The 55,953-nt window shown below is 37.7% G+C and overlaps 9 protein-coding genes across 11 annotated transcripts; 4 read left to right on the top strand and 5 right to left on the bottom strand.

Annotated features, from left to right (window-relative positions):
- Positions 1-10,134: 10,134 nt before the first annotated feature.
- Positions 10,135-14,168, bottom strand: LOC136241535 (cilia- and flagella-associated protein 300-like). Its single transcript, XM_066032763.1, has 10 exons — positions 13,929-14,168; positions 13,751-13,864; positions 13,622-13,700; positions 13,313-13,351; positions 13,223-13,262; positions 13,088-13,171; positions 12,135-12,328; positions 11,695-11,756; positions 10,873-10,939; positions 10,135-10,385 (listed from the first exon to the last, which is right to left on the bottom strand). Exons 2-10 carry the CDS (start codon positions 13,849-13,851, stop codon positions 10,269-10,271), a joined length of 783 nt encoding a protein of 260 aa, XP_065888835.1. The 5' UTR covers positions 13,852-13,864; positions 13,929-14,168; the 3' UTR covers positions 10,135-10,268.
- LOC136241539 (uncharacterized) lies at positions 13,799-15,735 on the top strand. 3 transcript variants are annotated; one of them, XM_066032766.1, is made up of 3 exons: positions 13,799-13,959; positions 14,063-14,281; positions 15,263-15,735. In XM_066032766.1, the coding sequence occupies exons 1-3, from the start codon at positions 13,911-13,913 to the stop codon at positions 15,673-15,675; spliced, it is 681 nt and encodes a 226-aa protein (XP_065888838.1). In that variant the 5' UTR covers positions 13,799-13,910; the 3' UTR covers positions 15,676-15,735. The 3 variants fall into 3 exon arrangements, with proteins under 3 accessions (XP_065888838.1, XP_065888839.1, XP_065888840.1); XM_066032767.1 differs by having other exon boundaries at positions 13,879-13,987; XM_066032768.1 differs by having other exon boundaries at positions 13,905-13,987; positions 14,041-14,281.
- Positions 15,736-15,802: 67 nt separating this feature from the next.
- On the top strand, positions 15,803-18,446 carry LOC136241537 (uncharacterized). The gene is made up of 3 exons (XM_066032765.1): positions 15,803-15,955; positions 16,028-16,249; positions 17,963-18,446. Exons 1-3 carry the CDS (start codon positions 15,904-15,906, stop codon positions 18,373-18,375), a joined length of 687 nt encoding a protein of 228 aa, XP_065888837.1. The 5' UTR covers positions 15,803-15,903; the 3' UTR covers positions 18,376-18,446.
- Positions 18,447-18,993: 547 nt separating this feature from the next.
- On the bottom strand, positions 18,994-20,732 carry LOC136241533 (serine/arginine-rich splicing factor 2-like). Its single transcript, XM_066032761.1, has 6 exons — positions 20,595-20,732; positions 20,375-20,515; positions 20,218-20,324; positions 20,048-20,160; positions 19,826-19,998; positions 18,994-19,654 (listed from the first exon to the last, which is right to left on the bottom strand). Coding segments are annotated over exons 1-6 (1,080 nt in total). The 5' UTR covers positions 20,596-20,732; the 3' UTR covers positions 18,994-19,109.
- Positions 20,733-23,695: 2,963 nt separating this feature from the next.
- LOC136241534 (RNA-binding motif protein, X chromosome-like) lies at positions 23,696-25,276 on the bottom strand. The gene is made up of 6 exons (XM_066032762.1): positions 25,173-25,276; positions 24,990-25,115; positions 24,832-24,938; positions 24,640-24,776; positions 24,417-24,586; positions 23,696-24,241 (listed from the first exon to the last, which is right to left on the bottom strand). Coding segments are annotated over exons 1-6 (990 nt in total). The 5' UTR covers positions 25,174-25,276; the 3' UTR covers positions 23,696-23,792.
- Positions 25,194-31,709, bottom strand: LOC136241531 (sulfoquinovosidase-like). The gene is made up of 23 exons (XM_066032759.1): positions 31,604-31,709; positions 31,215-31,355; positions 30,796-31,046; positions 30,646-30,708; positions 30,501-30,600; positions 30,362-30,450; positions 30,209-30,308; positions 30,103-30,162; positions 29,989-30,050; positions 29,838-29,937; positions 29,758-29,793; positions 29,531-29,658; positions 29,324-29,484; positions 29,094-29,277; positions 28,788-28,972; positions 28,605-28,738; positions 28,479-28,553; positions 28,236-28,349; positions 28,127-28,185; positions 27,782-27,920; positions 26,274-26,370; positions 26,150-26,221; positions 25,194-25,506 (listed from the first exon to the last, which is right to left on the bottom strand). Exons 1-23 carry the CDS (start codon positions 31,685-31,687, stop codon positions 25,301-25,303), a joined length of 2,640 nt encoding a protein of 879 aa, XP_065888831.1. The 5' UTR covers positions 31,688-31,709; the 3' UTR covers positions 25,194-25,300.
- Positions 31,710-31,732: 23 nt separating this feature from the next.
- On the bottom strand, positions 31,733-34,940 carry LOC136241536 (mannose-P-dolichol utilization defect 1 protein-like). The gene is made up of 5 exons (XM_066032764.1): positions 34,799-34,940; positions 34,680-34,745; positions 34,489-34,621; positions 32,609-32,813; positions 31,733-32,095 (listed from the first exon to the last, which is right to left on the bottom strand). The coding sequence occupies exons 1-5, from the start codon at positions 34,872-34,874 to the stop codon at positions 31,871-31,873; spliced, it is 705 nt and encodes a 234-aa protein (XP_065888836.1). The 5' UTR covers positions 34,875-34,940; the 3' UTR covers positions 31,733-31,870.
- LOC136241532 (WD repeat and FYVE domain-containing protein 2-like) lies at positions 34,909-43,931 on the top strand. Its single transcript, XM_066032760.1, has 12 exons — positions 34,909-35,157; positions 35,213-35,280; positions 35,342-35,415; positions 35,474-35,528; positions 35,583-35,735; positions 36,158-36,268; positions 36,315-36,441; positions 36,753-36,858; positions 37,936-38,037; positions 40,235-40,365; positions 43,664-43,772; positions 43,837-43,931. Exons 1-12 carry the CDS (start codon positions 35,030-35,032, stop codon positions 43,870-43,872), a joined length of 1,200 nt encoding a protein of 399 aa, XP_065888832.1. The 5' UTR covers positions 34,909-35,029; the 3' UTR covers positions 43,873-43,931.
- An 8,208-nt stretch (positions 43,932-52,139) lies between these two features.
- Positions 52,140-54,593, top strand: LOC136241106 (NACHT, LRR and PYD domains-containing protein 3-like). The gene is made up of 4 exons (XM_066032274.1): positions 52,140-52,436; positions 52,511-52,813; positions 52,866-54,370; positions 54,433-54,593. Exons 2-3 carry the CDS (start codon positions 52,801-52,803, stop codon positions 53,309-53,311), a joined length of 459 nt encoding a protein of 152 aa, XP_065888346.1. The 5' UTR covers positions 52,140-52,436; positions 52,511-52,800; the 3' UTR covers positions 53,312-54,370; positions 54,433-54,593.
- Positions 54,594-55,953: the final 1,360 nt, after the last annotated feature.

Below are 55,953 nucleotides of genomic sequence, written 5' to 3'. Positions count from 1 at the left end.
GTTCAGCGTCTCGGTAACAAATTTTAATTCAGCTGCCAGTGCAAGCCGAAAGCAACGATCACTTCGTGAGCAGAAATTAGTAGTGAAATTCACTAACTACAATTTTTTTACAGTGTACGTACTGTTTTTAAAGCCTGGTGGCCTATAAGAGATGTCCTGACTTTTTCCAAATGACCCAACCCGGCAACATCAATAGCGCGCCCCCCTAATTTAATTGTGTGATAAAATCATTGTATTTGTGTGCTGTGCAGGAATCATGTATGATTATAATGCACAGGTGTAATTATAAAAGTGTCCAAATCATTACAAAACTCAGTGTATGTGGGAGCGTTAACAATGTCATGGGGTAGATTATTCCATAGTTTAATCATGATTAAAATTTTGATTGATAACTTTTATTCTTAATGTAATTGTTTATTGTAATGAGCAGGACTCACAGGCATAATGCCTTTTTCTCTGTATTTAATAATAATAATAATAATAATACCAGAGTATTATTATTATTATTTAATTATAATAATAATAATAAAGAGTATTTAATAATAATAATACCAGATTTCAGCAATATTGCTCTGCCAGATGATGTTAGCTACCATAAAAGCTTTAGATGTTTTTGAGTCTTATAAGTACCTAGGAGTGTTTGAAAATATTGTGATTAAGGACTCCAAAATCAAGTCAGTAGTCATCACTAACTACAAAAAGAGAGTGAGGAAAACCCTGAAATCTGCCCTAAATGGGAAGAACATCATCATTGCCATCAACACTTGGGCGATCCCATTAGTGCGTTATACTGCAGGAATAGTAAAGTGGACACAGGCTGAAGTGAGAAGTTTGAATGTGTCTACCAGGAAATTGTTAACAATGTACAAGTGCTTCAGTAAAACTGATGATGTCCATAGATTGTATGTCCCAAGAAAATTAGGAGGCTGTGGGCTTTTAGCTGTGGAAGAAGTGATGTACCGGGAGAAGTTAAATCTGAGTAAATATTTGGCATCTAACCCTGAACCCTGGCTTCAAAAAGTTTACATTAGCAGTGAGTTTGAGCTTAATGAATTACAAGCACCGTTGTGTTCAGGAAAACCTTGAAATGTGGAAAGACAAACCATTACATGGACAATTCCTTCGTGAAACATTGGACTCTGTTGATATGAATTTTCAATGGAAATGGCTTTCTGCCAGCAATCTTAAAAAGGAAACTGAAGGATTTATATTTGCTTGTCAAGATCAAGCGGTTCCTACTACTTTAATTAAAGTTAGAATTTTTCAGCAGCCTGGGTCTGTTAATTGTTGTCTTTGTGGTTCACAGCAAGAAACTGTCGATCATTTGCTCACAATTTGCAGTGTCATTGCCCAGTCTTTCTACAAGAAACGGCATGATGCTGTTGCTAAGTTGGTTCATTGGGAGTTGGCAAAAAAAGGTGGCTTTGAAATCAATGACAAGTGGTGGGAACACTGCCCATTGCCCGTTCTTCACAATAATTCAATGAAACTCTTGTGGGACTTTACAGTTCAGACAGATAAACATCTGACACACAACCGGCCTGGCATAATATGCCTTGATTTCACAATGAACTGCTGTTTTTTGATTGATGTTGCTATACCAGGAGATAGTAGAATTTCCCAAAAGATTTCTGAAAAACGGCAACGCTATAGTGACCTGAAGATTGAATTTCAGAAAATGTGGTCTGTAAGAGCATCTGTGGCTCCTATTATCATTGGTTCCCTTGGCTCTGTTCCTGAAGGTTTAAAAGATCAACTACAAACATTACAGATTTATCATGCTAACCTCATCCCGAAGATGCAGAAGAGTGTCTTACTGAGTTCCTGTCATATTTTACGTCGGTTTGTGACAGAACATTAAGATCCTAACCTTTTGGCTAAAGTGTGGGATATAACTTATTTTTTACATCTAGTTGTAATTCCAGCATTGCTGTGTGTATATTTGACCACCTGGTAGACTCCTGTAAGCGTTCGAGCGTAAATCGGATGGCTGCAGGTTCGAGACTACCTAGGTCCAGTCATGGATTTTTTCTCCTTTCTCCAACTTTTCAAACACATCTTAAGTAGCTATAAAGTCTTTGAGCAGGCTGTAGGACCAGGTGTCCTACAGACCTTCAGCACTTGTGCTGTAAATATTAAATAAATAAAAATATTTAATAATAATTACACCAGTTGAAGTTACACGTGTTTGGAAGGCTAAGCGAGTATCAACCATTCCTATAATTGTTGGGGCATTGGGATCTATTCCCACTGACTTGTCAGCCAGTTTACAGAAACTTGATTTACCATCTCATCTAATACAAACATTTCAAAAGACAGTTTTGTATAGCACCACCTCAATAATCAGGCGATTTATGAGTATTTGACTTTTTGTTGCACTTGTTTAATTGTTGTATTGTAGCTAGCTTTTTGTTTGCCTTTGTACCTACGCTCTTGGTTAGAGCCAGGTTTTTATTACCAGTATTTGTGTACACTGTACGTCATTTACTGTGAAATTCATGAAATAATAATAATAATAATGATCACCCGTATACGTAAAAAGTTTCGAGGTGGAAAACTTTCGTAGATGATCATGAGCTACTATGGCAAGATTCTGATGATGAGGAAAATTTTTGTAGGTGAAACTGAGGTTTAAGATTTAAGATTAGGTACTGGGCAGTCAGCTCAGCTGGTTTGCCCAGGGGGTGAAAACTCCAAATGGTACAAATACATACATACATACACACACACACACACACACACACACACACACACACACACACACACACACACACACACACACACACACACACACACACACACACACATGTACACACACACACACACACATACATACATATATACAATTTGATAATTAATTACAGTAGTGAAGGTTAAGTACATAAATAAATTCATCCAAGTTTCTTGATCATGATTCTATTATATTAATTAGCAACTCATTCCAGTCTTTAACAGTTCTAGGATAAAAACTATATTAATTTTATAGGTGTTGACGGCTGCTTGTGGCAGAATGAAATGATTGGGGTGATGTTGCCTGGTACAAAATTGAGTTCTTTGATAATGTGAGGGGATGGAGATCAGTAGTGTATTATTAATTATTTTATAGAATAGTGTTAATCTTGATGACTGACAGCATTGTTGTAAAGTAGGTATACTAAGAGAGGACAATAATGATGTAACACTATTTCTGGAGTAATCTGATAAAATCCCGAGGTGATCTACGAAATCTACAAAAATTTTCCACCTCAAAAATTTTTACGCATACGGTCTCGTATACAGTACATAGTATGGACTTTTTCTACTGGTGAAACTTCATACTTTTCCTTTGAAATCAACATTATCAACAGTAGGTAGTGACTTTTTTTTTTGGTCTTCGACTTACAGCTTAAGATTAGGCACTGGGCAGTCAGCTGGTTTGCCCAGGGGGTGAAAATCCCCAAAAGGTACAATTACATGCATATATATTAAACTAATAATTACAATAATTAAGATTAAGTAAGTAAGTAAGTAGATTCGTCTATGTCTCTTGATTCAATCACATTAATTGGTAAATTGTTCCAATCTTTAATTGTTCTAGGATAGAAACTGTACTTATAAGTGTTAATTCGTTTTGTTATGCAAGACTCAAATATGAGTGTAGTGCATATCAAGTTAACATACACTTAATAAGTTAAGGGTGGCTTGTGGCAGGATAAGGTGGTGTTGCCTTGTGTGAAATTGGGTATGTTGGTAATGTGTGGGAATAGAGATAGCTAGGTAGTGAGTTGTTAATTATTTGTTAGCCTTGATGATTGACGACTGACGATGCTATTGTAACGTAAGAGTGGATAATAATGATGTAACACTGATAGTTCTGGAGTATTCAGATAAAATCCATCGTGCAGCTCTTCTATGTACTTTCTCCAACTTGTACGCATCAATATTATAATATGGATCCCAGACTGGGCGGCATACTCCATGATGGGTCTAACTAATGTCAAGTATGCCGTTCTTTTAGTCATTGTCAGGTGGACAGTTGTAAAGATTTCGTTTTATAAAATTCAATACTTTGGTTGATTTATTACTAATCATTTGTATATGAGAGGACCATGACATATTATTATCAATTCCTACACCAAGGTATGTATGGAGTTTCTTAATATCAAGATTATGACCTGATAGTGAGTAAGCATGTTGTAGAGGAGTCAAGGAACGAGTATACCATAGCACAGCACATTTATCAACATTTATTTTTATTTGCCATAACTTAGTCCATTCATTTAATTTTTGTAAGTCTTCTTGTAGTTGTTCTGCATCTTGTGGTGTTGTAATAGGCTTGTAAATAACACAATCATCAGCAAATAGCCGAACCGAGGATGTAATGTTTTCATTGATGTCATTGATATAAACATGAAACATAAGAGGGCCTAGAACTGTACCCTGTGGTACTCCAGATCAGCCTAGACTTAACCGGTGTTGCATTGGATGCTTTGCTGTCAACTATTACCCTTTGCTGTCTTTTAGTCAGCCAGGATGAGATCCACTGAAGAAGAGGTCCTCGTACACCGTAAAATTTCAACTTGTTAAGCAGTCTTCTGTGTGGGATTGTATCAAAGACTTTTGAAAAGTCTAAATAGGTTTGCTGTCTGACATTCATGGATCGTTGGATCTCATCTATAAAATCTATTAGTTGATCAGTAAATTCGAATTCATCAGTTTGACAGGAGTGGTTGGGCCTAAATCCATGTTGTAGAGGGTTCAAGAGGCTTTGTGATGTGAAGTAGGACATTATATGGCAAAAAATAATATGTTCCATCACCTTACAAAGGACTGACGTCAGTGAGATTGTTTGATAGTTTGCAGGAGTGCTTCGGTTTTCCTTTTTAAATACAGGGGTAATGTTAGTTGACAACCAGTCTTGAGGGAGAGAAGCATGTTCTAAAGATTGGGAATAAATTATTTGCAGTACAGGAGCGATTGCATTAGCACAAGCTTGATTACTTTTATAGGTATGTGGTCAGGGCCAGGAGCCTTAGCCTCTCTAGTAATAGTTGGATTCCATGGGTGGTAAAACTGAGATTTTGTATTGGAGGATGAAAAAAGTAATCTAGCTGTGGTGCATTGGATAGATCCTCAGTTGTAAATACAGACTGAAACTGATTATTCAGAGCACATGCCTTTTGTTTTGTATTAGTAGTACAGATTGTTTCTCCATCCTTAAATGGTGCAATTCCAGTGTTATCTTTTCTTTTTGTCTTGATATATGACCAGAATCTTTTTTTTACTTTTAGATGAATCATTGAATAAGTTAGTGCAGTAGTTACAATGTGCAGTTTCTAGTAGAGAGTTGACTTCATTTCTAGCTTGTTTGTAATTACAAATGAGTGGAACCTGAAAGCCCTCTGACAATTTCTAGATCCGCCACTGAATATATTCTTGCTACGATCTCTATAGGAGGGCAGAGGCGCCAATACAGAATACTCCAGGGTGGAAAAATGGAATCCTGAAGAGCGTTGCAGAATCCACAGGATCAAGAAAATCCATCCCTCCTGGAGGAGACTGAGTGTGGCGCTCGACTAGACATTGGGTGGCCTGCAGTTCGAATCCTGGGGTAGGAGGGATTTTTTTCCTTTCTTTGACCCTTTTCTGTTTCACCTTATTGTTAGCTAGGTCATGTAATATTTAAGTCTCCAGTTCCAGTGTGTTAGGTTAGGTTAATCCAAAGGCTGCAGCACATGTTGCTGTCAGACCTTCAGTGCAGGCCACTGTAAAGCTTTAATAATAAAAAAAACAAAAAAAACAAACAATCATGCATGGGCCATGTTAGCTAGTCATAACAGAGTAAAATACAGTTGTCTACTAATGGAGTGCTGGCTGTGGTGGTGATGATCATGACCATGTTGACTCATTCTCTCCTGATCTAGCAACTGAGTTGATTTGTTGTGTACTTTGATTATACAATTCACTTTTCAAAAATCTGCTGTAGCATGTATGTTCATGTCTGAGAAAACAGTTTAATAAGTTTTTCCTAAGAGAATTTTTTCAGCCAACTATAGTGATGACAATACAGGGACGGATCTAGGATTTCAGAAGGGGGATGCTAACAGGGGAATTTAATAGCTGGCTGGCTAAGAAGCGGTTGATACAATTAACTGGCTATAGTAGTATAGCTATAGTGTGTGAAGCACACTTAGCATGCTCCGGTCTAGGGAAACTTTGTAAATTTAGTCTATCGAGATTAAACTTGGTAATATTTTTGACTGCCAAAAATGATGTCATTTTGTTTAAGTGACTCTCACCTAAGTGTATAATAAGGCCAGGCAAACTTGATTAATTGTTTCTCAACTGCCCGCCTACATTCCTTTTTACCCCACTGCCTCTAATTTCATTATTCAGTTGTTATCAATCATGTACTGCACACTTATGCTAAGAAGACTGGCTATCATTTTACAGCACAGCAAATGTCACTTGCACCTCAGAAACAGTGGTAAAACATAAGTATTAATTCTTAGCAGGCTTTATGGCTAATCTTTATAATAACAGACAGCTTTATTTGGAGTGTTTCTTCAATATAGTGAATAATGAAAAATGACCTCCCACCTGCATGGAAATCTGAATTTTTGTGGATGAGAAACAAGTAATCAAGTTTGCCTGCATGGCCTAATGATGAAATGACACAGTTCAGTATTGATAATACTAGTGTCATATAAAGGGCACAGTCAGTAAAATCTATTCTCTATTCTTTACATCTTAAATACCTAGTTAAGTTGACTTAATTTAGCAGTCACTAAGTTCAGCAATTTTTATTTATTTAATATTGTTACTGTACAAACTCAAGTCAACATTGAGTATACACCATATGTACAGAAAAAAGAGAAGAATGGAGAAGAGAGAAAGGAAGATAGAATTTTAGCGTTCTTTTGTTTTACCTGTAAAATGTTTGATAAATTTACATCAATTCATGAATTAATAAATTGCTAAATTTTGTATGTGCTATAAATTCATCAATATAATATTATGAGATTGCTAAATTTTTTAGTGTATCGCTAAAATAAGGCATAGTGTGCAATAAAGATCATGGCTCAAACTATATAATGCCCAATAGTAACAATGAAGAGAGGCCAAGTAGACTCATGCACCAGTGTGTGTAGAGTACACATTCATAGAATTTTCCAGCTAGGGGGTCTAGGTCTGGGGTCATGCTCCCCCTGGAAATTTTTGGAAAATGGGGCTATCACAAGATTGAATTTGGAAGCCATTTTTAACTGAAAGATTGTGGGTACAAGATGGATGAGTTCAGTTGTAATTGAAAAACAGAACTACACTTTTAAATATTATTGGATTTTAAAGCAATGTATAGTAGTGGATTGCCAAAGAGAATAAAGAGTAGCTAGTTGATTTTAAGATGAAATATGCAAAGAGAATTTTTAAATATGTACAATTGAATCTTGAAGTCATTAAATTTTAGTAGCACATAGAGATTTAAAATGTACACACAAATAACCTCAACTTTCACAGACTGTTCTGTTGCTACTTCTTTTTATAATTATGGTCCCATCACCAACTGGAGTCCAAAGTTACTTACATATACAACTAGATTATGGCCACAACTAACTCCCTTATAGCTCCTGGGAACACTGACAGTATATATGCTGCAGTATATCATTTTGACCTTATGAAGTTGAACTTCAAGGGTTTGGGAGTGCAAACTCCAGAAACTCTATGATATTTATATTAATTTTTTTATTAGCTTCACTTGATGCTAGAACAGGGAGATTCAGAAAAATACAGCAGGGTGCTGCCTAACTGATAAAGCAGATAAAACAGGTCTCAGACACTGCAGCCTAAGAAATTCCCTGCAAGAGGAAGCATGTCAACCCAAGCATCAAGTTTGTATAGCTACAACTGGTTGGTGTTTTATATGATTCGGTACATAAAAAGGTACAAATTTTTTAACTTTAAGTGATTAGTATATGGCAGGATGTTTGGAGCAATGGTGAGATAGCAGTGCACAGGTCAACATTTTCATGATGGATGTTCTATTAGAGTAGTTGACTGTTCTATTAGAGTGTTTTGATTTTAGCAGATTTTAGGTTAAATATCTTGTACCAAAAGTATAATTTTGAACTCTTCTGAGTTCTAGAAACGTCCTATAGCTTGCATGCACACTAGCAAAATTTTGGGGCACCCCAAGCACCTCCTAAATCTGCCCGTGTCAATATAAAGGTGTGAAGAGAAGACATGTCCAGTTTTATTATTATTATTTATTATTAATGCTTTACAGTGACCAGCACTGAAAGTCTGACAACAACTTGTGCTGCAACTTTAGAATTACCTAACCTAGTTACAAGGACTCAGACTTAAACAATTTTATGAGAGTTAGCAGACAATAATATTATTTTATTACTTCCATGTGTCATGAATTGTCAGTCATTCAAATGAAATGGTTTTGAAATATTTTAGCAGGTCGAGTATGTGATACTAGCTACAATTAAGCCAAATTTCAAGACCTTATGTAATTCCATCCATGAGTAATGTTTATTAGGTATCAGCTCAACATGAGCATACCATAATTTGCTTCTAAAATAATTTTCGTTTGCAAAATTTGTACGAAAATTTCTTGCACGAAATTTTTTATCTAATATCTAATAGAGCAGTCATTTACTTAAATATTTTTACACGAAAATAAAGCGAATTACGGTACTATTCATATTAAACATGTTCATGCAAACTGAATGATGCCATATACATCAGAGTACCCACAATCTTTTACTTGGATATAAGCCAGCAAATTGTATATGAAGCCATCTATATCAAAGTACCAATAGTTAGATATAAGCCAGATATATCACAGCATCCATAGAATATGTTAGTTATTAACAGTCATCCTTGGCTTTGCCTTGGACTGGCGTCAATAACTAAGATATATTCTATTCCTGCTGTGATATAACTACAACCAAATCAATGGCAGTGAATCCAGGGGGTATAGGGGCACGTATTCCGCCCAAAAATACAAATAAAGTATACAAGATACTTTAAGAGCAGTCAGTCAAATACTCTAATAGAACAGTCACTGTATATTAATCCTCCACAGTTATTGCTGAGTATGAAACTTGCATCTGCAGGACCAACCACATTTAGCTAGTCTGCTAGGAAGCTTTGAAAATGAAATGTTCAATCATGGTACTTTGAATGTTATGACAATTCAGAGGTTTGTAACCAAACTACTCATGACTCAGACTCAATGATCCCTCTACAAGTCTTGCTCAATGCAGACCACTTAGAAAGCATTAATATGATTGCATAAAACTACTCTACATCAAAAATGTCAGTCCTGAAACATATAAAATACCTTTAGCTGCAGTCCCCCAGACACTCTGTTCCATATACTTACTACCCTAGCAACAGGCCTTCATCTAGGAAATGACTTGGGGGGGGGGGGGGGGGGGGGGTATGCAGTTTTATCAGAGTAAAGGGGGCAGTAGTGTAAGCATATTGCTTCTGGTGCATTCTCAGGTACAGTACCTGAGAATAACATGCCACTCCAGAAAATCTTGGCATTTTAGACTCTCGCATATATAGATTGCTTCTGATGCTACCTCTCATATACCTGAAAATGTGACATGCCGCTCTAGAAATTTTAGACTCTCTTAAATTGCTTCTGGTGCATTCTGAGGTACCTGAGAATGTGATATGCCACTCTTGTATTTTAAACACTTCTGGTGCACTCAGAGGTATTTGAGAAGGAAGATTTTGCATTTTAGACTCTTCTGGTGCATTCTCACATACCCAAGAATGACATGTAACACTATAATGTATCAATAGTAACACATTGAACCCGTGTAATACAGAGACCTTTGGACCAACAATAATAGTGTTCTGATTATCTAAGTCATTTTATGTGATACTTTGGGACCTTAACAAAGTGTCTGGATTATGTAGGTGTCCTCAAGTGTCCAAATTAACAGGTTCCTGCGTAGTAGTGTAGTGTTTTTATTCCCTGTCTTAATGTATGTACACTCATGTACAAGTGTCCTGAATATCAAGGCATTTCAAAGTGCCTTGTTCCACTGTAATTATGCATAGTTGTTAAAGTAGTCATCCAGATGGGTAAGTGTTAACCATGTAACAATGTTTAATATACGTGTTTATGGCTTCAGTGCTATTGGCCAAAGTGTTGCAACTGTTTGTGGTACAAAGATAAAAGTCTGCGTATCCAATAAGTGAAGAGTTGTTTTGAGTAGATTTTTTCACATAAGCACGTACATGTATGAGTGGACATGATTTACTCAATTGTCCCAGACATGGTGCCACAATGTGACATGACGTTTGACAGGGTCTACTGTTAAGTAGCAAAATGTCTGTTCATGTTCTGAAGCTGCAGGGAACACCAGGTGATCTCCAACCTACACAAAAGTACAACACATTGGTCAATTTCCTATTAATGCACAACATGGTACAGAATACTTTTTGAGGGAATTTATTTTGGATTTATAATATAACTTTTGAAAATTTTAATTGCAGAAATATAGTATATTTCTCTAAATCCCTTTTCCTTAGCTACAAATTTTCCTTTACCATTCCTACTGTATGTATTAATTTCTGTCCTCTTATGTTTCAAAAAAAAAAAAGAAGTTGTGCTTTGACACATGCAGTAGGCCCTCAGTTATCTGACCCTCATTTATCTGAAATTGGAAATGACTGTTCTATTAGGTGTATGTTCTATTAGAGTATTTAACAGCCTGAGAAACATTGGGGTTCAGATAACCATGGGTCCACTGTATGTGCAATGAAGACAGAGAGGTTTATTAACAACAATAAAACATTTGTTATTAACGGGACTATTCAATCCTCCAAAAAGTGTATTTACAGCATGTATTTTTCATTCCTTACCCATGCCTGCACTTTAAACACAATAGTGGAAACGGACAGTTCATTGGTCTTGGTGTCTTTGACAACACTGTAGCAAAATAAAATGTACAATTCATGGCGGTACAAAATACATTGAGAAGGTGCAGCTTTTGCTGAGTGTGTGTACTATATAATACAAACTGATAAAGGTGATAGTAGGGTCAAGAGAGTTTGGCAAATTAGTAGTGTTTTAAACTTTGGTGGTCAAACTGAAATCTGCCAAATACAAATATATTTTAGCTAAAATTGAACAAATTCACCAAGCTTTATTTTTCTTGACAAAATTCTATCATAATTCACCAAAACTGCCTCTTGCCAAGTCCATGAATAAATTAGGATTCTTCTGCAGAAATGCCAAATGTTCTGATCACAATTGCTGCTCAAAAAGCTTAGTCTAAACTTCTTAAACTAAAGGTCATAGGATCATATACTATATAGTGGCTTGTCAAACAATCTTTGTTACAGGGTTACACCTACCATTATAGGAAATGCTATAGCACCCACCCCGGCTCTATATACAGTATACAAATACAACAATTCAAATACTCTAATAGAGCAGTCGGGTAATTTTCATGAACCAAATGAAATTTTGACACAAAAACATGAAGAAGAAAATCATTTCCACAATAGCAACATTTCTACATGTACATACAATACTCAAACCCACAAACAAACAAACAAACAACATTTACATAGCATTCATTGCATTGGATCAGGTGGTATATGAGAAAATGTATCACTAATAGTGCTGGATTGAGAGACGTTGGATTAGAATTTCACTGTATATTAGACAGAGTTAATTACCTCACTAAGTCTTTATAGAGCATCTTGGTTGTGTCCAGGTATGGTGGAACATCATCCTCATACTGCATTACCAAATAAGACACAATAACAGTTTGGGAACTCCCCTTAAAAATAATTATTGTGATAATTACTATAACATTGAGCAACAAAGAACAGCATAGGAGACTTATCAGTGAAGCATAATCCAGGTAATTGGCTTCAAAAAGGACACTGTTAAAATGTGGACACATTTATATAATAAGGACACCTTGATAATCAGGACACTATTTCATGGTTCCATTTGTATTAGTGTACACACATTTAGACCCCTGAAATCAGAACACCTCACTAATAAAGGATCCTGCTATGGTCCCATTTACTGTTCATTTGGCTCAGAACATCTCACTACACTTTAGCATGTATCACAGCACTAGCTACTATTATAAATAGCTGGTCTGTACCTGGCACACACTCCCTCCCAAGCAGACGTGCTTGAATATTTTGAAGAGGAATTCTGAGCGATCTTCTTCACTGAAGACATCATAGTTGTCAGAGTCATCCATTAATAACATCTTCCTCAGTTCATCAGATATCATAATATCACCATACATCTCATCATAACACTTCACTATGCTCCCTGACTGCCTTACTATTCCTGAGTACAACAGTTGAATGATACATGTGTAAATATTTGTATGGTGCAAGTGTAAACCACACATTTAACTATACAGAACAACACTAGCATAAGTTGCTAATCATCAGCACTTATTAAAAAAACAGAATACGGAGTATAAAGAGACTTCTCAGTAACATATGCTGTAGTGGACTGGTTTACCCTCTAAGCTATTTCTCTTGTTACTAAAACAGTGCTGTTCTACATGCTATGTTGGATGCCATTAAAAGTTGTTAATAAAACCAGAGTTACACCCAATCTCATTAGTGCTGTGACACAAAATTATCCAAAAGGTGTGCCTTACATAAAAACCCCACAAAGAACACTAGGGAGATGATTCTACACATATTTGCATGGTCTGTCAAGTAATTGGTTATCGAGTGAAAAGTAGATGGTGTTGAACGCAGCTAACTGTGGGTATCAGTTCCAACAATTTATAAATGCACTGTGCATACCTTAGAAATATATGTAGGAAATCTTGAAATGGCCCCAACATAGAGTAGAATCTCCATTGGAATTTCTCTATACTTTTGGACCCACAGTCAAGTCCTTTTTGAGAGATAAAATGTGTAAAGCCAAACCTGTTGGAACCACCAAAGTTTTGTCCATATTATAAAAGTTGAGCTATTACTCTGAGAGATTTAAGTATTTCAGATACCTTGGACCCAAGGTGGTATATCTGTATAACTCCAATGTGTTGGCTGAAGTTATAGATTTAAGCAACACTAGTGTATATATTACCTGCACTAGTCAACCTATCAAAGAAGCTCATACTAAGACTAGTGGCTGGAACTGTTTCAGCTGTTGTCTTGGTAATCTGGTCCCCTGCACATGATGTAAAACAAGACTGATCACTCTATCAATAGTTTACCATACTTAGGCCTAGTGGACACCATTGATGAGCTCGAGACACCACCTACATGTCAGATATACTGGTAGTCTATTCAACAGAAAATATGTGCTTACCTGGACATGTGAATTGACTAGTGGATCCTTGAAGAAATCCTGTAAATATTAAGATGAATTCTAAGTGAGACAGCTAATCTTTGAGGTTGGTCATATGCCATAAACTGATGAGATACTGTACTCCTTTGGTGCATTCAGAGGAAGTATGAATGGTGTACGCACATATTCCTTAGGCCTAGCAAAGGTGAGGGTTATAGGACATGTATGAGATATTACTTGGCATTGATACGGGTTAAATAAATAGCCTGCTGGATTTTATCACGAGATATTTGCTGACGTGTCCCCTTACCTAAAATCTTACATACATACTTTTACAAAATCATCCTTCTGATAAGGCTTCATGTGCTGGTTGTAATAAAATGTCTTCAGTTGCATCCACTGCAAACCCCTAGTAGTTTATCAGGCTTAGTTACCATGGTTACAAAACAAGAAACTCACCATTTAGTAAACAGATCCCTCACACCTGGTTTTTCTAACACAAGAAACGTATTCTGCAGTGGCTGAAATGTAAACTTTTGCTCATCTTCTGCACTGGTCATCAAGCACCGCTTTCTAATAAACGCACACCAATAATTCTATACAAAGCTCACCCACCAGCATGGCTAAAATTTCTCACGTCGTGTTTGATTTAGATGGATTGCTATTAGGTGAGACTGAAGCGTCGCTGATATTGTTGTAAGTAGCTACGCTGTTTTTGTAAAGCTTATATTGTAACTCGCGTATTGTAGCTGATAAATTCAATTCTTGTAGACACGGAGAAGATATACACGCTGGTAACACAGAGTATACTGGATAGATACGGGAAGAAGTTTGAGTGGTCAGTGAAGTCCAAGTTGATGGGTCTTCCACCCATCGAGTCCACCAAAGTGTTAATTGACTCGCTTGACCTTCCGATGACTCCTGAAGAATACCTCGCTGAGGCCAAGTCCAAGTTAGAAGAAAACTTTGTGGATGCTGACTTGATGCCAGGTGTGGTGTAGCTTGCAGGGTATAATGCACCTATCAGTATATTGCCCCACTCCCCCTCCTCTTGGGGGCTTATGAGGGAAATCACGTGATACATTTCCCCACCAAGGGGCACTGTATCCAAGTACTTTGGTAACAAAGTCTCAACTGGGGCTTATGGTGGGGACTTAACATGCTAGGTTTGCCTACTATGGGGTCGTTAATGATAGTACATTTGCTACTGGGATCAAAGTAGAGTCAAGTGATCGAGAGCTTAATTTTTGTTGAACCAAGGACAAAAATGTTTGCAAAATGAATCAGAGGGCTTTTGGTTAATTCACCTGTACATTTTGAACTCGTATGTAGAGGCTGTAGCAGGCTGTTCAGGAGATGTAAATTTGCAAGGAACTGTTATTAATCTGAGTCCCTTCCTTTTTGTGCGAAATGGCTGACAGACCTTATGTATTGATCAGGTAGCATGTTTTTAAGTGAAGTCAAGATAGTCTTGATAAGATTCTACAGGTTTACCGTACAGTGTAAAATTTTGATCGGGGAAATTTTTGACGAATTTGGTGAAATGCTTGCCATTCGTCAAAACTTTTCTTGTCAAAGTGACTAGCTAATTAGGGTGCAGGACATTCATCTATATTTTCCTCTTTGATATTCAAGAAATAGAGAATTCATCAAAATTTCTCCCGTTAAGTTATTACGTTATACGGTATTGAATGTGACTACCTTTTGATACTTGAACAGATAATGTCAGACTGTAGTGTTAGTCCTAAATATGGAAGACTTAGCTACAGTAGATTCATGATTTTAGATTAGTAGAGCTCAGGTTATACCTATTTCAAGTTTTGAATGAATGCTCCAGTGTGTGATTTTAATACGACGAAAATTTATTTAGGAATAGTATTGGTAATCAGAAGATTCAGCACATAAAGCATTAAGCAAAACTACAAAACAATGACATTGTTTCTAACTGCTGCTATGTTTCTCTAACTGTAGGTGCTACAGAACTAATTCAACACCTTCATAAAGTTGGTATTCCTATGGCTGTAGCTACCAGCTCACAGAGAAGAGAATATGACCTGAAGGTCACTAAACATCAAGAATTATTCAAGCTAATGTCACACGTGGTGTGTTCAGATGACCCACTGGTAAAGAATGGTAAACCAGCACCAGACATCTACCTGGCCGCTGCACAACGATTTACAAACCCTCCAAAATCTCCATCAAATGTTTTAGTATTGGAGGATGCTGCCAGTGGAGTACAGGCAGCTAAGACAGCTGGAATGTTGTGTGTGATGGTACCTGATGAACGACTGGATCCGGCCAAGACTAAACTAGCAGATAAGGTGATCAAATCACTGAATGAACTGGACTTGAATGAGTTTGGAATTTCTTCTGTGACAAGTTGATGTGTGTGATTTATAGAAGTTTAGATTTTTTTTGTTTACAACAAATTTATTTCACCAGAATATCTATCTGCTTGCAGCTGTACTAAAGAGTTGGGCTAGTGTAGAAAAAGGTTGTGTAAGGTAATGATCTGTGAAAAGAGTCTTCCATAACTTGAAATACGATAAATAGCGGCTCGCGTTACTGATTCTAATGAATTCCCACTAAATTCTATATAAAGCGTACCACTTATGGCTAGTTTGGTAACGCACGTCATATTTGACCTAGACGGGTTATTATTAGGTGAGGGAGTCTTACGAATTAGCCATCACTTGTCGAGCTACACTGGAAACTAAAACGATCTTCTCATTGTAGACACGGAGAAAATTATCACAGTGGTAACGAAGAGATTATTGGAGAGGTACGGGAAGACGTTGTCATGGTCTATGGAGTCGCAATTAATGGGTGTTCCAGCCCTGGAGTGTGCCAAATTACTTGTGGAGTCTCTTAACCTCCCAATGACTCCAGAAGAGTATCTTGATGAACGAGCCAAGTTCAAACTCGAGGAATATTTCATGGAGGCTGATTTAATGCCAGGTGTGGTGTGTACATCGGAGTCATTTACACGTGGGAAATGAGGGGTCCAACAGTGCGAGGAAAATTTTGATTGATGGCTAGCGTGTCATCAAATACCTCCCCATTACATTTTACACTGTTCAGTAAAGATGTTAAATTATACCGAACTGTTATCTCCCATTTAAGTCTACTGTATTACGGACCCGACACTCACACAACTTTAAACTAGTACCTTACCAACCAAGAATTGATGTATATAAATATTCCTTCCTCCCAAGAACTGTACCAGAATGGAATAGATTAGATGATGAGATTATTGAGACTGACTGTGTTGAAGAATTTAAGCAAAATTTAGCCCCTTCTATGTATATAGTTAAGTAACTTATCGTAATTGTATATATTTTTATAGTTTATTATTGTAATTGTACATATGTATATAATTAAGTAACTTGTCGTAATTGTACATACTTATATAGTTAAGTAACTAATGGAAATTGTACACATGTAATTACACATCAGCATTATACCCCTGGAGGGTCCTGCTGATTAACAATAAATAAATAAGGTATTTTGAAAATCAGAAACCTATTTTCAAAATCTCCAGTTGTCAAAATTTCCTCATCACAGTAAATATCTGCAGTTGAGTGTTTGTCAATATTTTTGTCAGTTCTCAAAAATTTGTAATCTAGCTAACCCCAGAACTTATAATTATGTTGTATGAAACCTTTGTCAAGGACATCTTGAGATACCAAAATTTTCAGGTCAGTTTACTTTTGAGACCAATAGCAAGCAGATTACACAGGTGTTCTTATTTTCAAGGGTCCTGAATAACAGGTTCCATTGTATGACCATTTAGCCTATTCCCAAGAAGCAATAGAGCTTCATCTTGCTAACAACTGAAATTATGTGTATATAAAGACCATGCACTACTGGACAATAATCCATGCTATTACCATGAAATTCCCATGATCCTATGAAATACCCATGAAAGTTGCAGTTGCTTTCATGGATAATGAAATACCCATGAAATGCTGGAGTAAAATATTGTACCCATGAACAACCCATGAATGAGTGAGTTTTCATGGGTTTGTATACCATGAAAATCTGTGAAATCATGGCCGTGAAAAACCTGTTGAAAACCTATGAATAATATTCATTGACTTTCCACAGGTTTGATTTCATAGGCTTTTCATGGGTTGTGCATACATGCAAACTTACTTGTTCATGGGTTGATTATTTTGCTCCGTGCATTTCATGGGTATTTCATTACCCACGAAAAATACCAAGTGCAACTTTCATGGGTATTTCATGAGGATCATGGGAATTCCATGGTAACAGCATGGATTTATTGTCCAGTAGTGTTGTACAATAAATCACAGTACAGGATTTAACACTGTGTAACCAGAATCCTACAATTTACTAGACTGATTTTTTTACACAACCAAATTTAAACTTGACTGTGATGTTCCATACAAGCAATATTTAAATTTAGGATGTTCATTAGCACACAGAGATGTTGAATAGGTGCACCCCACAGATATTTTGCGACCATAAATTTTATCCATGACTGATCACAGCAAGAGTTTGAGAGAATCCCTTTGAGTTGCACAAAATTTTGTAGAGGGTGTTGAATAAACTCTTTGTAATAGTTTTGAGGTAGCCACCGTATTTTTTTGCTATGAAGTTTGTGATGGGTTGCAGTGTAGTAATAATACACTTATAATCCACTCTTAGGTGCTACAGTACTACTTCAACACTTACACAGAGCTGGAATACCTATGGCAGTAGCTACAAGTTCAAGGAGAAGAGAATATGACCTGAAGGTCACTAAACATCAAGAAATATTCAAGCTAATGTCACACGTGGTGTGTTCAGATGACCCACTGGTAAAGAATGGTAAACCAGCACCAGACATCTACCTAGCTGCTGCACAACGATTTACAAATCCTCCAAAATCTCCATCAAATGTTTTAGTATTGGAGGATGCTGCCAGTGGAGTACAGGCAGCTAAGACAGCTGGAATGTTGTGTGTGATGGTACCTGATGAACGACTGGATCCAGCCAAGACTAAACTAGCAGATAAGGTGATCAAATCACTGAATGAACTGGACTTGAATGACTATGGAATACCTCCTGTAACAAGTTGACATTGTTTGTATAACAGCAGTATGTAAATATTTTTTTGTAAATCATCAATTTGAATTGCTGCAATATGTGCAGAACAAAATTGTATACAATTATATTTGACAGTATTGCAAGTTAATAGTCCCATTTCATCTTTTGAGGTTTCAGTCCTATTCCTCAGTAGTTAAGATCTTCCCTCCAGCCTGGACGACTCAATAGTTTACCCTGTGTGTTACAATAAAAACAACATAAATTATGGTAGGTAAAATGAATGATCCATTCATAATAAGAAATACACACACAACACTTAAAAAAATGAAATTACCAGTTTAAGAACATATCGTCACCGCCGCCAAATCGTAGTTTACGCCCGCAAACTCTCAACTGTGAACACAATCGCTAGCGATACAATTTGTGTGTGCAAGAGTTGTTGCATGTTTGTGTATGTATTTGTATCTGTCACTACCATATAGCTCCAAATTTTCAGATTTAAAAAAGAATCCTCAAGTGTCACAAGACTTTGTAATGGAAATACTCTTAAAAGTACCATTTATTGTTGCTGCAAAACTTGGATTATAAAAATCTGAAGCTATGTAGTAGATACCATACGTTGATACACGCACATTTTAAAGTGATCATCATTACCTGAGTAAAATCCGAGTTACTAAAAAAGAAATATAGCAGCACTACTACACACGGGTAAATGTATGTATAAAAATTGTCTACGTTTGTTCCAACAGTTAAATACAATAGTCAGTTAGTAGTGACTATAAGAGCTTTGTTCTCCTGACGTAGAGTAACCTGTAGGATAGCTGACACTTCCATCTTGGGCTTGGCCACCAGATGAATAACCACCAGATGTATAACCACCAGATGTATAATCACCAGATGTATAACCACCAGATGAGTAACCACCGCCACCATAGCTAGAACTGCCCCCTGATGTACCATACCCATCTCTATTTGAGGGGGCGGTACTGTAACCAGAGGTTGAATAACCATTACCAGAACCAGAACCAGAACTGCTGTAGTAGCTTGAGCTGTCATATGATGATGAGGTATCTCTTCTGTCATAATAGCTGTCTCGGGATGGATAACCGTAACGATCGCCTCCGCCGCTGCTGCTGCCGCCGCTGCCGCCTGCGCTTCCTCGGTCATACTGACTGTCTGTAGGGTATCGATACCGATCTGATGCCTCTGGTTGACCATAGCGGCTCCTATCGGATGGTGGGGCATAACGGTCTGGGGGTGGCGCATACCTATCCGATGCGTAACGATCGGATGGTGGTGGTGGGTAACGATCTAGAAAGAGAACGCAGAATTTAAAATAATTTTTCCTTTTGTCATTATTAAAAACACTACACGCAAAATGCGCATTATACCAACCAACAAAATTTAACATATTGATATAGGCCAGTGACTGATATAGCCGAACTCGGAGTCAAAACACAACTGCTCAGCACACACATTTACCTCTGTAATAAGGATCCCGATCGTAATATGGGTCCCTTGCTGGTGGTGGTGGCGATCTTCTACTATAGTAACTGTCATATTCCCCGCGACTGTCACCTCCACCACCACGAGTGTAATAGCCCCTTGGGGGTCCTGACTCCCGGCCACCATAATAGTCATCCCGACCACCTCGTCTGTATATCACATGTATTCAACATGTACGGCAGTAAAATTTTTTCTAACCTGTCAGGCGGGGGACCTCCATCACCGCCTCCTCTGCGGCCTCTGCCAGGAGGTCCACCATCTCCTTTAGGGAACAAGCTATGTTCTACTTTCAGCCTACTACCCTTAAAATCCTATTGAAATGTCCATTTAAACATGTGCTTTAATATAAAACACGTTTGTTTCCTCACAGTGCCCTCCATCGCTTTTAGTGCACTCTCTGCATCTTCGGGGTTATAGAACTTTACAAATGTGAACCCTCTCTCCTTTCCAGTCGTCCTATCACGGGGGCTGAAAACTGTATAAAACGTTACACGTAAAAAACGTTTGGTTTTATTCGCTACGGACCTTCTTTGAGTTTTCCAAATCTTTCGAACAGCTGTCGCAATTCGTCCTCGCTCGTTTTTTCTGGATAGTTCTTCACAAGAAGTATTCCGGGTTGTGGAGAACCAGGTGGCGGTCGCCTATCTCCTCCTGATCTACGATACACTATTTCCGAAAGCAATCGCATGTAATATCGACGAGCTGCACTTACTTTACACATTATGATTATTAATGATCTACTTACTTGTTCACAGAATCTCGCACAACTCTCCGAAAACAGCCAAAAACACGTGGTAATTTTTCCTCCCAATAAATAAAATTTACGGTAAACGTATTACGCATGCACTACACCTGCAAATTACTACTGTACTGTACTCAGTAATAAAACTGTAAGTGGAACTGTAGAAGGCACAAAATTTATTGTGTTAGTCATAACACCATCTACTAGCCAGTTTGTCATCTACTACATCTTGCCATGTATGTTGTATTGGTAGCTAGCTGTGTACCACTTCATGCCAGGATGACCAGATCTAACATCACCAGTGGGTAGCTACGCTATTATATTGATTTTGACTCTCAGGATTACTCAAACTACTCAAGGCTGATTAAGAGTCATTTTTTCTGGATGATGTGGCAAGCCATCATGACTGGCCATGCAAAAAATTGATTGAACACCATTTTCTCCCAGTTTTGGCAGCCCTCCTTAGCAACAGTCATCAGATTCATCCAAAGCAGTGTAACATCATACGCCTACTCCCTCGGTAGCTAATAAAAAAACTATTTTTTACCTAACTGAGACTGGGGGATATAGTGTTTAAATCAAATATTTTTGTGCTATATATATATTGCCATGCCCATTGTCCAAACAGTTCAAGAGAGGGGCTTGTGCGACAAAGCGCCAGTAAAGAGGAAAACTGTAGGGATTTCTGACTAACTTGGCAGGGGAATTTTTGAAAGGTAAGTGTCAAGATTGAATCTGGAAGCAAATGGTTTGAGACCTGGAAGTAAGAAAACAGCAAGCTTAAGGGAGCTACATATACATATTTATGTACATTCAAGCCTGGTTTTATTGACTTTAATCAAACAGCAGACCATAAAATGGAAATATTTGAAAATGGCTATCTCAAGCTGGATTGGGTCTCGAGGTACTTTTAGTCAAATCCCTGTAGCAATTGTAAGAGTAACACAAAAGTGTACAATACATAGGCGTAGCAAAATATAGTATTCAATGGGGGGGGCTCTGTTCCAGGCGGTTGTAAAGGACAGTATAAACATGCAAACACAACCCCTCTACAGGAAAATTTTGAATATTAAATCTTCTGATAGCAACAATGACTGTTCTATTAGAGTACTTCAATCTTTTTGCACACTTTATTATAGAAAATCATTAGGGGGTTCCAGCCCCCCCAGGTTGCTATGCCTCAACACCAACACTGATCTTGTCAAGCGGCTACACTGTAGTCTGAGGTGAGCCACACCATAAAAAGAATGCGACTTTAAGGGCCAGCATTAGACATGCACAACGATTTACAAACCCTCCACAATGTTCTAACATTGGAGGATGCTGTTAGTGGAGTACAGGCAGCTAAGACAGCTGGTATGTTGTGTGTGATGGTACCTGATGAACACCTGGATACAGCCAAGAAGATGAGGTGATCAAAATTTCAACGAATTGGGATCAGCAACTACAATATTTTTGTTGTAATTGACACGTTAAAACTATGACGTTCGCTACTTTTCCAACTCCAGCTGCATATGCTATCATGTGCTTGAACCGAATGCCCATCTGCCAGGAAACTCAAATATTAACAGTGACTTTAAAAAGCAAGCGATTGCAATAACTCTTTCTATTAAGTGTTGTACACAAAGGGTAATAACCAGCTTTGTCAATATCAACTAATACCAGTATTTAACATCTTAACATTTTAATTACAAATTACTTTAAGCAAGAAATCATCAATTTGAATCGAATTCATAACAATATAAAGATTTCAAGTCATCATAATTCTTTTAAGGTTTCAGTATTTTCCCCTGCATGGTTGGTTGACCACCAATCACTCCCAGCAATTAAAGACTAATCTTCCCTTCAGCCTGGATGACTAGTAGTTTATCCTGTGTGGTTACCATAATAAAATGGAAAAAGAAATTAATTTTATCATAGGTAAGATGTAAAACCAACAATACATATCATACAACCATAGATATTATATACTACGTACCCGGGATTGCGTACTGACTTCGTTAACACTTATCAACACTGCCAATCCGTGTTGTACTTCAATATACGGTCTTCTGTTAGTAATCGTAAACGTTTCCCGTAAAACCAGCCACCTCCTGGCGATTTTACTAATACGAAAGATTTAACCTCTTCAACATTTTGTAAACAGTGAAAGGATACACTCGAACACTTCTCAATACACTGAATTACCAGGAAAACGCTTGAAATACAGCATAAGCATCGTGTAAGTGATTTTACAAGCCTCAATCTCGCTACCATATTTCATCGAATAACGACTCAAAAAACCAAGCTACAATCGTCATGTCTACCTTAAACGATTCGCCTGCGTCCACTCAACCAAAAGCATCATAGTAAGTGAGGTATTTAGCCATTTAACAAGAGCTGAGATCCCCAAACACCTTTCAACAGCACGAAGCAGATACCACTATTTTACCACTCAGCTCGTGCCGATTTTCTGGCTTTGACACTTAGCCGATCAGAATCTGTCTTCTAGCCATTGGAACTGTAGAGGGTATCAGATATGATGCTGTTGAGCTCCAGTACTATGCCGCACTTGCGCGGTACACTACAAAGGAAAAGTGTTAACGAGTACAACGATGATCATTCCTTTGAAAACCGGCGGTACACAATCCCGGGTACGTAGTATATACTATCTATGATACAACAAAGAGGTTACACACTACACATTTATAATAAAAATAATTACCAGTTCAAGAACGAATCGGTCACTGCCACCAATCGTAGTTTATATCTGCGAACTCAACTGTGGACATGATCGTTGGCGATACAATTTGTGTGCGTATACAATAGTTGTTGTAAGTTTGTGTATGCATTGTGTCACTACCATATAGCTCCAAATATTTGACTAAAGCACCATGGGACTTTTGGTAATGAAGTTAGGTCAAGTCAGGAGCTTATAAGCACCAAAGGCGCTTTTGGCGCTTATAAGCTCCTGGTCAAGTACATACACTTTTAAACTACATAAACTCGATGTGCTTCTTAACTGCCACCACGAACTTTCACAATTTGAAGCTATATAGTGATACCATACGTTCTTACTCCATCAACACGAAACATTATGACCTCACTATTTACCACTTGAGTAATCTGAGTTACTAAAAAGAAATAGCACCACTACACACGGGTAAAATATATGTAAAAAAATGTCAACGCTTGTTCTAACAGTTTAAGTATAATAGTCAGTTAGTAATGGCCATAAGAGCCTTGGTCTCCTGACGACGAATAACCTGTAGGATAGCTGACGCTTCCATCGTAGCCTTGGCCACCAGACGAGTAACCACCGCCACCATAGCTAGAACTTCCGCCTCCTGATGTGCCGTACCCATCTCTTTCAGGGGGGGCACTACTGTAACCAGATGATGAGTAACCATTACCAGAACTGTAGTTGTAGTAGCTTGAGCTGTCATACGTGGTGTCTCTTCTGTCATAATAACTGTCTCGGGAGGGATAACCGTAACGATCACCTCCACTAGCGGATCCTCGGTCATAACTGTCAGGAGGGTATCGATAACGATCTGATGATTCTGGTGGACCATAGCGGCTTCTATCGGAAGGTGGGCCATAACGGTCAGGAGGTGGCGGCCCGTACCTATCTGATGCGTAACGATCAGATGAAGGTGGCGGGTAACGATCTAGAAAGAAAACGCAGAATTTAAAATTTCTTTCTGCTACTAAAAAAAACACTAAAACGCAAAACAACAAATTTTTACGTATCGTTATAAGCCAGTGATACCACACAACTAACTGATCAAGCCAAGCTTAGATTCAAACGTCACTTTTAAACAATAACCACCACCACATATTTACCTCTGTAATAAGGATCTCGATCATAATATGGGTCCCTAGGTGGTGCCGGAGGGGGTGGTGGCGATCTTCTATAGTAGCTGTCATAGTCTCCCCTAGCATCACCACCTCCTCCACGAGTGTAATAGCCCCTTGGTGGTCCTGGCTCCCTACCACCATAATAGTCATCTCGTCTGTGATTAAAGTGTGTTTAATATGTGTGACATGCAGTCATTCATTTTTTTACCTGTCACCTCCAATAGGAAGGAGACCTCTGTCACCACCCCCACCTCTACGGCCTCCCCTGCCACCACCAGGAGGTCCTCCTCCATCTCGTTTAGGGAACAGGCTGGGCTCTACTTTCAGTCTGCTACCCTTGAAATCCTGTTGAGATACCCATTTAATCAGCACAGGTTAAATAAACAGAGTTGACCCTTACAGTGCCATTCATTGCTTTAAGCGCACTCTCGGCATCTTCCGGGTTATAAAACTTCACAAACGTGAAAGTTTTGGGTTTTCCAGTTTCCTTATCACGGGGGCTGAAAACTGTATAAAATGTTGCACGTAAAAAATCGCTAGATTACAATCGTTACGGACCTTCTTGGAGTTTTCCAAATCTTTCAAACAGCTGTCGCAATTCGTCTTCGCCCGTTCTCTCTGGATAGTTTTTCACAAGAAGTTTTCCGGGTTGTGGGGTGGGTGGCGGTTTTCTACTTCGATACACTATTTCCGAGACAAAAGTTAATGCACAGGTATTGAAATCGAACGAGCTGCACTTACTTGCTTACAGTACCTCGTACAACACTTCCGTTAGCCTTCTCCGAAAAACACGTGGCAATTTTTTATTCCAATAAATAAAACATTACGGTAAACGTATTACGCATGCGCAACACGTGCAATTTATAATTTCAAATTTTCTTAGTGAGTCCAGAGGTTACAATTGTTGCTCTTTTGTAAGTAGAAGACAATTTGAGCCACAGAGTTTGTTGTGTTGCATCATAGCACCATCCATTAGCCAGTTTGTCATCTACCACATCTTTCCATGTTGGTTGTATTGGTAGGCGTGTACCACTCCCTGGGCCACCATTGCCATATACTGCTGTCACACTTGTACCTACAGTGAGCAACATGTTTCATCACCATCTAAACATAGCTGTATGCTTGTGTTATGCCAATTATCAGATAATTTTTGAGGCCAGAAAAACTTGATTCATTGTTTTTCACTTTTTACACCATGTGCACATGTATTGAAGGCTGGGTATCATGCAACAACCATTTAGAAAAGGTAAGTATTAGCCTTTACAAGACTTTAGTTAACCCTTATAATAACAGACAGCTTCAATAATGAATAAGTAGACACGTTTTTAGTGATTGTAATGGCTAAACAGTAACTAGATTTAGCCAGTAAACAGTTGATCCAGAACTGATGGACATTGTTGGATTAGATATACTATTCTAGCAAAGATACAGTCAAGCTGTGAGCTTTGAATTATGCACTGTTCTGATTTTGTCCATTTTGCAAAAGCTTTCTACTTCAAAAATAACATACTATATATGGCATGTTTTTATTATAATCAAACAACTGATGGATGACTGGAGCCATTGCAGTCTAAGTACCCAAAAATATCACCACTTCGGAATCACATACTAACCACTGAAATAAAGGTTAAAGCCAGGGGACACAGTCTGACTCCCATGCAAAAAGTGTTACACCAACATGTGAAACATTCTATTATTACATGTCTGTTATCACTTACTATTCCATGGACCAGCTATTTGTACAATGTGAGAAAATTTTCCATTAGTTCCATTGAGAATCAGAGATAATTCTATATTAATAACAATTATAAATCTGTATAGTACCTAGAAATACAAGTATACCTTTACTATTAGCAGAACTGCTGTACTGTTCACCATCCCATGATTGTCCACTGGCTGACCACTTGTCATCAACCCATATCCATAGATTACGCAAATGCTAATGATGGAAATTCACAAGCATGCATGTTGATAATTACTGTTGATTTAATATGCAAAGTAAAGGCCTACTACTATAGACCAACCTATTGCAAAGACATTGCAATGCAGAATAAACCACCATCATTTTAAGTGCATTATTGTCTGCCAGTGATTGCCAGTTTGAGTGTCCAAACCATAGATTAAAATACTAGGCATGCTCGTGTCCTTTAAGTCATCTATAAGCTATCATCATAGGAACAGAGATGCTTGTATGAGGGGGACCGACATAGGTACCATTGATACAAATGAGGCAGCAACTGTCTTGTTAAAACTTAGGAAACTGCAATTATTTTGCACTAAAAAATATCAACATACTCTAATAGAGGAGTCAGGTTTGCCTTGCCTTCAATGTTATTCCCTTTGAGCGTTACAAGAAGACGTACAGAGAATGTTGCACACAAAAACACCAAGCAAGTAGTGATGTGCGATATGTGATATATATTGAAATATTGTGATAATTTTTTTTATATCGTGATATAATATAGAATCTTTTTGTCGTGATATAAGCCGAAGTATAGATTTTAGTTATAATTAGAGAAAAATGTACTCAAGATGTCATGATTGTACACTGTACTTTTTTAAATAAAAGAGCTTGCAATGTTGTATGCTAGTCATGTACCATGTTGTATCGTACTTCTAGTACATCACTGCTACATCACTGCTACAAGTGTCATCAGTGTAAATACACTAGCTGAGTGATGAGTTGTATATCGTGATATATATCGTATCGTGATATGTTGTGTGCAATAATCGCGATAGGAAAATATCCTATATCGCACACCACTACAAGCAAGGTACCTTGAATAGGTATGAATAGGTACCAACCTAGTTTTTACACATTATACCAAGCTGGAAATCAGTAATGCTCAATACAGTTTTATTCCTCACTTATCATGTTTGTTAACTGTCTTGATTGGCTTGCAAACAAATGTTTAAAAGTTAAGGTATATAATGCCTGTGGAAAATTAATTAGTTTTTTGGCTGGTTTGTGAGTATCATATAATATACTCTAATAAAACAGTAGCTACCCCCTAATGTTGCCATTGTACTGATCTGGTGTATAATCTGTATTTATTTATCTGGCTGCTCTATTAGAGTTACTGACTGTTCTATTAGAGTATGTCAATCTTTCTGTGATATGCATTTTTAGCAAAATGTTTTTTTTTTAGAATGTCACAATTAGACTGCAAACATGTTAGTAAAATATGCTTGATGCTTCAGGTACCTACTACATAACTATGCCAGCATATAATTCAACTAAAAGTACAAGAGTGGGGGGGGGGGGGGGGGGGGAGTATATGGTGGTTTGGACTGTTGAAGTTTGCATGTCAAAACTTGTGGTGTTTGACATTGATAAGCACATTACAAACCTTCAAGTCTTGCCAAGTGATGACGCTGCTGTTGGTGGCGTTATTGAGTGTCATTATACGAGGATCAGCAGCCGGGATGATGGTACCAGCTTGAATGAACAATGGAGTGACATCCAATGGAGCTGAAACTTTAACAGTTCTGTGTATGTTTGAGATAAATAACAAAGTAACAGTTATATATGATGCAAATATTGGAGAAGTAAATGTTTGCAAAGAAAAACATTGGCATGGCAAATTCACACACTGGCCTGTTTATTAATTCATTTTGAGTGGTGAAGCAAACAACGCAATTTGGTGGACAAATTTTATTCCTCCAGGCTATAATTTTGCTACATGGTAACTCACTGAGATCCCAGTAGAAATCTATTGAATCCAATTCTAAATCTTCCATCAGATTCCTCATACTATGGAATGTGATAAATACCAATACTAGCAGTTACCATTAGCTTTTGACCTGAAGCATTGATCCAACATCAATCCATGTCTTTCCTTCTGGTAAATACACACTCCACTCTTTAGCATTTTTAGTTACCACCGGTGCAACAAGGAATGATTCACCAAACATATACTACAAAAAGCACAAAAAAAAACTACTTCTTGTGTGTGTGCACACGCACGCACGCACGCACGCACGCACACTCACATACTTGTGCATGCACATTGCACTTAACACACTACACACATGTACAAAACATACTTGTTGTTGCTGTTTAACAGCTGTAGGATCATTTGGAAAGTGTAAAAGGTGGTGTCTTACTAAGGGTAGGCCTGTCTGAAGGTAACACACACTTTAAGTTTATAGCCACAAAAGTCGTACCACTACCTTGTGAGCAATATGGGCTTGTGTGTAGATATATGGAAATAGCTGCATTCTCAACTTAGTGTATTTTCGCCAAATGCGTGTTCCTTCTGGCCAATCAAAAATGTGCGTCTTAGGGTCAAACCCTGTCCCACCACCTGGCATTGCACATGACATAAAAGTCAATTAATCTTTTAATCTGTATACCTTGCTCATGCATGAGGCCACTAAAACAGCCAGCTTCAGTCCATCTTGACCACAGCTCCAAATCAGGAGGAGTGCTGTCCACGTACCACTCAAATCCACCAATGTCTGATCCAGAAAATGGCATTCCTGATAAGCCAAGGTTTATACCAGCAGTTGTTTGAGCAGGCAAGCCACTAGCAAAATTCCTGTAAGCAAATACACTCTAAATAAACAGTACATAAAATACAAGCTGACAAGCTGATTTATCTACACAGTTGTAGGTGCAGAAATTTATTACAGTAAATGCCTTGATAGCTATTATCTTACCAATCTGATGATGGGTCTCCAGTCCAGTGTGCCCAAGTGTAGTTCTGTGACCCCAGATAACCCGAACGGACGTAATAGATGTAGTCAGGGGCATACGCATCACTTGTATCAGGATCAAGTGTGGTAAAGAAATCAAATGCTGCCTTCTGGTATAGTAGGGGATAGTGATTATGTAGTAATAGGCCTACAAAGAACAAAAAATATAATGTGAGATTAACTGTTGTTAATACCTATGTCTCCATTGGAAGCATTACTATAAGGCGGCGTATATTCTCCATAATCATACATCCAGCCATGATAGCCAATTGTGTTAACAGCCCTGGCCATTTGATCTTGGTACCATTTCACCATATCTGGATTGGTGAAGTCGAGCATTGACACATCATTCTTACTATAGTATTATAAGTGTCCTATGGTATTGACTGTCTATTGCTTGCCTTCCTGTGAAATAAGTGAAGTTGTATGGTAGCCCATCTTTCTTTGTGAGGAAGAAGTTGTTAGCAACACAGTAATCATAAAATTCATTGTAGCTCTGAGCAACGGTAGGATTGAAGTAAGCTGTAGACTATATCATTAAAATTCTCTAATAAAACACACACCTTGTAATCCTAATATACTAAACACTCAAACAGCATTATCTACTCTAATACAACAGTCAGCATACCTTGATCCCTATATTTAACAACTCCATGTTAGCAGCCTATCAAAGAAATATAAAATGCTGGCAATGGTAACACATCAAACCTTTAGCTTCTCTTCTTGTCCTCTCTCTCCGCCACCCGGGAAGAAATGAACAGTATGCACATTATGAGAAAAAGGAATATCATCGTCAAATAGTAATTGCCTACATTTCACCCATCATTTTACCATACAATACACAACACTATTGTCATACTTTGCCCTAGCCACCTGGTCAACTCCAGCCTTTTCAGTATCCAGCTGGTTCCATGGAGCAAACTGTATAGAGGAATAGGTAAAATTGCTAATTCTCTACAAACAAATGATGTACTTCCCACATCGGTGGTACCAATGATTTCCCATTCTTATCAGCTTGCATAACAAAAGTTTCCTAATAAAATAATAAAAATGTCCTTGTTTACACAGTACAACCATACACGAGGGGTGAGGCCAAGAAAGAATGTGATGTTAAGATGGTTTGTTTCTTGTTCTAACTTCATCACACCTTCAGTTGATTTCCCCAAATCAAACACAGTTCTATATTCACAAATTTGCTCTACAACAAAATCCACTAAAGAATCACACATTACCTGTAATAAGTGTCCATCTGAAGTCCATACCCCCTGGAGGATATGCCCAGAGGCATTGGCACATAAGTTGACAGTTCCCCTTTAGGGACCTAATGATAACAATTATAGGTTATCCTAAAGTTGCACGTATAAGACTTACCCTTAGTTTTAGCTTATCAGGGGCAAACATTCCTAGCCCAAATGAGCCATCTTCACACCATGACCCAACTCGATGACCTCTCTGGTTATAATTATCAAACCTAAACTGAAAATAGTAACAATTAATAAATGCAGAATTACTATACCTTTCTCCAAAACCATAAAATCCCTCTTCTTTTTGCATGTAGAACCCAATGTGCACACGATTGCTGTAAAACAATAACTATAATATTCTTCTAGCATAAACAGAGTGTCCGTCACAATTTATTATGGTAGATATTCACTCAGTTTTGTACCTTTTAGATGCATCATCTCCTTCGACTGTAGCTCTCATTGAAAACTGTCTATCCCCAACAAAGTTCCAAATATCAACTAATATCACTCTACCCTTAGGATCACTTGTAGCCACTTTCAACGTCACCGTGTCGACTTCAGACTGGCTCAAGTTTAACACATTAGTAGCGTGGTACCACTCCGTAATAATCCCAACTCGGAACAAATAACCCTCATAGATATTTAAGTATTCTCCTTCCCATTTGCCAAATCCCTAAATCAAATGATCATATTTTGCATTGTCAAAAATAATTGGCTTCACTGTTGTGACCAGATACGCTAAAAGGGGTCTAGCTTGCACAGACGTGCATCATTCATAATTACAGATTGCATGTTACTTTGACACCAAGTTATAATCTTGTCTACACCTTTATATACGTACCAGTCTGTGGTCTTTGCTAGTAGCCTCTGATAACACTGGCTCATTGTTATCACTGGTGTGGTATATTTGCATCCTCCATGGTGACTTGTCTATAACTAGCTGTACATCTCCATGGGTCACGTTCACATGATCCGCATCTTCCTGTTAAAGAAATAAGCCACGCCTCTAATCACGAGTTAGACTGAAGAGTATTTTTACAGCAATTGCAACCCATCAAAGGCGAGATCAAAGGTGACAACACATACACGTATATCTACACCTTTTATATTTAACCCTGAAACCTTCTCATGCCTTAGCTTCATATAGCTAGTTCCATACAGCTGTAAAAACGCCGCGTCGACTGACACCCCTTAAACCAGCTGTTACAATGAAACTCCGTTATAATATACCTGTACATGAAGTTTCCCAAGCACTGCTGCGACGAAGCATAACTTCAGTAGCAGCAACAAGCCATAATCCTTCAACTTCGCCATCACCTTTTGAGTTGTCACGAGATCCAACAAGGGCACATTACGTAATTAACAATGAACAAAAATACAAATAATGTGAATTATTAAACAGGGTATAAATACATAATACAGTTTGGTTCACTACTCTATTATACAACAAGTAGAGTCTTGGAAGAGTACGCAGATGATTACAGAACTAGTCAAAAATCATGCCTCCTTCTTCTTATCAGCAGACCAGTATATAATGAACTGTATCACAATGATAGAGTTGAGAATGACTGTGCTACAATACTGTATCAACATTAGGGGGTCACTTGTCTCTTGTATTGTAGTGAATACTCTAGCAATTGCACCGCCCCACAATAACAGGTATGTGATGAAGGATAGTTGACCAGTGGAGCCGAGACGAAATGTGTTGATGATCTGAGACATCTGCGAAACCAACAATGTAGTAAATGTGTAAACATTTTATTGAGCACAGTAGCTTCATTACTGGGGACCAAGAGATCTTAGTTTGTTTCACTGAGGTTGGAAATAATTGCAAGGAGCCTGTATTATGGTGTTTTCTATTATAATTCTAAAAGAGGTTCACTTGTTTTCTATAATAAACATCATCAGTTATTCAAGCAAATGATCTTGAACAACTATTCAACTACTGGGTGAATGAAAACATGTCGCCAAATTAAAATCCACTGACCATCTACCACTACTCTTTTTTTAATATCCTGATTAAGTTCTCCATCAAACTTCAGTAAGAATACATAGTGTACAAAGCTTTTCCACAAAGACAAAACCACGTGAAAGAAAGCCAATCCTTACAAAGTTGAATTTATGAACCCAGAATATGCTAGCTCACATGCTTTAAGAAATTCTCACTACAGTGAGAACCTTGAAGTTACTGAGCTTAGGCTTCACGGCATATGATGATACACTACACACACTTACTCTGCTGGTTGTTAGTATTGGAATTGTGGTAGACTGGAGGAAGGTCAACACCTCAATAGGAAGCAGTCCAGATAAGAAGACGTACAACACAATGGAGTAGACGGCAGCCACCACACCTCCAATAACAGTTTGACTGTTGTAGTGAAACACTAACATCCAAATGATGAACGTCTGAATTCCTAGGAAAGCTGTTTCTCCATAAGTGCTATAAATGGATGAACAATTGTGAAGTGTTTGGTTTAATAGCCTCACTTTGCACAGCTGAGGAAATGTTGGTACTACTCAATACAAAAGTTTAAATACAATAAGATTACTAGAAAATATCACTACATTGTTATAGTACCTTAATCCACACAGAACTTTATTCTTGGAATGCTAGCAAGTCTTATGTGCCTTACTCAAATTGAGGCTTGATTCACAAAATTTTCCTGAAATCCAAGTGGAAAGTACTTAATCTAAACAATAGATATGTGATCTTAATCTTATAATGGATGCTTATATCATTTGTCAAGTTCCAACAAACACGCCATTCATTGCTTTGTAACCCTTCAAACTTGGAATTAATTTTGAACATGAAATAAAGCGTAAGTACGAACTATAGGCAGAGTGTCAGGTTTCTATTACTGCACAACAGGATATTCTTATACATGAAATGAAACCTAATTAAACACAAGTAAACAGTTTTATACAACACTACAGAGTACTTTTGAAATGAAGTAATGAATGGCAGATGTTGTCTTTGCTGGAACTTGACGAATGGTATGAGTGTCCATTATAAGATTAAGATCCTGTATCTATTGTACACCACTGGATTCTGTAGCACATGAGGATTCTAGGCATGCGTCTGGGTTCAAAACGTTAAAAGAGGCATAAAAATATGTTGTGTTTTGCAATATAGTAGAAACTTCTGCCAAAGGCTTAATTTGGTAACTAGATTTGCAAAATTTTTGACTTCAAGCAAACAGCTATGTTCTCAATATAGCATACTGTGAGTAGTTCAAAACATTAAAATAGCTACTAGAATATGTACCCTCAACCCAAGGGGTCACCAATGCCCCCAAAATTGTGTATAAGAGTCCCAATATTTGTGACCTAATTTGGGAAAACCATTGATCTACCCACATCAATAAATTGTGAAATGTGATTTTAAAGATATTAATCCAGTATAGCTTGGGAAGGTCAAAAGCTACGAGTTTTGAAATTTCCACTGTGAACGCAGCCAACCAGTGTTTATTTCACTTCAATCCATAGCAAGCTAGCTATTGTGATTTTGAGCACCTTTTATCACGATGGTATCTGCAACACAAGCACATCACCATGGGTAGTGTGGTTGATATATGAACAGAAAATGGCCGACTGGGTCATATGGTGTTTCCAGCCTTTATATTGGGCTCTCAAGACCACCTGTGCCACTGAAAATATGTAGAAAATATTTGGACAACTGTCCAAGGCTGTTCATGTCTCTAGTCTTGTGTTTCAGCTGGCCAGTAACATTACAAGGTGCCAGAGTATCTCTAGAAATCCACTTGTGAAAAGCAGCCTGAGCAAATCAGTGGCATGGCTGTAGTGCAAATGTGTAGAGTATTTGTGTGGCTATCTATTCATGGTGAAAAGTGAATTTCACTAATGTGTGCGTAGATTGATGATTATCAAAAATTTGGTCACATTTAATGATTTGCCCTTCATCATGATTCTCATATTTGAGTTCATGAATGGACGAAAACCAAACTAACTGCACGACTTGTACATGATTCTTTCAGGATTTCTAAATATTCAATGGATTTCTCAGATGAGTTCCAGGTCATTGATGACCCCCAGACCAACATATATATTTCAAATATAAGTCACTTGATATGCATACAGCATGCATGTTAACTTACCTAAATGGAAACTGCTTAGCAAAGTTGTATGCACCAGTGAAAGTTAAAGCTGCCAATTCCAGGATGACAGCTAGCATGCTCAATCCTTCAGCACTTCCCGCTCGAATCATCTTGATAATTTGTGGGACCTTTACTAAGTGCACGAAACACACGGTAAAACCTTAAAGCGGGCTCGCTTAATTTACACTTACCCATTACAGCACCAAGGATGATTTGAAAGCTCAAGACCCTGCTTAGCACGATTGAAAAACATCTTGCTGTGGAGTTTAAAGATTTTTCAAATTGCACATCTTCGCGTTAATTCCCTTACCATCGAAGAAGTTGAAGTTAACGAAAACTACTTCATAGCAGTCGCCAGGAGCAAAATACTTCAGAACAGCTTCCATTGTCTAAACGTCTACTTCTTTACTCTAATTGAAGCACACAGCTAGCTTATAGTGTGTTTTAAATAGAGAAAATATTTGCATACCAGGAAGTTTTCAAAAGAAGCCAGTGGAATACAAAATCTTACGTGTAGGGAGCAGTCCCGTATCTTAGTGAAATGGCCGCGTCAGTGAAACGAAAGAACAAACCAGCTTTACTAAGTAGCCTAGTGGGCTGTGGAAGTGCCGTCAATGGCGTGTGCACTGTAGCCCACGAGGAAGCAGTTATCAGCGTGAGCGATGACAGGTATTAAAAACGTTTATGAAAGAAGTCCTTCAGATATGCCGTATCTATATTGTAGAACTTTAAGAGTATGGGCTAGAAGAACGGATGTACAATATTGGCCAACCATTTGTCACACGTACCAGTGTAAGCCATGCATTACTGGGGACTATATTTGGTGTATTAGAGATACTGTGTGTTATTTCAGGTGCTGCATCAGCATTAGCATATGATAGAGAATCTAGAAGACTTTTCGTTGGCCTTGGGTCAGGCAGTATTCATGTACGTGTGTACATGTGTCATGTTAGTATAGGACATATTTACTATACTGCTGTGTTAGGAATATGTGCTATCTGAAGATATCAATAGAATGGAACCAAAAAGAAATTATAATGGTAAATTTAATACCAGTGTATTATTTTTTTGTTTCAAAAATGTTTTAACTGTAGCTCACACTGGCCGAGTGACTGCATTGAAGTTCAATATAGAGAACAATTGGTTACTAAGTGTAAGTAGGGACAAATCATTTGAGTGGCATTGTACAAGTACTGGTCGACCGAGAGGAAACTTTAAGACTCAATCTTGGTGTACTGCAGTAGAATATCCTTTTCTTTAACGAAACAAACACCTTGCACAACATCACATCATTATAGTACCATGTCAAGTAGGTCCCAAACTTAGCTACAGTGTATTTTATGACTTCATTAATAAGACCAGTAGAATACCTCATTATAGTGACCATGTTCAGTATGAAACACAACAGTGGTGTACTTTACTACCTTACTATAGTAACCATGTACATGTCAAGAAGTCCACTATTAAGGTGTATTTATACTTTATTGCCTTCATCAGTGATTCTATCAGTGAGCTTTCACTGTATTTTTTATTTGTTGCAATAATAGCTACTACCCTGTTCCGTGAAAAATTATGTGTGGACTATATGCTACTACTAAATGAGGGTGTGTGTGTCTACTACCATTTTGCTGTGTCCCTTATTAATCAATTCCTTAACTCATTGTTACATTAGACACTTCCACTAAACATGCATTTGTGGCTGACTACAGTGGTGTAATAACTGTACTGAAATTAGATCCAAACAATTTCCAGGAGGTGACTACACTGAGAGGACACCAAAGTAAGTGACTGTGAAGTATTACAGTGGTATTGTGATGGTGTTGTAGGTAGTGTTAGGACACTATGCTGGGATCAGGAGAAGAGACTGCTGTTTTCTGGTGGATTTGATGGTATTGTTGTTATCTGGGACATAGGGTCACGTCAGGGAACTGCTTATGAGTTAACAGGACATCGGTGAGTGTGTATGGTGTGTGTTCCATCTGTATATCTTAGCAAATCTTCTTGTGTGCAAACTATGAAGATATGTATTATTTCATGTTATATAGTGTAAACATAAAGTTCAATATTGAAATAGTTTTCTGTTTTGTATGTGTGTATACACTACAGATGTGCATACACAACACACAGACTATACACACAACAACATATGCTATATACACAATTACACAAGCAGAGAATTGCATCACCAGGAAATGACATTATATTGTTACTGTTTTGTGTGTAATGAGCTAATCATTAGTTAATATTTTATTATCCACTCATAGTGGCTGTGTAAAGTCACTGGCCTACTCCTCAACTACTCACAAGTTACTGTCAACAGCAGAGGATGCTAGAATAGGACTGTGGGACATCAATACCGAAAGACAAGAGGTACCGAGTGTATGACATCGAATTCCTGACAATATTGAGATCTCGATAGCTTTTTAATGAGGTCATAAAAGGGACCTATTTGAGGTGGTCTTATCGTGAAGTATACATTAGCAATGTTTTGGACCTGGTTACTATAGTGAGGTGGTTTTATTATTGAAGTAAATTTGGGACTTACTTGATGTACGTAGCCGCTAAAACAAAGTGGCCTTAATATCTTGTGCGTTTGTGTGTAAGGAGTTGTATATTTACTCCAAAAGGGAGATTGGTGTGTTTTTGAAAATGTAAAGTTGTATACAAAACGTTCATGCTTGCATTATGTTTGAGTTATTCTAAAGGATATATAGATGTGATTTAAAACTCAAAATAGTATTATTGGCTAAAGAAATTCACATACAGTAACTGAAGAGATGTTTGGTATATGTATTAAGCGCCTGACAAGATATTTCACTCAATGTACATGTGTTGTTAATGGAATTTCATGGCAGTCATTGCAATTAATATATGTAGATTTTTAATTTTGTGATCAATGTAGCTATAGCAACTATGGTTTAAGTACAAGCTGTGTTTTTTGTGATTTTTTTTTGTTAATCTGTTAGTATATCAACTGAGAATTATCTTGTTTCTTTGCCGCTGTATCTTTCTTATGTGTAGTGTATTATTTGTGTTGTTCCGTGGTTGCTGACACTTGGCCGGTCAGTGGGTAGGAATATACATCCATGCATTGCCCAAACAATTATTTTACTGATTATTGTATAGTTTTGAAACTATCAACTTAGTAACTACTAGCCTATAACCTGTAAACCAAAGCTCACAATTTGATACTCCTCGTTGCTCAATATAATAAGTCAAAAACGTATCATATCTTGAACTGGTTGACCATCAAAGCCATGAGCAAACTGCATTCCCATATATTGCCTGGGCAATATCCTGAGCGGCACCTTTGAATGCCCACAATAAAGTGGTAATAAATGTAAGAGTCTGTTACTTCAAAAAATTATAGTAAGAATTCATTTAATTTTATGAACTCTTTGGGTTATAGGATTGTTGTTATGGTATGGGTGCTTTTACTACTTTTAGACGGCTGAGTGGGGAGAAGGTGGACAGTGTGAAAAATGTGGTACTCCTTTCTTCTGGAACGTTAAGATGATGTGGGAGAGGAAGACAATAGGAGGTAGACAAGTAAGTTGTATGATGTGTGTGTTGTGTGTAGTAGAAGTAGTAGTAGTGTGTCTGAGTATGAGCATGCAGATGACTTACATGTGTACATTCCACTCTGCAGTACATGTTGTATTGTAATCCAATTGTTCCACTACCAATCACTACAAATTCACTTCTAATTTATGTAAATTAAGGTCCCACACGTTCTATCCTAGGACCAGGAGCTTATAGGCGCCAAAGACACTTATAAGCCCCTGTTTGGACTTATCCCATGTTTCTTGTAATCCCTGTTTCTTAGTCACTATCCCACTAGGGACCTGTAAAGAAGGCTACTGAAAGCCTGTGTAGCAGGGAGTCAGAAACATGTTACTAAAACTGTTGAAAAAAATCCCAGACCAGGTGGTTGCTTGATCCACAGACAGCTTGTAGTCTAGGCGAGTGCCTGAGGACTCACACAGCCTGACTTCCTCTGCATTCAACTTGATAATCCCTGAACACAATGATAAGGGCAAAGATTTTGTAGTTCTGGTCCACATATTTTGCCTCTGAAAGAGAAAAACCACTAGATTACAGCAAAGATAGATTCTGGGTTGCAAAATTTCTGTAAAATGCCCAATTTTGTTCTCCTGACTGGCGTGCAGCAGATAATTATATTTTACATGTTTAGGTGACCTTTGTTATATCATAACCTTTGTTTAAATAGTTTGTATGAGCAGGCACCTGTGTGTTTTGTTAGAGTATTTGACTTTATGCTCCTTGTAAAAAGCTTCATGTAAGGGTGGCATGCCATAGATACATTAAAAAGGCTAGTCGTTGAATTCATAACAAACCCACATGTCAACACCAAGAGTTCATAACACTGTTACGGTGGTAGCATATTCAGTGAACACGCTGTGTTAAGTAGTGCATCATCACCTCAGTCTGTTTAATAAAGGACAATATTGTACTTTGCGTGGGAGGATCAAAGCGATGCCGCGTATCGTATTGTCCATACAGTACTTATCAGCTGCATAACTGTACTGTATGAGTCATACAGTGCAGTTATGCAGCTAATTGGGCAAATGTAGTACAGTTATGCGCTTAATTGGGTAAATACAGTACAGTTATGCGGAGAATTTATTTGTGGAATGTTACGTAAACAACACTGTAAATCGCTAAAACCAGCCAAACTAATCCTACGAGTTCGTTCTACGGCTAGGAATAGATTGTATAAACACTTACTGATCGTCTGATCACGAAGCTTTTTAAACACGGCTCCACTAAGACAGCACGATTGATCACGTGCGTGACATTTAGGCCTAGTGACATTGTAAATCACTAAAACTAGCCAAACTAATCCTATTAGTTCGTTCTACAGTTAGAAATAGATTAGTTAAACACTTACTGATATCCTTATCACCGAAAATCGCAGCGGTTTGAGTACTAGAGAAAATCGCTCCGAGCCAGACGCAACCAGGAAGTACAATATAACACTTAAAGCACCGCCTTGCTTGTGTGTACGAAAAATACAGTACTCAGGGGGTGTCTCGAGGCAAATACAGCACACCCCCTCGTACTGTATTTTCCGTACACACACGCGTGGCGGTGCTTTAAATCTAACATAAAGTCACAATAGGTTTGCCTTATTCAACACTTATCTTTTTTCTAACTACAGAAGAGGTATTGAATCAAAAATGAACTTCAAATTGGTATGTTTGTACAGGCTAGCTATATAGGCTATACTAGCCTTTCCTTTATGACATTGCACTTTTGTATTCAAATATTGTTTCTTACTGAAAAATTATTTTGTGATTAGGTATACCATATATGTACAAATTTTGAGGTATGTAGTTTTTGCGGATTGATGAATTTCAGTGGTTTTATTTTTGTGGATCACTCATTTTCCACTTGGGCTACTGTTATTTAGCATAGGGTTAGGATCGCAAAATCCACAAAAAAAAATTATATCCCTTATAAATATTTGTACGTATACAGTAGTAGCTTTGGAAAATATCAAACCCACATGAACAAATTAAATTTGTTACCTTATAAGTTTGCCATTGATAAACCTCAGTACATTCTTCCTGGATTACACAAATGATTGATTCCTCATCAGACCTTAAAATGCGAGTCTCCAGTCACTGTTTTTAATTTCAGAAAAAGCCTGTTGTTGACAGTTAAACACTATGAAATTTAACAACTCTTGTCCACATTCTCATATTCTTTGTTTTGTTCACAGCATCACTGTAGGAAGTGTGGAAGAGTTGTTTGTGCTAAATGTTCGGAGAGCCAGTCCACATTTCCACCAATGGGATTTGAAGTTCCCGTTCGTATGTGTTCGGACTGTCACTCATCTATTACAACTGAACAGTAAGCTGTTTTGTTCTGTTTTATAATAGTGAGTGTAGTAGTTACCTTGTAGAGCTGCTATGTATATGTATCAGTTATTTTCCATGTAAAACCAGCATCATTGTTTACTGCTGTGATCATGATGGGGCACACAATATACAGTGGAACCTCTCTATTATGGACATTTTGGGACCCAGAATTTTTGGCCAGTTTTTGCTATAATATAGAGGTTTTCCTCTTTCAGAGGTAAAAATGTATTAACCAGACGTTTTTTTCTATTGTGTCCTTAATTCGGGGAGTTTGTTAAGAGAGGTTCCACTGTAATATGGAAACGTAGTTCACCACCATCACTACCAGTGTGATAGAACCGTTGCATGAGTTGTGACAGATTTAACTTTTGCACATTGCAGACAGTACTGCTTGTAAATACATTGCAGCCCTAACATGGCCTGTCAAAATTACAGGCAATGTGGTTGGCCACTGGTACACAATACAAGTAAGTTGGGAAATTTTCGTTCGAGATGATTTAGTTGTAAAATCAATTCGGTGTGTTATATTTTCACGGACAGCCCAAGCCACAAAAATATTTTACCAGTGAATTTTTCTGTACAATGAATAATTAAACGTATAGCTATTCACCTTTATACTGTATCTGCAGTCAGCACACTGTCGGGATTAGAAGCTAGCATGTTTGTTGCTACATGTTTTGTGTGTCAGAAATAAGTGTGCAAGATATGATAAAAGTTGATCAACAACAATGTTATATGGATACTTGTTGTACAATGAACATGTAATTGTAATGGGTGCCTGTGACAGAGATAGGTCATATAGTTGCGTTTAAACTTATTTTGGTGGAGATTGGAACCCTGTAGGCCATTCTTTCCTCTCCAAGTGCGTACTGATTCCTCAAGTGTTTTGACCTGTGTAATATAAAAAAAACACCAAAAAATATTTTGCAAGTAGAAAATAATTATGAGCATAAATATTTTCGTAATTTATTTTCATTGGTTAAGGCAACCACACAACATTCTTACTGTCAAATATTTCACATCTACAATACCAAGCAGTTTATATGCACAATGCTGTTTAAAAGTTTTCTTTGGTAGGTCATAATGTCAAACCATTAATTTGGTCACTCATTGAGACTTTTGGGTCACAACATGACAGATGACAGGCTGTTATTTTGAGCTCTGATTAAATCATACAGTACAGCTGTACTGTACATTAGGGATCATGAAGGTTTGGGCTTTTCTGGCCAAAAATATCACCCTAAAATCTAAAATAGTGTTGAGCGGTACTAACAATTTTAAAATGATACGGTCTTTAAGATAGTATTGCGGTACAATTACAGTATTGCATAAGTTTCAATACATTACATAAGTTGCAATACATTACATAAGTTGCAATACATGTATGTACATGCAATGATTTCAACACTTTGGCCTGGTAGGCTGGTACAGTGTATTGTTAATGCTGATCATAGTAGATTACAAGTTACAGACTTAATATACCACACAGTAGTATCACACAGTTTTCACATTGGGAGCTAGTGAGTCTGTCACCTATAGTATTTCTGTACTGACAATATGTAAGTTTATTTTTCTTTGAGATCAGCTACACACTAGCTCACTTTACTTATCCATTTTCCAGCGCTTTGATATTATGTTGAATGCTTTCAGTTAGGAGACGTAGCTAATCGGGCTGTACTAAAAATATGATGCATACAGGGTGTAGCTTGTATTATGTGAAAATTACAAAGGGAGGGTGCTAGTGCTGTTTGAGGTGTTTCTCAGTATTAACAGTATTGCTAAAATGCAATGGTATTGGTACTTGGTAGTTCAATACGATTACAGTATTGTAGTATTGTTCAATTTTACCCTTACAATACCTTCATGGCACCTTGGCAGTGTATAACCAAGCCGAAAAGTGCCTTCAGTACAACCTGAAACACTTCCAAAAAATGCTACAAAATTTTTAGAAAGTTATTTAGTGGAATTTTCTACTTCCGGACTGACTAACTAACTAATGCACTCAGACAAGTGTAACTCGATAATGGCTAAGGATATGGACTTGATTTTTTCACTGTTCAACATCGCTTCAGCCCGACAGGTGCCTTTTGGCATATCACAGTACGTATGCACACATCATGGACTTACATTTGTCCTCCTTTGTGTCCCATTTCTTTTTACTGAAAGCCCAAGGTGTCATTTCGTAGTAGCATGATGGCTTCCCTACGTTTGTAAAGAGAGAATCATCCGTATTTTCCGTAGTGACTATGCTGTGTAGATTGGAAGCAGAACATCCAGTACACTTGATTCCTCACCAGGCGTGTGTCTAACAAGTACTACTGCTGTAATAGCTGCAGATGATTCTGTCAGGGTTTTCATTTCCTTGACTGAAAAAGTGTTGCACTGATGAGTGGTATATATCCATACAAAAACAGCCAAGCTGTAAAAGGGTGTGGTCTTCAAAAGAAGCCTGGGTGAAAATAGTTGTGAGAACAAAGGTAAATGGCTGCAATGATTAACATCGTTGCAACCATTTCTTGGCTGCCACCTTTGATTTCACAACTTTTCACCCTACCTTTTAAAGGCCACACCCTTTTTAGTTTGACTGTTCTTGTATGGACTTGTTTTAACCCAATTTCTTCTGATTATGGAAGACAAAAGTTACAATACTTTATTTGACTATCTGTGATAGACTGTATGATTTTATGACGACTTCTAATAGAACACACATAGAATGTTCTAGATTTTCCATTGGTAGATATGAAATTATAAACCTTTACTATTGCAAAGATTTAAACTAGAACTTTCATTTGTAAGGTAGAAATAGTAAGTTTGTAGTTTTCACCATACATTGTCTAACAGTTTCCCCTTTTGGGCAGCCACATAGGAAAATCCAGTAGTTCAGTGGTGAGGTTTAGGAATTGGGTATGGAGGTCCTTGGTTTGAACTATGGACAATTTTTTTCAACAATTTTTCTCCCCTTTTTAATTTTTGGTGACTGTTCCATTAGAGTACTTTGACCCCATGATTTTACACCTGGTTGCATGGTTTTCTCCTTGTAGTGCAGCTGTTAATGTGATTTGAAATGGTTTGAGCTATGATGGTTAAAGACCAATTTTAAGTTATTCCCATAAGTGGTTTTCCCTGCTGAATAATGCTGAATAATGTTGAAATAGAATGTTCAGCTGGTTTTCCAAATTTAGTAGAATTAGTGTTGTTAGTCAAATTTGTGTGTCGTCATGTGGTTTAAGGGTTGCTTTCCCTTGCACTTAACTTACGTATTATAAGTTCTTTGTTGGATTTTGTTTTAGACGTAGTCCAATGGCAGAATTTATGGAGATGCGTCCAGTTGTTGTAGCAATGTATTTAGATGAGGAAAAGAAACTCATGATAACAGCAGATACTGATAACAAGATTGGGGTAAGATGGTCGGCCATTTTGTGTGTAGATTATTATGTGTTCTCTCCTCTCATTCACCTTACAGGTCTGGGACATAAAGTCATTACTTGCTAGCACATGAATGACTTTTATATAAATTTGTTTTTGTTTTAATGAATTGAATATGTTATTGCGCTTCAAGTTTAGTAATACAACACGGTGCTTTTAGCTCCGGCTTACAGTTAGAGTAGCTCAAACAGGAGTTGATAATATTGTACTTGAGTTCTCTGGTACATATGTATAATGGTATAATTTTGGCTTCTTGCCAAGAGTTCTAGATAAAAATCTATTTATGCAACCATAGACTGGGACCAAAAACATGGCCTCAGTATGTTGTTGCTATGCCTTATCTATTTAAAAGTGGCCCTTTATTGAGGTGGTTTTAGTCCACTTTTTAAAGCATAACCATGCATTGATGTAAACCAGAAGGTAAAATTTTAACTGTTTCATGCCTGCAGTCATAGACGTCTATTTTTAGTAGTGACATGTCAGTAAGCTGTACACATGTAAGTACCTCAACTGTTGTTTGTGGGAGTAATCATAAACCTTTAATGTTTTGACCTTGATATAATTTAGAGAGGTAGGGCTTTTAATAAGTCCTTTTCATGCTAACTGGTTGATCATGCTTTGCACTAGATCAAAATTAATAGATAGTTGGTAAGGTGATTAGTTTGTCCACAGATGTTTTCTGTAATTTAGTAAACAATTTGATAGGTGTAGGTGGCATGCATACAGAACTATAGTTAGGCATTCCAGTATCTGAGATTTTTTAATAAAAAAATTCACCTGATTTGTGTTTTTTATGAGCTCTCGTCTTCTTTGTGGATAACTCAGTATAATCACGAGTAGATGGGTGTGGCACCACTAGAGACTAGAAATGTCTGATCCATCAAAGATTTCTACTGATTTCAATCTCTAATAGGTACTGCTTTACTCACTATAAATTGCTATCTATAATCATTTGTAGAATATACCAGTTATAACATGATTACTCGGAATATGACTAAATATACACACTCTCTTGAGCGCTATGCGCTCTTTGGGAGTCATGCTTATATTTTAGTCATATCCCTTGTAAGCGTGTTATAACTATGATATCTAAAAAGTTTCTATATTACTGGCATCACTAGCTTCATAGCATGAAGAAGGATGAAGACCAGCCTGATTGAGGATAAAAGGAAAGACAAGGCACACAGGAAAAAAAAGTGACATTTCCGGACCAAAAATCAGCTTGAAAATGTACAGGAAATGTAACTGTTGAATTTGCTGGAGTAAACCTGTATACCATAAATTTCACATGTTATGACATTTCCTAAAACATTGGAAATTTCATGTGTCTGTACATTTCCTCTGCCAAAAATTTTTAGATTTCCTACATGTATTCAGAAATTTGACATTTACATTATATTTCCTTAGTTAAGGACACATGGCATGCAGTGACATTTCCTACACTATCCAGAAATGTGACATTTACATTAGATTTTCTTAGTCAAGGACATATGGCATGCAGTGAGATTTCCTGTACTATTCAGAAATTTCAATGAGATTTTCTAAGTCAAGGACACATGGCATGTAGTGAAATTTTAGTCCAAGATTGTCACTCCAGCTGCTGTCATACCTGACTACTGGTAACACTTTACAGATTAGGATAAGATCTCGGTGTAACCTAAATGCAATATATACAGTACATTATAGAGGCCAAGGACACGTCATGTAAATTTCAAGAAATATCAAGACACACGGTAGTGTGTCGTGTGGCCCAAGAAGCCGGCGCGCAACACCCGTGAGTATATTGACAGGAAGAAAGAAAACGCAATTTTCGCACCTCCGTAGCTCTGTGCTGCCTTGATGAAACAAGACGATTTTTGCTATGGACACTCCCTCCACCTTCAGCACTCCACATTCCAAATTAGAGCGAAATCGCTTCACGCGTTCCCGAGATATGCGACTTCAAAAATTGGCTTAGTTTCTTAGTTTTTTTTTTTTTTTTCTTCTTATTTTTCTTCCTCTTTTCGCATACTTACAAAAACTGCTATAAAACGCGAACGCCATATCCGATTGCCTGAAATTTGGCACACAGAAGGGGGGTATAAAGGCGCATCTCTGTACCAACTTTGGCTAGGATACGATAAACAGGTAAAGAGTTATGATCGGTTATTCACGAAAAATAACACCAATATGTTGTCACACCTACAGGGTAAACCGCGTATGGGAAGAAGCTGAAAATCGGTGGGTGAATAGGTTAACTATTGAACCTCAAACCTTTTGTGGTTTGAAAGAAATCGAGCTAAAAACCAGGAAGATACCACGAAAAAACCAACAGTGTGTAACAATTACGCAATTGAGATTAGCTAATAAAAAACTACTACTTGCCACGCCTACCAGATAAACCGCTTGGGGTAATGCTTTGAAAATCGCTGTATAGATGGAACAATCATCTTAGAAAGGCTCTTCAATGGCGTAGAAGAATCAGACTTAAAGCCACAGAGTTATAACACGAAATCCAACTTGGTGCAGCAAGTGCGAGATCGAGATACTCTAATAGAGCAGTCACCCTGAAGAGAATTCAAGAGATCAGCAAGAAACAAGTAACCTGTAGAGAGATCAGCTACAAACAATTCACCCTGTAGAGAGATCAGCTAAAAGAAGTTACCTTGTAGGGAGTTCATGCAACTATGGAAAGAGATAGTTCAGCTAGAAGAAATCACCTTGTAGAGTTCAGCTACAAAGAAACTACCATGTAGAGAGTTCAGTTACAAACAAATCGCCCTGTAGAGAGATCAATAGAAGAAATTACCTTGTAGATAGTTCAGCTACAAAGAAACCATCATGTAGAGAGTTCAGCTACAAACAAATCTCCCTGTAGAGAGATCAGCTAGAAGAAGTTTCCTTGTAGAGAGTTCAGCTACAAACAAATCACCCTCTAGAAAAATCAGCTAGAAGAAGTCACCTTGTAGAGACTTCAGTTACAAAGAAACCATCATGTAGAGAGTTCAGCTACAAACTAGTGACCTTGTAGAGACATCAGCTAAAAGAAGTTACCTTATAGAGAGATCAGCTACAGAGAAACCATCATGTAGAGAGTTCAGCTGCAAACAAATCTCTCTGTAGAGAGATCAGCTATATAGAAGAAGTTTCCTTGTAGAGAGTTCAGCTACAAACAAATCACCTAGTAGAAAGATCAGCTAGAAGAAGTTACCTTGTGGAGAGTTCAGCTACAAAGAAACCATCATGTAGAGAGTTCAGCTGCAAACAAATCACCTGTAGAGAGTTCAGCTACAAACAAAACTCCCTGTAGAGAGATCAGCTAGAAGAAATTACCTTGTAGAGAGTTCAGCTACAAAGAAACCACCATGTAGAGAGTTCAGCTGCAAAGAAATCACCTGTAGAGAGTTTGGCTACAAACAAATCTCTTTGTAGAGAGATCAGCTAGAAGAAGTTTCCTTGTAGAGAGTTCAGCTACAAACAAATCACTATGTAGAAAGATCAGCTAGAAGAAGTTACCTTGTGGAGAGTTCAGCTACAAAGAAACCATCATGTAGAGAGTTCAGCTGCAAACGAATCACCTGTAGAGAGTTCAGCTACAAACAAATCTCCCTGTAGAAAGATCAGCAAGAAGAAGTCACCTTGTAGAGAGTTCAGCTACAAAGAAACCATCATGTAGAGAGTTCAGCTGCAAACAATCACCTGTAGAGAGTTCAGCTACAAACAAATCTCCCTGTAGAAAGATCAGCTAGAAGAAGTTTCCTTGTAGAGAGTTCAGCTACAAACAAATCACCCAGTAGAAAGATCAGCTACCTTGTGGAGTGTTCAGCTACAAAGAAACCATCATGTAGAGAGTTCAGCTACAAACAAAACTCCATGTAGAGAGATCACCTAGAAGAAATTACCTTGTAAAGAGTTCAGCTAAAAAAAAAAAACCACCATGTAGAGAGTTCAGCTGCAAAGAAATCACCTATAGAGAGTTTGGCTACAAACAAATCTCCCTGTAGAGAGATCAGCTAGAATATCAGCTAAAAGAAGTTACCTTGTGGAGAGTTCAGCTATAAAGAAACCATCATGTAGAGAGTTCAGCTGCAAACAAATCACCTGTAGAGAGTTCAGCTACAAACAAATTTCCCTGTAGAGAGATCAGCTAGAAGAAGTTTCCTTGTAGAGAGTTCAGCTACAAACAAATCACCTAGTAGAAAGATCAGCTAGAAGAAGTTACCTTGTAGAGAGTTCAGCTACAAAGAAACCATCATGTAGAGAGTTCAGCTGCAAACAAATCACCTGTAGAGAGTTCAGCTACAAACAAAACTCCCTGTAGAGAGATCAGCTAGAAGAAGTTTCCTTGTAGAGAGTTCAGCTACAAACAAATCACCTAGTAGAAAGATCAGCTAGAAGAAGTTACCTTGTAGAGAGTTCAGCTACAAAGAAACCATCATGTAGAGAGTTCAGCTGCAAACAAATCACCTGTAGAGAGTTCAGCTACAAACAAAACTCCCTGTAGAGAGATCAGCTAGAAGAAATTACCTTGTGGAGAGTTCAGCTACAAAGAAACCACCATGTAGAGAGTTCAGCTACAAACAAATCACCTAGTAGAAAGATCAGCTAGAAGAAGTTACCTTGTAGAGAGTTCAGCTACAAAGAAACCATCATGTAGAGAGTTCAGCTGCAAACAAACCACCTGTAGAGAGTTCAGCTACAAACAAATCTCCCTGTAGAGAGATCAGTTAGAAGAAATTACCTTGTAGAGAGTTGAAATCACCATGTAGAGAGTTCAGCTTCAAAGAAATCACCCTGTAGAAAATTCAGCCACAAACAAATTGCCCTGTAGAAAGACCAGTTAGAAGAAGTTACCTTGTAGAGAGTTCAGCTACAAAGAAACCATTCTGTAAAGAGCTCAGCTGCAAACAAATCACCTGCACAGAATTCAGCTACAAATAAATCACCCTGTAGAGAGATCATCTAGAAGAAGTTACCTTGTAGATAGTTCAGCTACAAACAAATCACCCTATAGAGAGATCAGCTAGAAAAAGTTACCTTGTAGATTATTCAGCTACAAACAATTCACCCTGTAGAGAGAGCAGCAAGAAGAAGTCACCTTGTAGAGTGTTCAGTTACAAAGAAACCACCATGTAGAGAGTTCAGCTACAAACTAGTGACCTTGTAGAGACATCAGCTAGAAGAAGTTACCTTGTAGAGAGTTCAGCTACAAAGAAGCCATTCTGTAAAGAGCTCAGCTACCTGTACAGAATTCAGCTACAAACAAATCACCCTGTAGAAAGATCAGCTAGAAGGAGTTACCTTGTAGAGAGTTCAGTTACAAAGAAACCACCATGTAGAGAATTCAGCTACAAACTAGTGACCCTGTAGAGACATCAGCTTGAAGAAGATACATTGTGGAGAGTTCAGCTACAAAGAAACCATTCTGTAAAGAGCTCAGCTGCAAACAAACCACCTATATATAGAATTCAGCTACAAACAAATAACCCTGTAGAGAGATCAGCTAGAAGAAGTTATCTTGTAGATAGTACAGCTACAAAGAAACCATTCTGTAAAGAGCTCAGCTGCAAACAAATTACCTGTACAGAATTCAGCTACAAACAAATCACCCTGTAGAAAGATCAGCTAGAAGAAGTTACCTTGTAGATAGTTCAGCTACAAACAATCACCCTGTAGAGAGATCAGCTAGAAGAAGTTACCTTGTAGATCGTTCAGTTACAAACAATTCACCCTGTAGAGAGAGCAGCTAGAAGAAGTCACCTTGTAGAGTGTTCAGTTACAAAGAAACCACCATGGAGAGTTCTGTGATAAATATATGTATTATATATATAATTTGTACATTTACTGATAAAATCAGAAATATTTAAAGTACATCTGCTTCATCTTTTCTTCTTCCTGTGGTAAAGAAAAAAAGACAGGTTAAAAAAGTCCCAAAGCTGCTATGGCTGGCTTTGGGGTATAGAAATATAAAAAGAAATGAAATCTAATCCATCTTGGCACAAAAATTCACCTGAATTGTCGTTATTAAAATTTTTACCATTAATCTACCATCACAGCCATTTCTTGGCCGCCACCTTGGATTTCACATCTTTTTTCACCATAGCCTTTTTGAGGGCCGCACTGTTTTTTTACAGCTTGGCTGTTTTGGATTAGATCATATTTACTGGACATTTCCTACATTAATGGGAAATGTGGTAACTCAAACCCACAATACCTTGGTAATATAGGTTTCTTATACATTTTGCAAACTCTATTAAAGTAGGTAAGTTAGCTATAGTTGTAATGTTCTAATGCTGTCTGTTCCTTGCCATTTAGGAAATGTCCATAAATGTCATGTGTCCTGAACTGGTGGAGAGGGTAATGCACACTTTGGTACCATACTGTCCCCCATCCATACTATGCTTAGGAAATGTGTTGACACATGACATTTACTGACATTTCCTGCACAGGACAGGTACTGTCAAATGTCAGTAAATTTATGAAAATGTAAAGAAATTTATGAAAATGTGATCTTTCCTGTGTTCCAGAAATGTCAGTAAATTTCATCTATCCTGCATTAGGAAATGTAAAGAAATACCATCAATACTGCTATTAGGAAATGTCATGGAAATTGTGCCCTATACTACTTCAGGAAATGTGCAAATTTCATGAACACCGGAAAGGAAATGTACAGAAACATGGAATTTCTAATTTCTGTACATTTACTGGGGATTTCTGAATACCTGAAATGCAGCTTTTCTTCCTGTGGCATGCACAGAGCACACACACTTGTCGAAACCCCGAAAGGCATATCTCACTGGTGAGTTTGCCATTGTGGCATAAAATGGTGGCTGTGCAGAGCTTTGTTTGGCCTCCAGCCTTGCAACTGTGGTCAGGCTGGCTGGCAGATGAAAATTCAAGTTTTGGTGATCTTTAAAATTCTATATCTGGTCACCTGTAAGCGTATTCTTGTTTTTAATGCTGTATTTGATGTTTAATGGAATAATAAAGGTGATTTTTGTTGTGCAAGTTGTCTCTGGGATGATTTTTAAAGGTGGAATTTTAGGTGGCATGCATCACTTTTGGGGGGATCACTACTTAAGCAGTACAGTAGACCCTCAGTTATTCAACCCTCGTTTATCTGTACCCTCGTTTACCCGAAATTGAAAGTGACTGTTCTATTAGAGTGTTTTGTATATTCTATTAGAGTATTTCAACTGAGCTCTGTATAATATTATGGGCTTCGGCTATCCGAACTATTCACTTATCTGAATTACCTGAGTGGCTGAGAGAGGTTCGATAACCAAGGTTCTACTGTACTACCATATTGTTTGATAGCTGTAACTTTGGGCACAACCTGCACGAGTGATTTGTCTGATATATGTACACACAATCACAAGGGCTGCTATGCTACCTCCTTTTCTCATTAATGCATTCCCGAGCACTGATAGCAGTGCTGTACCTTCACTTCCCTTTGAAGTAAGATGTGGAAGTGGTATCCACGCTAAAACAGCACCTTAGCATAGCACTTATTATGATGATCAAGTTATGCCATGATGATGACAATTGGCGCGAGTAGGTCTTAATATGTACTACCCGGCCGCCACTATCTGTAGCTACCAAAATGATCATTGAATTTGATTCGATGAAATAGTAGAGAGAAAACCATCAATTATGAAGTGATGAAAGTACATAAATTACAGAGTACATAAATTACAGAAAGTGTGATAGTCCTCGGTCACATGCGACCACGTGTATGGTCCTACGGAAGAACCTGCGTGGGCATGGCAAAGGGTGTGAATATAAAAATAAAATTAAAAGAAGCTATATAAATTAGCTAATACTAGTCACATCAACCACTCTTTATTATTCCTATAGCCAAAAATATCCTCTCAGAGGCTAGAATACTTTGGTAGGCAGCATCATCTAACAGTATTATAGAGTTTATTTAAATTGCTTTTGTAATGCTCTAATAGAGCACACTTTTTTTTGAGGATTTCTAGGTGGAGATCATTTGCAGTATAAAGATCATTCAAGAAGGGAGCATGGAGCTACGTATGCGTGAAAATCACATATAGTTTCTTCCTGTAAATATACTCAGTGTGGCGCGCCGGCTTTCTTGGCTGCATGACACACAGTGACACTACCGTGTGTCTTGATATGTTCATAGATGTTGCATGCGAATCGGTAGCTGACTAGCCGCTCTAGCTACACAATACAATTTATTTCTAAGACAGGTCTGGTTATGTGACCACAACTTTGCTAGCTGCATCATGGTTGTGTTCTTTTTCATTGTGAGGATTCTGTCAGTATAGTTGAATATCATTACAGCTAGGTGAACCAGTAGATGGAAAAAAGTCAACTAGTGAAGTGTTCTGACACTTCTACCCTCAGCTAGTAGAGATGCTACCAATGAATGATGTTACTTTCTTATCCGGCAAAATTAGTCTTCTTTCTAGTAATGTCGGAGATCAGGTGAAATCAAAGAGCACACCAAAAGACAAACTGAAGCAGTCCATTTTTTTTGATTATGTGATCCAACCATCAGTGACAACTGCATAATGTTGGTAACAGCTAGTTTTGATGATCTTATTGAACTGATGGAGGATAGTGAGTATGATGGTGTGAAAGAAATGGTAAAACTGATTAGGAGTAAACTAAAGGAAGGAACAGTACATGGTTAGTTGAAGTGATGGTTATGTAGTAACTGTTTTAGTGCGTGTTTTATATGATCATGTCATTGCATTGTACAGGTGTTCATTTACCTACTGTCAAGTACAATTCAGCAGGTGTTAGCAGGTTGAAGGCCAGGTACCTACAGGTTGCTAAAACTGGTTGGCCAAAACATTGTGTAATGCAGTATGTGGGGTTGGCTCTTGTGAAGAAGAAAGATATTACTCTAAGAAATAAGAGTTTCAATGAGATCACTGAACTGACTTTATGAGGTGAAATGGACTTGATCTTAAAAAAGAAGGAGCCACTTAGTGAGCTGAGAGACATCTTCCATTACCAGAACAAACCTTGTCCTTGACTAATACTAGTAATGGGAGCTCCAGGTGAGTATTGCAAAGTTATTAGTATAGTGATGATGTAATATGAGTTGTGCAGGTATAGGCAAGATGATCCTTGCAAATGAAATCTGTGTGAAGTGGGCAAGGGATGGATTTTTAACTGAAGACTTTGATGTTGTTATCCTGGTACCATTAAGGTCAGTTCAGCAACAGTCAATTGAAGAAGTGATGATGTGGCACAGTGGAGAGGAGGTGTATGAGCAAGTGAAGAAGTCAGCAGGTAGCAGATGTCTTGTGATCCTGGAGGGATTGGATGAGATGACAGCTGAACATCAAGAGAATGATCCATTTCTTGTACATTTGTTGGAGGAGTGTACCTTCTTGGAGGAAGCTACAATGATAACATCACGATCACATGCTTATGAAAAGATAGATGCACATAGGAAAGTAGAAGTAGTAGGATTTGGTAATAAAGAGATACTAGAATTTGTCAAGAAATCTTTTCCCAATGATAAAAATGTGTTGAGTTTTCACAACTCCTGAAAGCATATCCTCACTTAAAGAGTTTGTCATATGTGCCTATGAATTTAGTGATGATAGTTGATATCTTTAAATGTAATGAAAATATGCCTCCATCCACCGTTACTCAACTATACCAACTGTTTATTGTGATGACGCTTAGAAGACAAGTTAAAAAGGACAATAAGAGGAAGCAAGTGCATGTAGCAGCAGATAATAATAATGCAGAGGAGAAATTATGTAAAGTGTTAGCAGGTGTCCCCAAAGAAGTGGTGAATACGCTAATGTTATTGTGCAGGTTAGCTCATTATGGTATCTTTTACCGGTGCTCTTGAAAAGGTTCAAAGATTATCTTCACTGTGGAAGATTTGAAAGAGTGTGGTATAGAAATGACAGCTGAGTGGGATGGGTATGGCCTTTTGAATGTTGCACACACTCATCAATTACCTACTGATATTGCAACGTACAACTTCGCCCATAAGACAATCCAAGAGTTTTTATTTTGCGTGCAATTTATATTTCAATGTTATCACAAGAAGAACAGCAATGTCTGTTGAGTAAACACTTTAGTGACTATCCTACTGTTTTTAGATTTTTGTGTGGACTAACAGGATTAGAATCCAGCAAAATGTTCTGGTTTGTGTTCTCCAAGTTATTAAGACCTGATGACAGTTATGATAATGATGATGATGACAATGACGACAACGACAACAGTGCCAGTGGTGATGATGGCAACTACAAAATTAATATAATAGTGGAGATACTGTAGTATCCATTGCTTGTTTATATGAAAGCCAGCCTCCCAAACCAGTTGCTCCAAACAGATTATCATCTTACAATTGTTTAAGCATTTCTTGTGTGATGTCACGTTATCCAGTTTATGAGTTGATCATGTAAGATTGTTAAAATTACATTACCGACAAAGGAGCTAGCTGAATCATTAGTACAACATTATCCCAACGAGAATACTACTGGTCAACTACTATATAGTGATAGACCTCACAACTAATGATCTCACCATCCATGGGCTGCAGCACATAATGAAGATTGTGAAGATAAGTATGATAACCGTTTACGCACCAAGTAATGATTTTGTGTTAGTGTAACCACACCTCACTGAAGTTTATGTATACAATTCATTGCAGGTAGTACCTCATTAATGGAGTTACGTGTTAGTGATAATTGTGTTGGTGATGATGGGATGTTATTAAGTGGACTACAGTGCAATAATGTTCAAGTTGAGCTATGGGCTGAGTGCATAGTGTGTATTATCAGTCTTTAAAAGGTACTAACAATAGTGTCTGCATGGTGCCTATAGTGTGTGTGTGTGCGCGCGCGCGTGCGAGTGCGCATGCGTGTCAACAATAATTATGATATTATGGGTTGCATTACGCTATTTAACTTCTCATTTCTTATTACCTACTGTTATGATTACTATACAGGTGCAATTTGTATTAGTCAGTGGCGGATCTAGATGGGTTTCTGGGGTTTCGACAGAAACCCCCTAGTTTAGCTCAGTGGAAGTGTTGCACTGACAATTTGTTACATCAAACAACTATATACCACTGTATTTCAGTAGCATGCATGCAGCTGCACTTAACTGACACCATTTGTAGCTCAACATTTCACTATTCATCTCCCACTGCATTAAAAACGATCGAGATACTCTAATAGAGCAGTCAAGTAACTACTCTAATAGAACAATCAAAGCCACAGCTCGTAGTCACCATATTTGCCCTATAGTTAGCTATAGTATTTACAGTTTAAAGCATTGGATTTTTTGTATTGCTATCTAAAAGTAGCCTAAAATCCAATCTCAGAGCTTCTAAAATGTCAAATTTTTCTGGAGAAATGTCATCAGATGCCCTTTTCAGCTACACCAACTTTCACAAACCCTCTTTTAAAACCTTAGATCCGCCACTGATTAGTGAAGTGTTTGTTTATGGTGAAGAATTCACTGAAATACCTTGATTTATCACTCAATGATGACATTAGCGATAATGGTATTGCTGCCATTGCAGGAGCACTTTGTAGTAGTCGGATTAGTGGACTGCATGTGTCTCTTGGTTGTGGCTTTACTCTAACTGGAGCAAAATCACTTGTAGTAGGATTGCTAGTTAATAAAAGTGTTAAGAAATTAGATGTGAGGGATAATTCCATCACTGTGAAGGGAATTCGTTTGATACTATACAGTCAGCTGTGGACAATGGGAAGTGTTAATTAGTAGAACATACTATGCTTATAATGATGTGAAGAGGATGATGTTGATATTGGAGCAACGAAAGACAAAAGAGGTATATAGGAGGTTGCATTGTGTCTCTTGCTTAATGTTGTCAGAGTTACAACAAAAAGTTGAGATCATGGAACAAGAGAGTGATGAAGAATATAGTTTGTGTGACAGTTTCAATTAAAATTATAGCTGTGTTCCAACCTTTTGACCACTTACTTCACTGCATTGATTGTAGCATGAATCTACATGTGTTTCGTCTACTTGAACATCATTAAACTCATTGTGACAGGAGCTTGACTTGCAGTGCTTATGAACTCCTAATTATAATGTGCTAAAAGCATGCAATACGTCTTTCTACATACGTACAGGTAGCACTATAGCTAGCCTTCTGAACCTAGCTCCAGAATGTCAGAAACGGAGATGGTATATAATTTTT

The sequence above is a fragment of the Dysidea avara genome, chromosome 12 (genome assembly GCF_963678975.1).
Source record: "Dysidea avara chromosome 12, odDysAvar1.4, whole genome shotgun sequence".
NCBI classification, from domain to species: domain Eukaryota; kingdom Metazoa; phylum Porifera; class Demospongiae; order Dictyoceratida; family Dysideidae; genus Dysidea; species Dysidea avara.
This window is presented reverse-complemented; position numbering and strand designations above follow the sequence as displayed.

Coding starts and splice junctions, on each gene's coding strand:
- LOC136241535 (XM_066032763.1), bottom strand. CDS start 13,851: ATGACCAGTGCAGAAGATGAGCAAAAGTTTACATTTCAGCCACTGCAG. Junction 13,172..13,222: donor ATGGTGTCCACTAGGCCTAA/GTATGGTAAACT, acceptor CATCATGTGCAG/GGGACCAGATTACCAAGACA. Junction 10,386..10,872: donor TGTTTAAAGTGCAGGCATGG/GTAAGGAATGAA, acceptor ACTTTTGTGTAG/GTTGGAGATCACCTGGTGTT.
- LOC136241539 (XM_066032766.1), top strand. CDS start 13,911: ATGGCTAAAATTTCTCACGTCGTGTTTGATTTAGATGGATTGCTATTA. Junction 13,960..14,062: donor TTTAGATGGATTGCTATTAG/GTGAGACTGAAG, acceptor CAATTCTTGTAG/ACACGGAGAAGATATACACG. Junction 14,282..15,262: donor GGATGCTGACTTGATGCCAG/GTGTGGTGTAGC, acceptor CTCTAACTGTAG/GTGCTACAGAACTAATTCAA.
- LOC136241537 (XM_066032765.1), top strand. CDS start 15,904: ATGGCTAGTTTGGTAACGCACGTCATATTTGACCTAGACGGGTTATTA. Junction 15,956..16,027: donor CCTAGACGGGTTATTATTAG/GTGAGGGAGTCT, acceptor TTCTCATTGTAG/ACACGGAGAAAATTATCACA. Junction 16,250..17,962: donor GGAGGCTGATTTAATGCCAG/GTGTGGTGTGTA, acceptor ATCCACTCTTAG/GTGCTACAGTACTACTTCAA.
- LOC136241533 (XM_066032761.1), bottom strand. Junction 20,325..20,374: donor ATTTGGAAAACTCAAAGAAG/GTCCGTAGCGAA, acceptor CGTTTTATACAG/TTTTCAGCCCCCGTGATAGG. Junction 19,999..20,047: donor GGAGGTCCCCCGCCTGACAG/GTTAGAAAAAAT, acceptor TGTGATATACAG/ACGAGGTGGTCGGGATGACT.
- LOC136241534 (XM_066032762.1), bottom strand. Junction 24,777..24,831: donor TTAAAGCAATGAATGGCACT/GTAAGGGTCAAC, acceptor GTATCTCAACAG/GATTTCAAGGGTAGCAGACT. Junction 24,242..24,416: donor TCGAGATCCTTATTACAGAG/GTAAATATGTGG, acceptor TTTTCTTTCTAG/ATCGTTACCCGCCACCTTCA.
- LOC136241531 (XM_066032759.1), bottom strand. CDS start 31,687: ATGGCGAAGTTGAAGGATTATGGCTTGTTGCTGCTACTGAAGTTATGC. Junction 31,047..31,214: donor CTAGCAAAGACCACAGACTG/GTACGTATATAA, acceptor CATTTGATTTAG/GGATTTGGCAAATGGGAAGG. Junction 30,709..30,795: donor GGAGATGATGCATCTAAAAG/GTACAAAACTGA, acceptor ATTGTTTTACAG/CAATCGTGTGCACATTGGGT.
- LOC136241536 (XM_066032764.1), bottom strand. CDS start 34,874: ATGGAAGCTGTTCTGAAGTATTTTGCTCCTGGCGACTGCTATGAAGTA. Junction 34,746..34,798: donor TAACTTCAACTTCTTCGATG/GTAAGGGAATTA, acceptor TAAACTCCACAG/CAAGATGTTTTTCAATCGTG. Junction 34,622..34,679: donor CATCCTTGGTGCTGTAATGG/GTAAGTGTAAAT, acceptor TCGTGCACTTAG/TAAAGGTCCCACAAATTATC.
- LOC136241532 (XM_066032760.1), top strand. CDS start 35,030: ATGGCCGCGTCAGTGAAACGAAAGAACAAACCAGCTTTACTAAGTAGC. Junction 36,442..36,752: donor TATGAGTTAACAGGACATCG/GTGAGTGTGTAT, acceptor ATCCACTCATAG/TGGCTGTGTAAAGTCACTGG. Junction 43,773..43,836: donor ATACTGATAACAAGATTGGG/GTAAGATGGTCG, acceptor TTCACCTTACAG/GTCTGGGACATAAAGTCATT.